Source organism: Alligator mississippiensis, chromosome 2, assembly GCF_030867095.1.
Source record: "Alligator mississippiensis isolate rAllMis1 chromosome 2, rAllMis1, whole genome shotgun sequence".
NCBI lineage: Eukaryota > Metazoa > Chordata > Crocodylia > Alligatoridae > Alligator > Alligator mississippiensis.
In genome coordinates this window covers 95,939,818-96,000,765 of record NC_081825.1, presented here as the reverse complement: position 1 = coordinate 96,000,765, position 60,948 = coordinate 95,939,818, and the positions used below count along the sequence as shown (strand labels likewise).

At 42.4% G+C, this 60,948-nt stretch overlaps 1 protein-coding gene, 1 non-coding gene and 1 pseudogene across 6 annotated transcripts; all 3 read left to right on the top strand.

Moving 5' to 3' along the window:
• Nucleotides 1-671: 671 nt before the first annotated feature.
• Nucleotides 672-53,060, top strand: FHDC1 (FH2 domain containing 1). 5 transcript variants are annotated; one of them, XM_059721957.1, is made up of 13 exons: nt 672-723; nt 2,696-2,815; nt 6,023-6,625; nt 15,328-15,389; nt 15,970-16,072; nt 32,355-32,440; nt 32,528-32,628; nt 36,073-36,143; nt 36,248-36,355; nt 37,389-37,459; nt 39,856-39,973; nt 44,146-44,310; nt 48,798-53,060. In XM_059721957.1, exons 3-13 carry the CDS (start codon nt 6,173-6,175, stop codon nt 50,862-50,864), a joined length of 3,405 nt encoding a protein of 1,134 aa, XP_059577940.1. In that variant the 5' UTR covers nt 672-723; nt 2,696-2,815; nt 6,023-6,172; the 3' UTR covers nt 50,865-53,060. The 5 variants fall into 5 exon arrangements, with proteins under 5 accessions (XP_059577940.1, XP_059577941.1, XP_059577942.1 ...); XM_059721958.1 differs by having other exon boundaries at nt 699-723; nt 2,699-2,815; XM_059721959.1 differs by lacking the exon at nt 672-723 and adding an exon at nt 873-932 and having other exon boundaries at nt 2,699-2,815.
• Nucleotides 20,380-20,480, top strand: LOC132248923 (U6 spliceosomal RNA; annotated as a pseudogene).
• On the top strand, nt 20,595-20,704 carry LOC132248919 (U6 spliceosomal RNA). The gene has a single exon (XR_009460392.1). It is a non-coding gene; the product is annotated as a U6 spliceosomal RNA (small nuclear RNA).
• Nucleotides 53,061-60,948: the final 7,888 nt, after the last annotated feature.

Sequence of the window (60,948 nt, the reverse complement as noted above, 5' to 3'; positions counted from 1 at the left end):
GGTTGAAAGTCAGGTTGGTTTGCCTGCTCTCTTAATTTACAGTAGCCTGTACTCCTTGCAGTTGTGCTGGGTGGCGGTTAAATAACCTGGTAGCCTGTAAGGTGCCAATGGTTTTGGGCGGAAGGGGCACGTGCCCCCGACAGGGCTGTCCCTGCCGCCGATGCCAACTTCTGCGGGTGCCCCCCAGACTCGGGAAGCACTGGTTGCCTGTGAATTAAACCTACAAGGCTCGGTGTGGGCACCTGGGTGTCTCCATGGCCAGCGCCCCAGCACTCCCCGAAGGCTGGAGGGCCTGAATGAAATGTATGCGAGGTATGTTTTGGGGCCGGCACACCGCTCACCTTCTGCCGCTTGGTTTCGACTGTTGTCTCTGTGTTAGGCGAAGGCTCTGCCCGGCCTGGAGGCTGCGCCCACCCTGCATGACTGGGCAAGGGGAGCTCGGAAAAATGGGGGGACGGGACGGGCCCTTTCGACGGGGGCCGGGCTTCGCCGCGGGAAGGCGCGTGGAGGAGAGGGGCTCGGCGTTGCGTGTGCGCGTGGACACCCCCTCAACGCCGCGCTATTGTCCGCCCGCCCGCGGTGGCTCCCGGCCGGAGGCTGCGCGGGGCCCGCGCTGTCACCTGGCCCAGCTCCGCCCGGCGCCTGCGCGACTGCTCCCCCTCCCCCCACTCCGCTCCCCGCCCGCCGGCCGCGGCTGCAGGGAGCCGGGAGCAGCGGGCGCAGGTAGGCGGTGTGGTGCGGTGCGGGGCTGGCGCGGAGGCTGGGCAGGGGGATGCCGCTGCAGCACCTGTGCGGGGCGGGGCGGGGCGGGGCGGGGCCGGGCCGGGCCGGGCCGGGGGCGGGGCAGCTCTGCCCAGCGGGCTCGGGAGCGGGGCTCGGCCGGGAACCGCCCGCAGACGCCGGCGAGCGAGCGGGGCGGCCGGCGGCAGCAGGTAGGTGCAATCCCCGCTCCTCCCGCCCGACCCCGCGTGTCCTACGCGGACGGACCTAGGGGCAGAGACACGGACATGGACAGAGGGGCACGCACATGGAGGCAGGCGCACACGGCCCCCGAGAGCCGGACACACACAGGGACGCAGAGGGACAAAGGGACACGCACTTGGAATCGGGCACATGCACACCCGGACAGACGGACACGGACACCGGGAGACGGTCACAAACACACGTACACGGGCACAGAGGGACAAGCAGATATGCACACGGAGGCAGGCACACATGGACACAGATGGACAGACACATAGGGACGCACGCACGCACATTTTACAAGCACAAAGGACAGACACTCCCCTCCTCCCCCCCACCTTGCTTTGCTTTGCTTTGCTTTGCCCCAGGCGAAGCCCCAGCTCCGGGGTAGGCAGCCCGGCTGCAGGTGCCAGAGTGCAGCATGCGAAGGCGTTTTTCTTGGCATGCGCACCTCGGGGTGGACAGCAGGGCAGGGAAGGGGTTGCACTGCCATGACACGGATCAGGCCCCTTGCAGCTCCCACGCTGTCTGCCCTTGGCACCCCAACATCTTACAAGCCAAGTTTGTGGGTGTTTTCTGTCCAAAAATGTTGCCAGCCCCTACCCTAGTTGTTAACCCCGGGAGAGTTGTTCTGCCCCCCCGGAACCCGGCCCCAAGCCGCCTTCCCCGGCGTGAAATCCAGCTTCCAAATCTAAACTCTTTGTACAGCGCATCTCCTCTTGACCCCGCAGCAAACTGATTAGGAGGTTTGACTTGAGCAGGGTTCGGGCTGGCATTAAAGGATCACGTTTCTCAGGCAAACCTTCTTGGGATGCGTGCCTAGGAAGTGGTCACGTTCTAAATTGTAATCGCTTGAGCCTCTCGTGGTTTTAATAACGCATGTCAGCAGGATCAACCTGCTGGTGTTGGCAGTGGCTGTGCCTGGGGTTGAGCAACTAGCTGCTCCGTTGACTCGTTTTATGTAGCTGCTGTTGAAATCCAGACATCTATGGGCTGTGGTGTCAAAGGCAGTGCTGTTTTTATGGGAGTTTGAGGCGTACCATACCCAGAAATACAGCAGGTAGGAACTAACAGGGATGCGCCAAAGCTGCTCTGCCCAACTGCTGGTCCCATGGACCGAATGAGCTGTGTTGTGTCAGTCCACGAGCTGGATCCAGTCCATGGGCATGATCCAGCTGTGCTAGTCTTGGAAATTTGGCAGCAGGGGAGCAGTGGCAATTTCTGGACCCATAGGGAGTCCCACAGGCCAGATGACGTGACTTAACAGGCCGGATCTGGTCTGCTGGCCAGGGGTTGAGCACCCTGCACTAAAGACAGCAGTATCTTACGGTATGAGTCCAAGACGCACTTGGTTCAGTGGCAGGCAAGGTTCTTTGGGTAGATGTGATATCTTATTAGACCAACTAAATAGTTGGAAAAAAGTTCTTCGCATGCTTTCAGGCACAAACACCCTCCTTCAGGGACTGACAGACTCTACTCCTGTTATATGTTTTCCAAGGTAGAAAAGAACCTAAAGTAAACAAGAAATCTGTGAAAATGGGAATGAGTGGGAGTTTGGAAGACAATGGGTCTCTAGAGGTAGGAGGGGAGGTGGGGAAGGGAGGGAAAAGTGTGAAGGAACACAGGTGGTCAGCTTGAGGCAGGATGCCTGCCTGGTGTGTCAGACGTCAGGCAGATTGTAATGTGTCATAAATCCAATGTCTATATTAAGTCCATGATTTTTTGTATCCAGCAGATTTATGAACTGAAATTCAGAAGCTCATCTACGAAAAGTGTCGTAAGTTTCCTTTGAGGATTAGAACTGAGAGGTCGGAGAGGGAGTGATTGTCTTGTGAGAAGTGTGCACCCACAGGTAATTGGATATTTTTGTCTTTCATGGATTTTCGGTATGTGTTCATTCTGGTACTCAGTTGTTTGGTTTCTCCTACATATTTTCCATCAGGGCATTTGGTGTACTGGATGAGATATAATACATTTCTGGAGGTTCGGTGGGCATTTCACTGGCTAATGTGCATATGCAAATACCACTTACAACCCTTTCGGGGGCAATGATTTTTGTTAGGGCACCAACCTTTAGACTGCCTGTCCTTTGAAGTGGAAAACAATTGCTCACAGGTTTTGTTTTTTTTTTGGAATGTTTTCTAAAAGCTTGTTTACAGGTTAAATTCTATACCAGAGGATATGGAGTGTTATAAAATGCTTCATTGAATTAAAATATTAGTTTTTCTTTTCAGAAGTTCTGCTGGCGGGTCTATGGAGGTATTAAGCATGCATTAAATGTCTATTTAGACATTATTAAACACGTACAAAAGCAATTTCATAACATTTCTTCCTGCTCAACATTGTTTGTCTGTAACAAATATTCACAGAACACTTTGCACAAACTCAGTATAGCTTGGATGTAACAAATGCTGAACTAAAAATGTTGGTAGTCCTATGTGTTGCTTTTATGTCTTCCCATCTTCCATCTGAAGTTTTAGAAAAGGGCTTCTAGAGAGACAACTTTATTTGGCTTACATTATGTTTTTAGGATGTGATCCTGCTTCCACAGCAGTTGGAATTTGTGTGCGTGTGTGAGAGAGAGAGAACGAGTTCATCCTCTCTGCACTTCTGCGGGGGGGTAGGGACCACCTGCTGATACCAACAAGCTGTGCAGACAGTGTCTCAGTCTGGCAGTTTCTCTCTCTTGCACCCACGCCATATCTGGCAGTATTAGGGTGCATCTCCAAGCTAGTTCTCTGAGCCAGGCAGAGAGAGAATGGAATTTTTACATCTCAGTGTCTCACCCGCAGGAACAAGATAGAGTACTTTATGCTTACATTAAGAGCAGACGACCTTTGCCATTTGGACCTGCTTATCTATGGGACGACAATAGCTGTGTGTTTGGTGACCTTTCTTTCACACCTCCATTCAGATTTTTTTCTCTCTATCCTGGTTTTGGATGACAGTCTATCAGGATTGCCACCGGCCAAAGCAGTGGAAGGCTCTAGTGGATTTAAAATGGTTCTTCCTGCTAAATCTAACTGGCACGGGAGCTTCTTCCCTCTTTCCTATCTCTTCCCTTCCCCCCCCCCCAACTCTGAGATTAAGCCTTGCCAGTACAAGAAGCCTCTTTTCAACTCTTCTACATTTAAGTTTAGGAGTAAGATGAGCTGTGCTGTTTCATTAGAATTTGATCTGATTCTTTCTAATGTTTTCAGATGCATTAGAAACTACCAGATGAGGCTCTTCTGTAATTCCAGGAACTTTTTATTTTTTATTTAACAAATCAATGGTTAAAAAATAGTGGTTGTTGGTGGCTTATCCAAGTGATATTTTTGTACTATGACTACATTTTCCACTTTTCAATAAGTGAGATAAATCATCTGTACCCTCTTCTCCTTCTCTCCCTCTCCTCTTTATCCCTAACTTTTTAACAGATTTCTTTTCAACCCCTACCCTCAAATTTCCAGTTGATTCCAACCAGGAACTCAGGAGAAGATTAATATAGTTTATATCAGTCCCTACAGAAAACATAGCCCTTTTGTATGTGACGCAACACCTTCCTTTGTCTCTTCATTACAAGACTATCTATCCTTCCCTAAATCAAATCTGAGTCTTCGACACTTGTGAATATCTCTGATATTTCAAGTGAAGTGAGCAAGCCTGTAACATTTGAAGTAGGAGCGGATACCAGATACATTATTCCACACAGGTTTCTGAAAAGAGGAGGTCTTGTATATTATCAATTTACATTAACTTCATCAGAGCTAAGACAACACCAGCTAGGAATCCATGCTGTGGCTTGTCTCTGTAACTTGTCTGTTTATGCATGTGCACTGAAGTAGTGGAGCTCTGGCAAAAAAAAAAAAAAAGGCATCTTTTTGTCATGACAAGACAGAAAGTTGTTCTGCCTTGTCTGTGTATCTGCATTTTGTCAAACGGGAGGAACGATGCCAAGTGGATAGGTGTATTCACTGACAAACTTGTATTTAGTTTTAATCTTGCCCAACTTCAAAAGTGCCTCATTATGACTTTTGTTAGGTTTCCTGATTACTGTTTGCTTAGTATTGAGTCTGCAATTTTCATCTAATTTCTGTCTGTGCAATACCTCCACTTTTGATGACCTCCATGTGCTCAAATGTGCAATTTAATCATGGCCTCTATAAAGTGTTTAAACAATAGGATTCTTAATTGGCCTGGGTTTGTGTTATGGGGGAGATAATTTACTAACAGAGATGAAAGCTATTCATGAATATGAGTGAACTGTCAAATGTTAACTTGTGCTTTTTAAAAAAGGCAAGACTATTGCTCCAACAGTTGTCAATGACATTAGTTTTATTTGCCTTGTGGCAAAATCAAAAGTAAAGTGGTTGCCATAAAGATTTGAAAACTCTGATTAAGCTACCAAATGAGGTAATGGAGATGTATGAGGTTTCTTGAGTAAATATTTACCATGTTGCGTGGACAGAGAGCTTGAAGGTGTATAGATTATAATTTCCACTTACTTTTGTTCTTTTCTATCTGTACTAGTGCCTGTGCTTATTGAAGTAGTGGTAGTAACCTAGATAGTTGAGTGAATTATAAAGAAGTGCCTTGATAAAATTGCAGTCTCTCTTCTGTTGTGTGAATTTCGGTAAATATATTATAACCTGAACAATAGTAATAAAAGTTACATGCTGGGGTTGTTTGTTTGTTTGTTTAAAGTAGGTTTAGATAGTAATTGTAAATGTTGGGAGCTTTTATTAAACAATGATCTTTCTGGGATTCCATACATTTTATTCATGAAATTGCATGAAAAATACAAAGGCAAAAAAAGGCAATATGCTAGTTTGTTGAATCACCCCACATATGCTGTTCATTATTTTGATTCAGTGATTAAGGGGAAAACATAGAGAACATTATGTTTTTTGAAAAAAGCCTGTGTCTTTTCTTATTTAGATTAAAAATGAAAATAACCAAATAACTGAGAATTACTGTACACAAACTTTTCTGTATTTGTGTAGCTGTGTTGCTGATGATATCTGGGAAAAACATCCAATCAGTCCTCTCTGAACTTCACCATTGTTTCTTGTTATAGGTAATGAAGATGGTACAGGGCTCATCTTGCACTGTTTTCACTGCTGTCATGTTAACGTTTGAAACTATATGACAGAAATTGCCACTCCATTGTTCCATGTTTCAAGCAGACACAAGGAAGTAGGACTCTCCTTACCGGAGAGACTATAAAATGCATGTTATGAATTGTCTTTCTTTGGTAAATGATAAAGAAAATGGAGCTATTTCAGTTGCCACTGGATTAATGAATGAAGATACGACAACAGCACCACCACCGCCATGTCTGTCCACAGGTGCTGTTGTTCCACCTCCGCCACCAGGGTTGCCTCCACCGCCACCACCTCCCCCTCCTCCTCCACCAGGGCCATCTCAGTCTTTGCCACTGCAGTTCCTGAATGGGCATGGCCGCCAGAGTAAAAAAAAACGAATACGGAGTTTTTTTTGGAAAACAATCCCAGAAGAGCAAGTCCGTGGTAAAACCAATATCTGGACTATTGCCGGAAGACAGCACTACCAGATTGACACAAAGACAATTGAGGAGCTCTTTGGGCAGCAAGAAGAAAACAAGTCTCTGGATTCCAGAAATCGTTCCTCAAGATCATCGTTTAAAGATACTAAAGAAGAGGTAAGGAATTGAACAATTAAAGGAATTGAACAATCCAGTGTCATAGAAATAAGTATGTAGCCTCATGGTCTGTAATTCATTTTTGTTTTCTCTTACTTTTTATCAAAATGCTCCTTGTAGTACAAAGTGGTTAGCTTCTGCTTTGTATTTAGTACTACATATTTATTCATTAAAGGATTGCCAGCCTGATTTTGGTTATGTGGAAAACCAAAGAATTGCCAGAGCTTTATTGGCTATCTGAATAAAATTCCTGGATTTCGTGATGGGCCAAGATGCACTAAAATTGAGGAAGGAAGAATGAGTCTGCAGTTATTTTTGTTTTGTTTTGTTTTGTAAAGGTACCTCTTGATGAATCTTCATTGCAGAATCTGGAGTACATAAATTACAGTAGCTCTGCTCCACTCATGATGTTTATGAATGTATAAGTGCACTAAATTGCTGTCTTCCTCCTTTAACAGGCACTTCTGACAGCATCACACATCTGAATTTAAGGCATTTTGCAGGCATGGCTTCCTCCAATCTGTTTAGAGGACAAAAGTAAACATGGGGTTCCTTGAAGAAAAATTACATAATCATACTATTACAAAAATAAAACGTTTTCTTAATATATGGCTTTTGAGATACTATAAGTGAGAGAGCATAAGTATGAGAGGGAAGCAACAAAGCAAGACACTATTCTGATTGAAGGAAATTTATGTTAGATTATTACAGTCCTTGTTTAGGTTGGAACATGAACAAGTTTTGCTTTCTCATGTCCTACAAAAACGATATGACTGAGCTTTGTTTTGTCCAGAGAAGGGTGCCCCCAGTTTTTCAGGGGAATTTTTACAGATTTGTATGTTGTCTAATGAACAGTTCAGTGACACTATTTTTTTAAAACCTTGTCTTATATATTTTGAACTATGTATTTTTTACCTAAGAATTGCTTGAAGTGTTTCTGTTATTTTCTGTCTGTAAAATAAGAAGTAAATTTTTTTTTTTTTTTATTGATAGCTAGAGGAATGTATTACATTTTTTCCACTTCATACATGAAGACAAAAAAGAGCAAATTAACTTGGGGACCAAAAAAACTCCCCCAAAACTGGACCATTACATTTTTAATATTGGTTAGTGATGATGAAAGTCTCATTAGTAACTTCAGAAGTGGTTGTCAAAATTTAAACAAGCTTGTGAAACCATGAGTATCATATTGAGAATGTGAGAAATGAAGAAAAGGTAATGTTAGAGTGATATTGTAGCTGTGAGACAGGCATGTGAGAGGCAAGGATTTTTTGGGAGATGATATCTTTTATTGGGTCAACTGCATGGTGGGAATAAAGTTAGACAAGCTGCCGAATGCTCTGTGAAAGGTCAGGCCTCTGCTTATCCAGGCTTTCAAGCACCCAGAAAGTGGGGATGAGCACACCCTCATACATTTGCATAGTTGCAGTTTCAGATTCATTTCCATCTGAAAGCATCTCAACTGAGGTAAATGGGCACTTTACACCTCACTAAGCCTTGGACTCTGCGATGGATGTGTAACCCACCTTTCCCTTTTTCTTTAAAAACCAAAGAAAGAATTCACCCCTCCATACCTTTTCAGAATTATCCTATGCTGGCAGTCTGCATATAGCAAAGCAGGAGCTCATGATAACTTTCATACTTCAGTGTACTTGAGCCCTGGTTCTGGTGCAGTAAAGGTTGAAAAGCCTTTGCTGTTGAAAGGATAAGGAAAAGCCTTTGCTGTTTAAAATCCTCCCAATCTAGGCTTGGGATCAGTCAGAGGAAGGGGCTTCCGAGATGCAACAACCCCTTGAAAAAATAGCCTTTCCTAAACCAACATTTTGGACGTGCACCTGAGGCATAGGTCAGGACTCTTCTCATTCCATACTTGTCTGTGTTGCTCAACACTTACCCAGCTAGCGAAAAGCTCTCCAGACCTCTTTTCAGAAGTAACATTGAAAACGTGATTTTAAAGTGTCTGGTGCACAAATTGCAACATGCACATACTTAGTGACTAGTCAGGGAGGTTTCTAACCAGCCGACATTCACATGGCTTGAGAGACTCAAGAGAATGTGCTATGGCTATTACACCACTTAAGTAGCTTAGGTGAAGTTTTATTTTTGGGGAATATAATCTGAATGCATCAAATAATTTAGAAGATGCTCAGGCTGTTTTTAATATGAAATTGCATGTGAAAATGCTTGTTGACAGGGAGGGAGCTGTGGCTAGGGTTAGGAAGATAAATGATAAGGAGTATTTCCTGTCCAGAGTAGCGGGGCTGAACCCAATGATCTCACAAGGTCCCGTGCAGCCCTAAACTTCTGTGAATTTGTGAAGATGGAAAAAGGTTGGAAGGCTAAATCCAGAGAAGGAGAGTGCATTTGAAGAAATGCTTGGGAAGCTGGGAAGCAGTATACCTTGGGTGGCTGGGGAAATAGAGGGTATTACATCTAGGGAGGCCTGGTAGCATTACCTCCTAGGTTTGTGCTTGGAACTGAGGGAAGAGAGGAACTTCTTCCTTTGAGGCAGTCCCTCCCTTTCTCCACAGTCTAGGTCACTTGAGGACAGAAACTAGCTTGGAGGAAAGCTGGCGAAGGTGGTTTATTGGCATACTTTAAGGAGACCTAGCCACATCAGGGGCAGGGAACCTCCAGCAGGTACATCAGTCGGCATTACAGACAATTCCCAGCAGCTACTGCTAGTTCTGGTCTGGCTGGAGAGGAGGGATGGAGGGAGTAGATAGGGCAGCACAACTACTATATCTTAGCATGATATATAAGGTAGATTGTTATTGGATTCAAAATTCTCTAAAAGCAACAAATTCCACAAGGCGGCATCAGTTCTGCATTAATGAAGTGTTTTTTGCTTTGTTTTGTTTTTGCCAGTGAATACATAAAGCATTGTAAAAATACACCGCTATTCTGTACAGCAAGCACCCATAAGTGCAGATGATATGAAAACCAAATCCATTTCTGAGGTGTTTGCAGTTTAAATAGGTGGAGTTTGCTGAGTTCAAACCCATCCATCGTGTAAAGGAAAACTTTTAATCAGTGTGGAGGAAATTTAGTGGGTTTGAGTTCAAAGAGAGGGTTGAAAAGATGGATGCATGGTGAACGGAGAGAGAACTGATGTTGGAAGATGCCTAGGAAAGTTCTCAAAGAGAGGAATGAAATAAGAGAAATGGGAAAGTTGATGTGGGAGTCGCGTATTAGTGGTGCACCGATTCATATCGGATCATCACTGAGAAAAGGAAAATTAACATTATCGGCTTATTTTGGCTGATGTAGCTGATAATCTTACCAATAAATGCTGTGTGCACGCATGCAGCCACACGCATGCATGTGGCCAGGAATGCTGCTGGGCAGCATGGAGAGCAGCACCTTGCTGGTAAGTCTGTGGGAAGGAGGGGGCGTGGGGGAGAGAGAGGGTATGGAGGGGGAAGATCAAGGCCCTCACAGGGAGGGAGGTAGTGGGGCTAGGGCAGGGGCAGGGGAAGGCACTGCCCAGCCAGGCGGTAAATGGGACCCTGGGGCGGGGTGTGGGACAGAGCTGCAGGCAGCTCATCCAGGGATGGCGGAGGGGGTGGCTCCCTGTCATTGCGTGCACCAGAGGAGGCATGGTGGGGTATGGGCCCTGACCCAGATTTGTGCATGGGGTGGGCTCCCTGCTGCAGGCTCAGGGTCAGGAGCTGCAGCAACCTCTTCCCAGCCAGGGGGCTGGACTCAAGGTGAGCTCAGCTGTACTGGGCAGGCAGTGGTGGGACCAAGAGGGGTGGCTATAGGGGTCTTTGGTGAATTTTGGGGTGGCTATAGTCCCCCAAGCCCTCCCAATGCCATCCCTGCTTGGGGCACTCTACTCTGCTGCCTTTCCCTGGCAGGGGCCTGCTACCTATGTGGGGCTCCTGAGGGAAAGGCAGCAGAGTGGAGTGTCTTGAGCAGGAGTGGCAGTGGGAGGGCTTGGGGGGCTATAGCCCCCCCAAAATTCACCTCTCCTAGTACCGCCACCTCTCACCCCATGCAGCTGAGCCTGCCCCAAGCCCAGCCATGGCCCAGCCCCGCTGCTTGGAAGAGGCTGGCACAGCCCTTGGCCCTGAGCCCACAGGAGGTAGCCTGCCCTCACCCTGCCTACAAATCTGGGGGAGTACATGCCCCCCATCCTCCTCCACGTGTACAAGCAACAGCGGGGAGCTGCCCCTCCATGACACGTGGACAAGCCGCATGTGGCTCCTTTCTGTACTCCACTCTGGAGTCCCATTCACTGCCCTGCCTGGGCAGCGTGTGCCCCAGCTCCTGCCCTTGCCCCACCCTCTCACTTTCCATGGAGGCCTTGATCTACCCCTCCCACACCCTTTCTCCCCCCCCCTCCGATTTACCAGCAGGATGCTGCTCTCCAAGTTGCCAGGCTGCATTCCTGTGAATTGGATCAGTATTGGCCAATATGCCTGGTATAATCAGCTATCAATATCGGCCAAGAAAATCTTTATTGGTGCACCCCTAATACACGCTGGGGAGGGTGAAGAAGCTGGGGTAGAGAATGATAAAGGCTTAATTAGAGTTATGGAAAGTACTAAATGTGACCAGAGGAAGCATTAGTTTAATATGGAAGGGGAGAGGAAGAAGGACTTTGAAGAGAGATGTAGGTCGAGTGCCAGGTGAGAAAGCGTTAGCTCAGGTTTTGAATGGGCTGTCATGTTGAGATGGGAAAATACACAGGAGGAAGAGGAGATGAATTGCAAGGTGACAAGAAGTTTACCTGATATCTTCAGGGCATTTCATTTGACTTATATGTATGATATCCCAGAATTCAGGACAGTCAGATGTGGAACTGCTCAGTAGGGGAGAGGTTGTATAGCGGTAGATATATAAGCTATTGCTTTAGAGCAGAGGTGTCAAGCTCATCTGGCCCTGTAAGTCAGGTGAATGGTGTGGGGCCAGCCCCATCAGTTGGACTAGGCCTCCCCTTCCTGGTCCTGCATGCGAGATCCAGCACTGGCCATGGTCCAAGACTGAGCAGTATGCGGTGCCCTCCTCAGACCAACCAGAGCAGGTGCTGAATCCTGCCTGCCAGGGATGGGACCTGAATGGTCCCTGAAAGGGGCCAGCACTGGGAGGTGGATGATATGTCTCCATGGGCTGTATTTTTGACATCTCTGGTTTCAAGACAGTTGATGAATTCAGGTGTTGTAAAGAAATCATAAGGGACCATTGCAGATCACAAACAGAATATAGAGGCAGACTCAAAAGAATTGAAATAGTGCTTGACAAAATAGCAAGAGAACTTAAAACAATAAAGCCAAGGTAACCTGGGGCAAGAACAAAGTGAGGTGAACAGTCAGAATAGGAGAAGGGTGGGTGTCAGGAATGCAGACCAAGCTTTAGTAAAATTAAATATGGAGGAGCTTTGCATGTAAAAACAGAGGTTATCATTGTTTTTTGTGCACAGCATAAGTACCAACGTTTGAAAAAGTGCCCAGGGATTGCATTTTTGTTGCCCAATTTGAGACTTTTTTTTTAAAGGGGTTTTTGAAGGTTAGGAGCTTTAACAGAAAAATAGAAGTGACCAGTGTAAAATCAGACAGAACACTGAGTATCGATGTTCTAGGCCCCTTGAATAGAATGGTTGAATTACTGTTTTTTACCTTGCCATTTGATTAGGACAGTGACTTAGTGTGATAGGCAGATAGGGTAAACAAAGTTGTCTATGTTCCTATTGCTTTTTTCAGAGAAGAAATACACAGCAATTAGACTGGTTCACTAATTCAACATTGAACCAGAACCTCAGTTGGTTCAAACATGTTATGCCATATTTCAGGGGTTTTCAACCTTTTTTAACAAGTGGACCCCTTCTGGTGGTGGCAGCCAGATGCAGGGGGGGTCACATGCAGTGGCTGTTGCCAGCACCCTGCACCACCCTGTGCCACTGCTGCTGCCACCGCCCTTCACTGTTGTGTGCCACTTTCCAATGGCCAGTTGCACATGTGGCTCTGTAAGCTGCCGACGGGTCTCATGCCCAGCCAATTGCATGCCACCTGTTAGCAGCCCACAGAGCCGCACGTGCAACTGGTCATGGGAAAGCGGCACATAGCAGTGGCATGGGGTGGTGGGTGGCAGTGGTGGCCACTGTGTGTGAGCTCCCCCCACCGTGTCTGGCTAGCCGGGCACCACCTGTGCAGCCTGCAGAGGGGTGCTGCTGCACTCTCCCCCTCACTCTGGCCCTGCTCCTGGGAGGCAGTGGCACGGGCTGGTGGGTGGTGGTGGCAGCTGCCACGTGTAAACCCCTCCACCCCATGTCTGTCCATGGTGGAGCACTACTGCCCTTGTGCCCCCCACCCTGCTCCTGGGAGTAGGCACAGAAACACGCTCTCTCCCCCACCCCTCCACCATTCAGACTCTTTGCGCCTTGTGGCTCTGCAGGCAAGGGTTGGCTGGTGGTGCCTTCTCACCGTTGGCTATTGGCCGAGGGCAGCGGTCTTGCAGCCAGTTAGGAGGTGGAGCTGGGGTAGGGGGTGGGGAGGCGTTGCAGTGTGCTGCATGGGGCCAGTGCTGCCCAGCGCGCTCCTCCCTCTCCTTTGGGTAAGAGGTGACATGTGGGAGCGTGTCGGGGGAGATGGCACAGCCGCGCCCCAGGGCCATCCCCGCTTGCCTGCGTGTACCCCTGTGACCTTTCCAAGTACCCCTAGGGGTACGTATACCCTTGGATGACACGCCCTGCCATGGTAAAAATGGTAAAAGAAGTCAAGTGGGGTGTTACTGATTTCCATTTTTTGAGAATATGGCATATTTTGTATTTGTAAGGGCTGCAGCTAAAAAAGCATACAAAAATGAAAGGTAAGGTATGAGGAAAAAAGGAAAAACAAAAAATGTATACATCTTACACTAGTAGAGGAAAGCATCTCTGATATGAACAAATACCTGAACAAATTAAGGGTTGACCGCAAATGTATTGTAATAAAGGTGTCTAACAATGGCAAATTTAGATTAGAAATGAGTGGGGCAATTAAAGAGTGGAACTGCAGTGGAAGAGGTCATTGGGGAGCGCCTTCAGTGAAAAATGTGAGAAGAGATTAGATAGCATAGTAGGGTAATGATAGTTTAACCTGCGCTAAGTTCAGGGGCTTTTTTTAATGACCTACGTGGCCTCATCTCCTATGATGATGGGAGAGAATATATCTTACCTTACCCTTTGCATATGCTAAATTTGAAGGGATTCAGGTTACCAGTGACTGATTGACTTCAGATAATTTACTGACACTCTAGTGTATCCTGCTCTTTCTAACTTCTATGGAATTGTGGCTCAAGAAAATAGGAAATTCCAAAGTTCAAGAAAATATTCTAATTTACTTAACTTTATTCATTTGGCAAGTAAGGAAGTTGTCATGGGTATACATGAGCATATTGGAAGTACCCTAATGATACCTCTCTGCTAACTATACCTGTATTTGATTTTCACCAAGTGGTTTCAGAACAAGCAGTATTTAATTCTTTTGCCTGACACCACCAATAAAAATGGTGTATTTTTCTTTGTTTACACTGGCATAGGGCTTATCCTTGCAGTTGATGAAGAATTAATGTTGTGTAAGGCCAGTTGTTGTCCTGCACATCTTTGTATTTGGAATTATTTGTTATGGAACCCAGATGACACAAGGAAATAGTTTTATGTTAATACTGTCACCTGGCTGCCATAAAAAGTAATTCCAGACTCATTCTGACTGCTTTTTATGGCTGTTTTCACCTGAAAGACCCTGGGGGTCTTTAAGAAGCAGCTCGATGCCTACCTGGCTGGGGTCACTTGAGCCAAGTTTTCCTCCTGCCCAGGCAGGGGGTCGGACTTGAAGATCTACAAGGTCCCTACTGACCCTACTTCTATGATCCTATGAATTTCCATGGCAGAATTTTAATCTTAAGGGAATGCAGTGACATCATTCAGTCACTGAGACGATTGGAAACTTTTCATATTGGTATAGCTGCATGCTCTTACAGCATGGTGCAGCTTTTTTGCTGATTCTTGGTTAGAATAAATTTAAAAATTGGAGCGTGGAGGGGAAAAATTCCCCCTTATTTTTTTCCTTCCAGAATTAGATGTATAAAATAGTATAACATAGCTAAATTAAAAATAAAAATTGCTTCAAGTTAACTGAAGATAGACTTTAAATATTTCCATGTAATCAACATGGCTGTTAATTCATGTGCATTAAGTCAGTGCTGTGTATTAAGTTAAATTCTTGTTGCATGTATGTATCACCATGGCATTTGGTAAGTTACCCTGAAATGGTACTTTGAAATGCATGGATCATTCTATGGAAGCCAAGATTTTTGCAGTCTGACTGTCCCAATTAGATTTTAGTAAGAAGCATTTTAGAAATGCAGTATTATTAAATAATTAGAAAAACATTCTTGTTATAAGGTGAAATAAAACTTGCCTTAATACTCTCTTCCGACCTGCTGCTGTTTTAAATCTGTCCCATGAGCAGAAACTCTTGTGGGTGGGCTGCATTGTTTCCTAGTAAAGATTAGTTCAGTAATGAATAACTTTCTTTTTATTTATTGAGGAATGGTCCTATCCATTCATTTGACTTGTGCCTTGGTGGCCACTCTTTGTGTATGGACTTCTTTACAAAATGATACTTACTAGCGCTTTTTAAAGAGGTGTATCTCTTTTTTTAGGCTTTTCTGCTTGGATTATTTTACTTGGATATAATATCTAATGCTTTTTTTCTCAGGTTTCTGTGTTGGATGCAAAAAGAAGTATGAATATTGGAATATTTCTCAAACAATTCAAAAAGTAAGATTTTATTTTTCATACAGTTTCAAATGTAATAATAATAAAAAACAAATGGGATAGGAAATAAAAGACATTATGCAAAGGTGTAATGCACTGCTGCTTTAACCTAGTTTTAAGACTCTCTACAAAATTTCTCAATTGGGATTCATAGCTTGTGTTTTTCGTAACATTTATCTGAATGACAGTATTACTTAAATCTTCCATTTTCAGTTTTCTGTGCTAATTAGTTCACAGTTTGATTGTTGCCATTGCCAGTTGAGGTTTCATAGGCAGTAATAGAATGCCTTTGAATCTTGTAAGATACTGAGTTGTTTTCCTTGGCTGCTTTTCTGTAGGAAGAGTGAAAGGATGGGGGAGAGATGAAAGTTTTTCATTTTTTTAAAGGTAGGCTAAAGCAGTTTAGCTGCCATGCATTTGGTTTACTTTTTTGCAGAGGCGTCACTGATTGGTGGCTGTTGTGAACACTGATTCAGCTACTGACAATTTTTTAAGCTTTGCTTTTTTTTCCCATTTCTACAGCTACAAGAGTTCCAAGTATTACAGTTTAATTTGACCAGGTTTTTTTTTTTTTTTTTTCAAGATCTGCTCGGTCCATAAGTGAAGATATTTATCATGGAAGAAGTGACCCCTATGGATCTGAGACACTGCGTGAATTACTTAAGTTATTGCCTGAAGCAGAAGAGGTAAGTGAAGGGTTTAAATGTGGTACCTCTTTGTGTGGCAGAGTTCGTATGAGCTTGGGATTGTAGAGAATAGTTGTCATCTTTTTGGAAAAGTCATAAAAACCTGAGAGATGCAGAGGTAAAACCTACTGTGTGCAAACATTTGCCCTTGGGAGTGGCAACACAGTGACCTGTGGTATTGGAAATACAGTCTAATTATTCCTTTACAGAAAGTAGTTTAATTTTATTTGAAGGCATTTCGTATTAAAGTTACCAATAAGGAAGTTTAGCTTCCTTGATATGTTTCATTAATTTATGGCCCCTATTTCCCAAGCAGTTATATGGTTGGAACCACAGCAGTTACAGTCTAGTGTTGGTATTGGGTTACTGTGTCACTATGCTACCCATTGGCCCACAATCCAAGAAGTCTGTGAGCTTGTTTGATAAATGTAAGACAACTGCTTCAAAGGCTCTTCCTCCCTGTCCTTGTGTATGTATCTTGAGACTTGTAGATTGCAACTTCACTGAATTAGCATTAAAATTGCTCAAGTGTTTCTCGTCGAAGTAAATCATGAGTATGGGGAAATGACCACTTAACTAATATCCAGATTAACCTTTAGCTTGCATGCTTTACCACTTGAATGTCATTATATTTAAAAATTGATTCTTCGGCTCCACAACACACTTGCTCTCAGTTCAAAGGTATAACCAAAAATACCACATATTTCCAGTGACTTGAATTCACATATGCTATCTTAATCCTGGTCATTTCCACATACTGGATTTAAAAGGCTATGTATATGATGAGACACCATAGACATGAAATCCATTTTATTTGAGAACCAGCATTCAAAGTAGTTTGGGGTACTAAAATTGATCCTTAAAAACTATCCTTTTTTCCACCACCCTAATTTTTTTGTGGTTTTTCTAAATATGTACTATATCTTTTAAGATGGTTTCTCTTCACTAGGTAAACAATCTACACAAGAAGGGAAAATGATGGAGTGAAGAGAAACTGAATCCTAATATCCCTTTGTGCATGTTACATGTACAAAATAAGCTGAAGAAATATTGTTTTCCACTATAATCTTTCAGCTGTAGATCTTGGGTGTTACTCATCGCAAGAGTAGCTTAACATTCAGGGAGGTGTGATTTGATAATGTGCCTTGATATGATGTAAATTTCATGCCCTGCAAACCTAATTCATTTGGACCCATAAGTTCCATTTTGATGGAGATTTAACTGTGATAGCTTGTCTGACCTAGCAACCCTTGATTACTAGAGCATGGTTTCTAATATTGTAAAGGTTTGATTTGAAACAGCTGGAAGTTGCACCCAGTCAAGCATTTGCTGGCAGTAAAAGTACATCTTATTTTGTTGTGCAGTGTCAGGGAGCTAGTGCAGTGTTGTCAGAGTGATGGTGAAGTGGATTTCTGTAAGGAGAGAAAACTTAACTCATAGCTAGACAGCAGCACAGAACTCAGGTTCAGAGATTAAGAGCCAAAGCAACCACTTTGATCATCTCATCCAGATGTGTCCAACCCCTGGCCCTTGGGCTAGGATTCAGCCTGTGGAGCAGTGTCATCCAGCCTACTGGGCTCCCCACAGTCCCAAAAATTTGTTGGCTGGGGAGTGGTGGCAACAGTAATTGTTGCTCCCCTGCTTCCAGACCTATGGAGAGCCCAATGGGTCAGATGATATGACTCTGCATGCATAATTGGGCACGTAGGTTTGGGGCAGCATGGGGCATGGGTGGGACCAGCATCATTCATCCAGCTCCCGGGGCCAAAAATTTGAGCCGCACTGATCTAGGCTAACATCTTGCATAGCATAGGCCATAAGACTCCCCTGAATTAAAGCTTGTTTCAAGTCTAGGGGTTGTTGTTCAAATACGTCCTATTTTTATACAGAAATATTTCATTTTGGTTTTAAAATCTCTAGCAGTGGACCTTATGCTTACCAATTTCTGCCTTTATTTTTAGCTTGAATCTGTCAGGTTTCCACTTTGAGTCACTGGATCTTGTTATGCATGACTTTGCTAGATGGAAGCACCCCTCTATCAGATTTATTCTTCCCCATGTTCTAGACCAGGGCCAGCCAACCTGCAGCACGGTTACCACAAGTGGCATGGGAAGTCTCTGTATGCAGAACCAGCAGATTGGAATAGGCGACACAGTGGCAGATAGGGCAGGGAGCAGAAAGCAGAGCAGCAGATTGCATAAGATAGAGGTTCCCAAACTTTTTCTTATTGTGTACCTCCTTCCAGATTTACCAGCTGCCTGCTTACCCCTACCAGCATAGGTTTTATATTTTAAACCCTTAAATCCCAGTAATTTTTATAATGACAATTAAATCTGCCATTGCACACTTTCTCCCGCATGCCCCCCAGAGATGTCTTGCATATCTCCGGGGGTACGTGTACCACAGTTTGGGAACCTCTGGGGTAAGAGGAAAGGATTGGAGTGGTCTCTGGGATGTGTGCATGTGCAGTGTTAATTTGTGTCACACTTACCAAAAAGGTTGACCCTCACTGTCAAATTGCCTCTTAACCTTATTTTTTGACAAATCAAATAGATTAGGTTCTTTGAGTCTTTCATTATAAGATGCCGCATTAAAAGGCATGTTTGCTGATCCTTTAATCATTCTTTCATAGCTCCTTTTATGAATCTTTAACATCCCTTTCAAATTATGGATATGGAAACTGGGCACAGTATTTGAACAGTGGTTGCACAGGTCCAAGAGGCAGAGATAATATAACTTGTCTTCTGCACCTATTCTCACCTGGCCATACAAGCCCCTTTGGCCACAGCATTGCACTGTGAGATCTCACATTCAGCTGATTACCCACCATAATCTCCTGATCTTTTCCTGAGTCACTACTTGCCTCGATAGAATCCTCAGTCTTGTAAATATGGTCTGCATTCCTTGTCCCTAGGTATGGCATTACATGTAATCATATGGACATGTATACTGATTGCAGCCAGCCAGCTTACCAAAATATCCAGATCACTCTATTGGTGACCTGTTGTCTTCGTTATCTACCATTCCCTGAGTTTCAATATCATCTGAAAACATATCAGCATGGTTTTGTTTGTTTTTCTTCCAGGTCACTGATATTTGTTAAATAAATTGTTAAACTACCAAATCTCTAAAAGATTAAAAAAGGAATACATTTGTATAGTGATGATTCCTCTTCTAGTTAGGCCTATTTTGAGACCTATTAGTTAGGCTTTTTAAATATATCTGAATATGAGCCATGTTGTTTTTGTATGGTCTCATTTGTTAATCACTGTTGTTAAGTCCAGGTCAAACACCTTCCAGAAGTCTATTAGACACTATTCCCTGGACTAAAACATTTTATAATCCCACAAAAAGTTAAATTGGTCAGACAATCTCCATTTTTCATCAGTCAATCTTGTATTAACTATATGACTGACCCCCTTTTAATTATTTATGAATCAAGTTCCACATTAGCTGTTCCATTATTCTTCCTTGGATTGCTCACAAGCCTATAATTATTCAGATCATCCCAATGCTCTTTCAAAGTATTGGCGCATTAGCTTCCTTCCAATTCTCTGGCATTTCCTCATTGTCTTAAGACTTAATGAAAATCAGTATTAACAGTCCAGAGAGCTCCTTGACCAGAACTTTTTATCATTCTTAGTTGTCAATTTTCCACATCATACTTAGTGCTCTCTAACTTAAGTATATTCTCTTATCCTGAATTACTGTTAGGATGGAAAGCATTTTATCATTATGGTATAAATAAGTTGTCTGGCTTTTTTCCAGCAACTAAACACCAGTATTAATTGAACACTTATTGTCTAGCAATAGAATAATGCCTTTTTAAAATTCCTTCTGTTCCTCATCATCTGAACATGTCTCCCACAAGGTCAATCTACTTTTTAAGTTCTCATTCTCCACAATATACTGTCCATCACCATCCCTTCAGAGACACTGTCTTCTTGGGTCTGTCTTAAAAAAAGCGCTGAGTTCTTACTGCACATGCTCAAGAACGCCGAGAGTAATGCTGAGCTTAAAGGTCTTGATGTGGATTCTTTGGTAATCGAGAACATCCAGGTGAACAAGGCCCCTAAAATGCGCAGACGTACCTACAGGGCCCATGGTCGGATCAACCCCTACATGAGTTCCCCCTGTCACATTGAGATGATCCTCACTGAGAAGGAGCAGATTGTTCCTAAACCAGAAGAGGAAGTTGCACAAAAGAAAAAGATATCCCTGAAGAAGCAGAAGCTTATGGCTCGGGAGTAAATCTGATGAAACAGATGTATATAAATAACAAGAAAAAGTCCAAAAAAAAAAAAAAAGTCTTTCTTCACATATACTAAAATTGGAACGATACAGAGAAGATTAGCATGGCCCCTGAGCAAGGATGACACGCAAATTACACGCAAATTCGTGAATTCTTTCTTTCTGTCTTTCTTTCTTCGGCAGCACATATACTAAAATTGGAACGATACAGAGAAGATTAGCATGGCCCCTGCGCAAGGATGACACGCAAATTCGTGAATTCTTTCTTTCTGTCTTTCTTTCTTCGGCAGCACATATACTAAAATTGGAACGATACAGAGAAGATTAGCATGGCCCCTGTGCAAGGATGACACGCAAATTCGTGAAGCGTTCCATATTTAAAAAAAAAAAAAAAAAAAAAAATCTTTCTTTCTTTCTTTCTTTCTTTCTTTCTTTCTTTCTTTCTTTCTTTCTTTCTTTCTTTCTTTCTTTCTTTCTTTCTTTCTTTCTTTCTTTCTTTCTTTCTTTCTTTCTTTCTCCTGCCTCCAGTTCTTGTGGCCTGCATTTTTCCCCAAATACTTTTCATGCCTTCTGGCTACATATACTCTCACAGTTTGCCCTTGCTGAGCTTTCTCTCTATTGATATTGTCTTTCCTGATGCTGCCTCTGATTTCTTTAATGATTTTTCACTTTGACTCTACATATGTGTCTCAGTGGTCTCACCGTCAGTGTGTGAGAAGCAAGGATTTTTTTGGTAATATCTTTTATTGGACCAACTGAGTAGCTGGGAAAGAAGTTAGACAAGCTTTCAGGCACAACATGCTCTTCCTCAGGTTTGGAAAGAAAAAATTGTCTATCATTTCTCCCAACTGCTCAGTCTAATAAAAAGATTTGACCAAAAAAACCTCTGGTCTTTTGCATGTGTCGTGTGCACTCCCCACCCCTGACACCCCAGCTGATGATGCCTTTTTTGATCTATACCCCCATCTGTCTAAGTTGCGCTCTACCTGTTTTCTGCTTCCTGAAATCAAGACTACGTCATCAGGAACATTATGCACCAAGGGGCATCCTCCTGCTTGTAGCTGAGTAAATCCAGGAGTAGCACAAATAGCAGTGGTCTTTATTCTGATCCTCAATGGAATTCAGGCCTGATGAGGACATCCTAGGTCTTCCCACATATGCTTCCAACTCACGTTTTTGAGCCTCTATACATGCTTACCACAAATCTCTCATAAATTCCCATTACCAGTTGTTCCCTCATGCACCACCATATCAGTTTTCTTGGTCATGAGCGTTTTTCCATGTCAAGAAACACCATGTGAAGATTTTTCTTGGTGTCCTTGTACTCTTACTTTTCCATTAGGAGTCTCACTGCAAAGATCGCATCAATCATTGATTTACCTGGCATGAATGTGAACTGGCAGTCTTCAGTTTTGACTTTTTAATCTTTCTTTCTTTCCCATAGGTTTGCAGTGTGGTTCATGAGTTTTATGCCTCTAATTGCCAAAGTCTTGTGTGTCTCCTATTGTTCTTAAAAATAGGCCCCCATAAATCTTCCCCATGCATCTGACTTTCTTTTGTGACATCATCTTGGTGAACAGACTTATACCTGCTTTACACAGAGGTAATCTCAGTGCCTCTATAGGAATTTCATCAGGCTCCACAGCCTTCTGAATTTTCATCTTATCAAAGGCATCTACTACTATCTGACTCCTTCTGTTCCTCCTACTTAAAATAAGAACAGCACTTCTTTTCTGTTAGTTTCCTTAGCTCAGCTAGCCATAGTCTTTTTGCTTTCCTAACCAGTTTTCCACAATTCTTTCTATATATATTCATTGCTGTCAACTGTAGATAGTGCCACAAGTGCAAAGCTAATGATCATTTTGTCGTCTTTATGATTTCCCTATCAACCCGGTAGATTTTGGGATTCATGCATTACCAATTTGGGGTTAAAGAAGGAAAATTCCAAAATTGGAGACTCCAGGTTCTGGGCTTATTGCCCTGTGCATCAACTGTGCATACTTTGCTGGTCAGGCTGGGTATGGCAACACAGTTCTTCCTTTATAGAAGCCTGTAGCTAGTGGTGCCAAACTTTAAACCAAAAGTCTGAACACAGGTTTCTCTTGTCTGGAGTTAGGAAAGCCTTACTCTGTGCTTGGCACCCCAGGGAGCACATGGGTTTTAAGTCTGTTTCCCTAGTACTCTTTGTATGAAAGTGTGTGCGTGCGTGTATGTGTGTCCCCTTCCAGCTGCCTATTAAACTAAACCAACATGCATACAAATAAGCAGGCCAGCATAAAAAATTCCTGCATTACTATTTGTGTTTTTTTACTTAATTTTGCAGTACATAATTTAGTCCTGATCACTTGCTTCTATGTATATATTAATTTTAGTTTCATTAACAGTTCTTATTTGTCAAGGTGACGTTTAACCTAAAATCTGGCCAAGTACAACACAATGCCTTTTGAGTTAAAAGAAAATTTTAAGAAAACGTTTTTTTGGGTTTTTTTTTTAGAAATTTCAAGTATGTTTGTAGTACTGGCATTGTGCAACCTCCAATTTATATTACAGATTGAAGTCTTTCTTCCCAAGGCTGTCAGGATTGTTAGTTTCTGAGTAATCACTGACTCAAAACAGGTAATGCCATTTTTGGTGGTATAGTACTTTGTTCTCTTTTATCCATTAGATCCTTCATAAGCTGGAACTGTATATTTTAACATTCCAGGTGCATGACAGTTCCCACTCAATTTTAGTAATACCAACTAATTTGATTATGTTAAAAATGAGTAATTTGAATTCCTCTTGTTTATTACCTAGGCTCTCAGTACTGGTGTACAGTCAGTTAATTTTGTTTTCTCTCATGTGGCTTGGAGTCTTGTTCATATGTGCTTTTTTTATTATTTGTCCTTCCCTTTTGCTATTAACTTAATGATCAAGCTGCTTAAAAAGATTCTCTTTATTTGAACCAGTCCTAGTTGTCTCTGCTTGGACGTTTGTACATATGCTTGAGCCACAGTGCCAGGTGCTTTTAAAAGTGCCCAGCGCTGCAGTGCATACACTTGTATAAACAGCAAAATGCACATCTGCGCTGAGAAAATGGCAGTGGCACACTTTTGAACTAAAACACATTGAAGATGTTTTAGTTTAAAAGCGCACCGCCGCCATTTTCTATGTGCTGTTGTGCATTTCACTATTTATGCAGCTGCACACGATGCAGCACAGTGCACATCAGCTCGCAAGTGGAGCAGACTCAATTACTCAACTTTGAGCTTTAAAGACAAAAAGTATAAGAAGGGATGCTGCAAAAACTCAGGTTATGTCAAAGGGCATTTATACACATACATTTTTGTGTTGCAACGTGCTGGATCTCTGGTGCATCTAAGATCTTAATCAAGTCTGCTTAGATGCACCAGAGATCCAGCACGTTGCAGTACAAAAATGTATGTGTATAAATGCTCTTTGATATAACTTGGGTTTTTGCAGCACCCCTTCCCATACTTTTTGTCTTTGTAGCTCAGCCAACTTACAAGTATAGTTCCAAGAATTGGTGTAGTCTTGTTGGTCGGGGTAAGGTCTGAGTAGCCATACTAGGAATTTAGCACTGTATGAAACCTACCCTCTTGACTACCTGTTGCCTCCAAGATGTTGTCTGCAATTTTCTAGGACAATGATTCTCAACCAGGATGCTGCAGCATTAGGTGTGCAAACATGATTTACCAGATAAACCCAGATCTTTCAAATAGGAATCCATAGGGTTTCATAGACATTAGACATTCGGGGCTGGAAGGCACCTATGAGACCATCAGGTCCAGCCCCCTCCCCATAGACGGGAAGTCAGCTGGAATCAAGTGACCCCAGCAAGAAATATATCCACCTGTTTTTTGAAGGAGTCCAGAATAGGTGCTTGCACCACCCCTGGGGGGAGTTTGTTTCAGACCCTGGGAACCCGCAATATAAATAACTTTTTTTCTTATGTCTAGTCTAACTTGGCCTTCCTGGAGTTTTTATGACCATTAAAAACATTCTGACCTGTTGTGGTCTTTCTTTGCAACAGAAGAGTTACCCTATTATTTTTCTGTTGTTAAGAAATGAGTAAAAGCTAAGAGCTGGCATTTTCTGATGGGTGCCTTGAGTCCAAAAAAGGTTGAGAGCCACTGTTCTAAGACATGGTGATACAAAACTTGTGTTGTTTCCTTTTGTTCAGGAAGTGTAAGAGGCTGTGGGGAGGACGTTCCTAAACACAGTTGTATGATGCGCCTTCCAGTTTGATCCACAACATGTACAGCATAAAGCAAGAGTTTATTCCCTGTAGATAATTTGTGATCTTATCAGTGTTCTAGAAAGTGATGTGATAAATAGTGAGTTCATTACTTTATTTCAGTGCCCTTCTACAATTTGACCTTTTCCCCTACCTCAATTGACAGTTATTTCAAATATCTTACCTTTTGAGATGGGTCGACAGCTGCTTTGACAAATATCCAAACCAACAAATAAATAAAGCCTACAGAATTTTTGTCATTTAAAATTCCTTATACCTTCTCCTCTACTGTATTACAACAGCTTTATTTACATGTATTTACAGGGGTGTCAACACTAAGATCTTTTTAGTTGGTTACCATAAGAGCTGCTGGAATTTGTGTGTATGAATAGCAGATACTGGCACTTTGCTAAAAGCTTTTGTCATACTGAGTACAGTCATTATTAAAATACTGGTCAAGTTGTGAAGGGTTTTGTCAAACTTAAAATGTTTGAATGTTTTCAGATATTTGATTTAGGAAACTTACAAGTTCTCAAAGGTGGACAGAGCTTCCAATTCCTGAAACTTACAGCTGTTAAAGTAGAGCACCAAGAGTGTATTGTTAGGGCATCCACAGAAAATGGTATGACTTAAATCAGGTGCAAAAACAAGTATAAGTTTTTCTGCATAGGTTAAAAATAAGCAAGTTACTATTTTAGAATTATAGTTGGAAACGTGTGTGTTTGCCACCTTACCGTGTCTTGTGACCCTGCAGAAGGAAGAAATATGTCTCTGAAACCCAAGAAGCTTCCTTCTTTCCCAGCTCACTTCTTGTTGGGCAGTCTTTTTATTAAGGAAAAATGTTGATTTCCAACCTTCTGGTCTCTAATAGAAAAGAGCCTTCTTGATTCTCTCGCATGCACGTGCTCTCTCTCTCTCTCTCTTTTTTTAAGGAATCCTACCTATACATCTTTGTCTATATCTTATTAAAATAGTTATTAGCTAGTCTCAGAATTGCAGAACTGTTTTTTTGTGCACACTGCTGCACTGTTCAACAGGTCCTGCCTGGTAAACTTTGACCGAGTCTACAGGGTCCTGTGCTTAGCAGCCACTTTAATTCACTCTTCCGCATCTAGTGAGAATACAGCTTCTAGATAGCTCATCAATATATATGCACACCCAGGTTATCGGTCTGTCTTTTACTTCCTCTGTATTATATCAGTTCTTTGCTTGCTTACTGTGTGTTAAACCCTTAGTCATCTGTCATTTAGATTCCTAGGACTCTCTTTCTCTGCCTGCTGAAAGAACTGTGGGAAGGGGATCTCATTTCTTCACAATGCTATGAACATTTGCAGTGATTAAAAAAAAAAAACACAAAACCCCATGAAAAATGCAAGGAACTTTGTGACCATTGTACTGCTGTATGTTTGTTTGAAATGGGGAAATATACTTGGATATATTGCAAGCGTGTCTAAAAATGAGTGGCACTGATAACTGTTTCAGTCAAGGATTCCTATACTTTCATTCAGGAATCTGTGTAGCTCTCCTGGAAGCATAAATAAAAGCCAGCTTCTTGTCAGTAAAGCCAGTGCTAAAAGAGTACTCCAGTATATTAAACACTAGGAAAGTTGCTTATAATTCACTCAGTGACACTCCTCATTCTAAAGAATAGCTAAATATTTGCAATAGGTGTAGCTACTCTAACTGTTCATACACCAAAAAAGTTAGACTTCCTTCATATAATAACAAATTTTAAACCATGAGTGAATTGCATATGGGAGAGCCCTATGTACATAAAATCTGATTTTTGTGTATGTGCATGCATGTGCGGACTCTGCAGATGTTTTCCTAAGTGAAAAAATTGTCTGCCATTAATTTAAGAACTGCAGAATTGAACTTGCGGTTGCACTATACTCCCTTGTTCATGTACAATCCAATGCCATTTCTGTTTACCTGATGGCATACAATTAGAAGAAAAATGTTCCAAAGGGTTTGGGTGCAGAGGTCTGACTGTATAATTTATAGTGATTTAAAAAATATATATATTTTATTAAATCAGTCATAAACACATTTCATGTCTGTTAGCTCATTATGGGCATGCAGTTAACAGCTATGTTGTCAACTCTTAAAATTTCATCACAGCTCTTACAATATTTGGTGTTTTAACTGGAGCCCCACCTCTTAACAATGTTCACATAATCACATGAAGCCACTTCCATTTTAAAACAATTCTATATTCCTACTTGCAGAGGGAAGCTTGAGATGATCCACAGTGAAATGTTCCCAGAATGCTAAAAGGCTTTAAAATAATTGCATGATTTTTAAGACGGTCTCAAGATTGTCTTGGGAGGCGTGATTCATTCTCTTTGAACACTTGGGGTTGGCAATCCTGAACTGGATTAGCAAAATTTAAATGTGTGGGACCTGGTTACAACCTTGTAAATCAACAGGTCCCTTTCTGCACATTGTACCTTCTATGTGCTTGTCTTCTTCAGGAGTAGAATGGCCTGTTCATATCTACCATATAAGGCTGTTGCAAATTAATGAGTTGAGATTCTGTGCTGCTCCTTGGGGCAGGAGTGTAACTGAGCTGGGGGCCACCTGCAACAGCAGCCTGCGTGCCATTAGTATTGTGGGGAGGAGAATAGGGGCAAAATAGCTGAAAACGCTACCTCAGTTAGTGCTGCTCCAGGCTCGGGGCTGCCCTGCCATGCCTCTCCCTCGGAGAGCTAAACAAAGAGCACTCAAAGCAAGGGAGTGGCATCAAATGTGGCTGATGCTGGGCCCCCACTCAGATTGCAGTGGGGATTCTCTGTGTTTTATGGCTGCCTTCATGGGGTATTTCTTTGGCCTACAACACTGCCTAAAATCTCTGCAGGGCTCTGTCCCTACCCCTTCCAGCCCCAGGATATGGCTGTCTTCCATGACGTATGCCGTGAGAATCCTGCTATAGAACGTACTAGGGCTTTTATAGAAGGAACCACACCTTGCACCACTCCAGCACCCTCACTCTGAAATGCTTAAAAACTAAACAGTGAAATTAAATAGTCAGCAAACAAAATTAAAATTCTCATTGCAATATTAGCATTAGCATTCCATGTAGGTAATATTGGATTATCTAGGTTTGCCCTGGTTACCATGAAAAATACGTTTAAATATAATATGTGCAGTATAGGTAAGTTAATAGACAGCTGAGGCGCATCTTAATGGGAACATCTTGTTTTCTGGCTTTTGTGTATTTAAGTGTTAGAGTTGCATTTTTGCATCTAATTTCCTGTGTGTGTTTAAGAAAAGAGCTGTCCCAACACTTGCATTATTTTCATGTAAATTTCAAAATTTACACATCACTGTAATGAGAGGATGGGTGGGGGTTTACAGTTGTTGTTTTGGCTGTAGACCACTGTTTCTAGAAGGCTAGGCTAAAGAACACCTGCCAAGACTACACAATGATATGTCCTTTTTTTCCTGCTAAATGCTGTCTAAAAGAGGTATGTATTTTGGTTTATTCCCTGCTTGTTAAGCACTTTTAGAAGTATTAGGAATGTCAAGTCTGGTCTTTCCTGTTTTTGTTGGCTGACTTCTTGGATGACACTGATATAAATTAGGAGCTTTCTCAAGCTTCAAATAAATGAGTGCAGAGGTTGGGTCTTTAAAAGGAGCTTTTTGTCTGAATGCCTTGTATTAAAGAGGGTTTAAGAAATGCTGTTAAGTAGCTGGAAGAAAGAAATTTACATCCTGTCTGCAATTGAGGATTCATTTTGTTGGTATCTCTGTCATAAAACTTGTGCTTCTTCACTTACCTGCACTTCCAATTATTTTCTTTGTAACTGGAATTTGTGGGTTTTACATAGGTATTTTAAACAAAGTGATAAGTTTTTCATTGTTTCAAATTAAAATGTTCAAGTTGGGTTTTGGGTTTGATTTTTAACTTTAGCCAAAAAACCCCATTAATATTAATTGAAAACAATGTTGTTGTTTTTTTCATACAGAATTCAAAACAGTGTTGGAATAAGCATTCATTTGGAGAAATTGTTTATTTCAGTAGAAATTCAGCTGTTGACAGAATTGTTTTCTGTGCTGAAATTGTGTGCTTCAGATTTACTTTAAAATTAGATAAAATCTCTGTGTGTGGTGATTCTGTTTTTCTTCTACCCTTTTAGTATGCATATAAAATGTATAAAGTACAGTAATATCGTCTGGTCTTCCAAAACTTTTTTGAAGGGGAGTCAGAAATATGTCTAATGGTGGGTTTTTTGCATCTTAATGAAAGAGGAAACAGTTAATACTTGAGCAAAGACTTTTTCAATTACCTTTATTAGGCACTGGGAGTTCACAAAAATAAACCTAACTGGCTGGATAAAAAGCTTTTATCTCTCACTTACGCACAGTTCTCAGTCTTTTTTGGTTCTTGTTGTGTCATAATTGAGTGTGTTTTCCAGGCATGTACAAGTGTGCCCTCACAAATGAATTGTACTGGATGGGGAATTAATTGATGATACTAGTTCTAGCGTGAGCTTTTGTGTAGGCAAAACTCCAGAAATTTTTAGCCCGATTACCATCTTTTAAAGTTTAACCAGGTCCTAAAGAAGCCAGTGCTAGAAGAACTTCTATATAATACAGGATCTTTCAACCTAGACATTTTCAGGAGGTGGGAACAAAAAAAGAATCGTTAATGTCTGAAAAGCATATGTGCAAGCTACGCACTAAACTTAGGCACAAACTGTTTAAGTGATTCATTTGGAGCCTAGTGTTCCGAGAGGCTTGTGATCCCTTGCTAAACTCGTGGCAGGTTGTGAATTGTTCCTGTCCTCTGGAAATTGAAATGAAAAGCAAAGGTAACTTTGGTCTAGGTCCATGCTTTTCCAGGACCACTTCACCATCTACAAAACTGAAATCTGAGTTTGGAGTATGAATGATTGAATGTGGTTGTTAATGAAGTCTTGGAAGAAGGGAGAGAACAGGATGGAGTAGTGAGGATATGTGTATGTTTATGTTTAAATTTATGTGGGCTTCAGGAAAGACTGCAAATATGAAGCATGGAGGTGAGGGGAGAAGGATGTATGACAGGACATGGGCTCTGATTATTTATGTATGCTGGTCTTGTGAAATGTTCTCATAACATACCTGGAAGTTATGCTACAAGGGTGTGCACATTTTTTAATGTGGTAGTGCTTGTATGTGAACAAGTAGCATGTTTACCTGAATTCATAATGACTCTGAATTTAAGATGATTCCCCCCCCGCAATAATTAGATTGTTCAACCATTGCAGCTTGGAGGGAGTCAAGTGGTCTAACTTCTGCTTCTTGCCACTGCCACCATTTGTTCCACCCCCTACACTTCTGTGCCCCATGCCTGCCTCTCCCTCATGGTGCCTGTGCCCCCTGGTGCCTGCCCCCCATGCTGTATCCCATCCCTCTCTCCCCCCACCCCCCTGTTGCTGTTTATCACTTCTCCTTGCAGCTCTGGCTCCAGCTGGGGCCCCGCTCTGGCAGGAAGCACTGCCTCTGGCTATGCAGCAGATGTCATGGCAGCGGCTGTCTCTGCCCCAGAGCCCAGGCCAGAGTCACTGCCACTGCAACAGCTGTTGTGTGGCCAGGCTGGGGCAGGAGGCAGCACATGCTCTGTGCTCCCTGTCTCAGGTCAGAGAGATGCCCTAGCCAGAGCTGGAACTGTGAAAGACAGTAAATTCAGTGGGAAGAGAAGAAGCTGGGGGGGGGGATGGGGAGGTGGAGAAGAGGTAGCAGGAGGGGTGGCTACAGCTGTAGAGCCCAGCGGGACCTTGGGCTGAGAGCTATCTCTTGTTCTTAAATCTAAGTCAAGGAGCATTTTTCCCCCATGTTGGCTAGGGAAAAAAACATTCTCTTGGATTTGAGTAAATACGGTAACCTGTATGTGGACAGATTCGTAGTGTCCCAAGCATGTATGTGGACTTTGGTGTAGTCATACTAGAAGAGGGGGATCGCTTATGTCAGCCAAATGTGAATGGGTGTGGGATGAGCGGGTCATTTTTCCTTTTGGTTTAAATGGTGTTATCTCCGGATACCTGCATATAACTAACTATAAGCTTCAAGGCTTTGACTTTAGTCTTCCAAAAAATTAAAAAAATCAACCCATAAACTACTCTTGGACTGAGACCAAGAATGTGAATTTCTTCCCCACCCCCCTTAAAGGCAATTGTTTGAAAAAGCAATGAGTGAAAACATGCCTATGTTGAAAATATTTGTAGCTTAAACCTTAGCTTTTTGTTACCACAAACCCTCCACCCCATGATACATACAGAGTTCTGCAAAACACTGAACAGTTAAGTTAACTATCAAGTATCCATCTTATGTACCAAGCTTGTGAAGACTCAGATCTTTCTTTGTGATCACCTTAGTAGCTGTTACCTGTTTGACAGGAAATTCAGCTATTCACAATGGAGAATCCAAATCACAAATAGAGCAATCAAAATGAAAGACCCAATTCTCATGGAAACTGGGGCACTGCTGCACAGAGATGACAGCAATGTGTTGTTACAATCATGCTGTGTGTGCATCCCTTTGCTTGAAGGCATGAGGCACTAGTTAGTGAAACCCAGATGAGACAAAACAGTGAAACATAGTTTTGCCATGCTGCTCTGCTAAAATGTTGGGATTGGAGGAGATGCCATTAATGTTCCTAGTCTCTGAAAATTTGGAAATGGTGCCTTAAAAGCAGATAATTGAACTGCCTGAGTAATGCTTCATATTTAGGCTTGGCAGAATTCGATTTGTATTTATTTATTTATCTCAGTGGTTAAAATCAGTGTTTATTTTTAAGCATTTATTTCGGTTTTTATCAATTTAAATTTTCAGGGTTGCATGAAATTAGAGTTGTGGCAGGGAAGACAATTGTGTAATACAAAAAGTTCAATATCCATAAATCAACAACGCATACCTTCATGCAAACAGACAGTAGTCACCCTCATTGACAAAGCAGTATCTCCTGGACTTCAGAACAGCACCACAGAGCTCCACGGGAGTTTGGCACATACACACAGGTGCGTGTGCATACATGCACGTGGCAGCAGCCAGTACAGGAGCTGGGGGTTGTGCTGGTTAGGCTGTGCTGGGAGAGTGGGTTGGAGGGGCAGGGCTGCTAGCAGCCTGGAGCTGCTGGCCTCTTGCTCTGCCCAGGTCTGAGGCGAGGCAGGGGCCAAATTCCTGCATAACCCAGCTTCGCTCCATGGGAGTTTGACTCCTGCCCCGATTGCACAGGGGCCAAACTCCTCTGGAGCTTGGCTCAGCCTAGTCTTTGTGTGATTGGGGCAGGGGCCAAACTCCCATAGAGCCCAGCCCAGACCAGCATGATTGGGATGGGCCAAACTCCTGCAAAGACCAGGCCAGGCTGGTCTCTGTGGGATTTTGGCTTCTGTGTCAACCGGGACCTGGGCAGATCAAGCGTCCGGCAGCACCAGGTTCCCAGGCTCCCTGCTGCTACCAGCCATTCCCCTCCAGCCCCTCCTTCCCAGCACAGCCCCCAGATCTTGCAGCAGCCACCATGTGCATGTGTGTGTGTGCACATGCATGCAGTGCCCTCTGCCCTGGATTTCCTTACCTCTGTCCAAGATTTTTTTTTTAAATCTCCTTTGTGCACATTCTGATGATTATAGACAAATATTTTTCCATCAGTCTGCGAGTGTTAGGTGAACTTGACATTTATCGATGTCTATTTATAAAAATCTAATCCTGCCAAGCTTATTCATATTCAACTTCTTTTCACTAAAACCATAGTTTATCTATCTAAAATTGATGAATTCTTTAAGTTGTTTACTAGTGTATATTTCTCTTTTCTAGGTAAAGAAATTAAAAGGCTTTGGTGGAGATGTATCAAAACTGTGTCAAGCTGATTCCTTTATGTACTTACTAATCCAGGTGCCAAAGTAAGGAGGGTATTAGGTTTATTCTCTTTATGCTAAACACCTCTACTCTGGCTGTCAGTGCTAAAGCTTAGTTTGTTCATGTTCCAGCTATTCTCTTCGGATTGAAGCCATGGTACTGAAGAAGGAATTCGCACCTTCTTGTACTGCTCTACAGAATGATATGACAATAATAAAAGTGGCTACAAAAGGTAATTAAACATGTTCTGGCATGCATTGTGCTCTTGTTATTGTTAGCATATTAATCAGTCTGTGCCATAGCATCTAGATCTTGAATTTCAGGTACCTAGTAGCTATTAAAAGGAAGCTAACTAGCCTCTGACACATTCCAGAAGGGTGTGTCTGTTAGATCTTTACTCCCAAGGCCAAAAATCTTGAGGTCAGTGTCCCTTTCATATTTCTCTGTAAGGCTGCCTGTGAGATGGCAACATTATTTGATTGAAATCCTTATCATAACAGACAATCTCGTATTGCAGTTTCCTTTCTTTCTGTTATTCTTAAATCGCTGCTCTAAAACACTGCAGATTGCTCCTTTGGTCCAGAAAGGCAAATCCTAATTTAATCATCTTCTACTGCCTTTCATAGAATCGTATAAAATTAGGGACCTCAGGAGGTCATCTAGTCCAATCTCCTGCTCGAGGCAGGACCATCTCCAACTAGATCATCCTAGCCAAGGCTTTGTCTAGCTGGGTCTTAAAAACCTCCAAGGATGGAGATTCTACCACCTGTCTGGGTAACCTGTTCCAGTGTTTTACTACCCTCCTAGTGAGAAAAATCGTCCTAATATTTAACCTAAATTTCCCTTGCTGCAACTTGAGACCATTGCTCCTTGTTCTGTCATCTGCCATCACTGAGAACAGTTTAGCTCCATCCTCTTTTGAACCCCCCTTCAGGTAGTTGAAGGCTGCTATTAAATCCCCTCTGTCTTCTCTTCTACAGACTAAATAAGGCCAGTTCCCTTAGCCTGTCTTCATAAGTAATTTGTCCCATTTCCCTAACCATTGCTGTTGCCCTCCCCTGGACTCTCTCCAGTTTGTCCACATCCTTTCTGTAGTTGAGGGCTCAAAACTGAACACAGTACTCTAGATATGTCCTCACCAGTGCTGAATAGAGGGGAATAATCACTTCCTTTGATCTGCTGGCAATACTTGTTCCAATGCAGCCCAGTATGCCATTAGCCTTCTTCACAACAAGGGCACACTGTTGGTTCCTATTGAGCTTACTGTCTACTGTAGCCCCCTTTTCTGCAGAGCTGCTGCCCAGCCAATCAGTCCCTAGCCTGTACTGGTGCATGGGATTGTTCTGTCCTAAATGCAGGACTTTGCACTTGTCCTTATTGAACCTTATGAGATTTCTTTTGGCCCAGTCTTCCAATTTGTATAGCTCTCTCTGAATCCTAACCCTACTCTCCAGCATATCTACTACTCCCCCCCCCCCCCCCCCAAGCTTGATGTCTTTTGCAGACTTGCTGAAGGTGTACTCTATGCCATCTTCCAGGTTGTTGATGAGGATATTGAACAAAACTAGACCCAGGACCGATCCCTGGGGCACTCCACTTGATACCGGCTGCTAACTAGACATTGAGCCATTGACTGCTATCCCCTGAGCCTGATGATCCAGCCAGTTTTCTATCCACCTTACAGTCCATTCACCCAGTCTAGTTTCCCTTTTTCCCAGGTCTAATGCAAAATCATTTTTTCATTTTTATAGTTCTTATTTTGCTCCATTCTGTTGCTAGCTTAAATCCATCCCATACCTTTTAACACTGTTCCTCAGTGTCCATTTGCTCTGCCGATCACACTGAAAACCTCAAGGAGCCTTGGTGGCACTGTTTTTTGTCACTGGTGGAAGTAATAGCTGGAAATGTTTGGCAATAAATAAGAAAGCTGGTGTGTGTTGCTAATGCTGAGGATTGAAGCAGGGACTTCAGATTTAGAACAGGAGTCTCTTAACAGCTTGAGGTAAAAAGCTTGGCTCTGTATTTGGGGGCCTCATCAGATGGTCATACTTTGTAGATTGGGCACAAAGTGATATTGATAATGCCCATGGAAAGTACATGTACACAGGTCAAGTACTGGCCTACCTTGTCTTCACCCAGAAACTATCTGCAAAGGTGGGCTCATTCTTCTAGATGAGTCAGTTTTCCCTTACCTCATTTTGGAGGCCCACCCTTTTATAATACATCCTTAAACCTGTTTCCAGCTAGGAGTTGATTCAAAACTGGCTGTTTTTCTGTTCACCATTAATGACTTCCATGTTTCCTTTTATGTGGTTAGGTTGTTGAGGACATTGACTTTCTGCTCTTGATGGCTAAAGGTTAGTTTATTTCAGAGACACTGATAGACTTCCATTTTGCGAAGTAAATGGGAATTTTTCTTAACTATGTCCCTTGTCACTTGTAGTGTAGACAGGTTTATAGTGTGCGCCAACTTTCTTCTTGGTTTTAGGAAATTCTATATCCACGTGAGTATTATCTCCTTTCTCTTGCTGTAAAGTGCTCGGTGTCTCCTTGTGTAAAACTTGCTTTATCAAAACATATTTGACTACTTTATGTATTTTGGCAGGCTGCTAACAATGAAAGCAAAGCAGTACTTTGCTTCCAAAATGACAGATTAGTGTGTTGGATTAAAAAGTTAAATACAGGATAAACTACATAATGCTAACTTTGATGTAACTTCAGCTTTCCTTCTTAAAAAATGCACTTACGGTGCAATGACTGCAAGTATTTAAGTGTTCTACACATTACTATAGATGACTGTATGTCTACCAAATTATGAAGTACAATTCCAGAAGTTAAATATATCAAATAGGGTTTTTTTGCTTTGCTGTATATTGCAGATTTGCAAGGAGCTCTTATTCTGATTTTTATATATATATATATATATATAGTGTGTGTGTGTGTGTGTGTGTGTGTGTACATTTTTAATATAATAAAACATATATTTTATAATTATATAATATTTTATATATATAGCGTGTATAGAGATATATATACACACATTATCTATCTATCTATCTATCTATCTATCTATCTATCTATCTATCTATCTAATGCTTGTGTGTGTGTGTGCTTATTTATTAAATCTTTAGAGTTCCAACTCTCTTATGTCTAAGGTCTTCATTCTCACTTGATGATTATACAGACATAAGATGGTGCTATGGGCCTGGGTGGGGTAAGGAAGGAAAGTTAAACTTTCCTTACATCCTTTTCAGGTCTGACAACTAAAGTTTTTGTGTAGGAAATAATTGATCAAGGGCCTTGATCCTGGCACATGTTGAAAGAGTTCTGCAGAGCCTTGAGCACAATTACCAACTATTGAAGTTGATGGCAGGTGAAAGTACGTGGCACTTTGAGCATTATTTCCCAAATGTTTTGTGACTGACTGCTAGTTGCCTTGGAAATACTGTATTTGTTGAGCTAAGGCTGAACATATACTTGAGGTTTGCCAAGTGTGATTGTGACTTCGAGTCATCCAATGCCATTCCTTTCTCAGAACCTTTCAGTTTATTGTAGTTCTCTGTGAAAATAAGAATCTGCACCTTTATAAGATTGGCATGAAGTAAGATTTGGTAACTGACAGAGTTGTATGTTTCTAAATGAGGAACATTTAGACAACAATTTTGTTTCTTTACAGAGTTAATGACATGTGAGGAACTGCATTCCATATTACACTTGGTCCTTCAGGCTGGGAATATTATGAATGCAGTAAGTAACATCCAAAATGGAGATAGCTAATTGACCAAGCTACCTGATTAGTATTGCAGTTCATTGTTTATTGCATGCTTTCTCTATTTGCTTTCTCCTGTTAGGGAGGTTATGCTGGCAATGCTGTTGGATTTAAACTATCATCACTGCTCAAGCTGGCAGACACAAAAGCAAACAAACCTGGAATGAATTTGCTGCATTTTGTTGCTTTGGTATGTAAAAACTACTGTCTCTGAGAACTGTGATACAGTACATATATTTGGGAGGCATAGATGACTGATGATAGGAGTCTAATGGTGGAGTAGTGGAGCTACATGCCATAGAATAAAAGGGTAACTTTTTAAATCTTTGGAGCTTTTTGTTTTCTCTCTTCCCTTGTACAAATTACACTATCTTACTTATGTATGATGAACGCACCCACAGTAAACTGAACAAACAAAGACTAGTTAAGTCTTGAAGCAGAAAAGTTCTGGTACTTTGTAAAACTTCCCCATCTAGTCCTTCCACTATAATATCTCCTCACTGTTGCAGTCCTGGAGTTCTGTTACAGAGGCTGCCTGTCTTAATAAATCTTTTAATATTCTTTCTGCTGAATCTTGTGGGCAGAAACATTTTATTACAGTGCTTGACTCACAAGGCATTTTTAAAGCTAGTCAATTGGTTTCAGCAGTCGGCTTTTGGAAGTGAGGTATGTCTCTATTCCTTACCTTCTCCAGTTAACTCAGTGCATGCAGAGTAGCTGTTCTGATCAAATTTTCCTTTCTACTATGGAAGAGAGAAGGTGTAAATAATTCCATATGTGACTGGTTATACCTGTACAGGCTGCTTAAACAGCTTTCAAATTGGCAACATACCTTGAGCTAACAATAGGGTATTAGGTGAGTGTAGGCAGTAAAAATTGTATTAGCTCAAATAATGAGAATTAGTAAATTGCCATTTCATTAAGATTCCTTCTTTATGTAGGTGAATTGTTTTCAGTGGCAGGAAATCCTATTAGTTGTGCTCTATGAAATGGAAAATGTTGTTTTAAGACTTTCTAGTGCTGATAATTCTCTAGCTTGAAGAGATGCTTTTCTCTCAATTCACTTGAGTTGTGTAATGAAAGAAAAATGGAACATGGCACTGTAATACAAAAGTGTTACGTGCCTTTACCAAAGCTTTTGAAACTCTTTACTTGGATTTTTAGCATTTGAGAATGTTAAGGAAACTTGTTTGTTTGTTTGTTTGTTTGTTTGTTTGTTTTAGGAAGCCCAAAAGAAAGACGCAGTTCTTCTAAGCTTTTCAGAAAAAATACAGCATGTTTATGATGCAGCCAGGTAAGTAAAGTAAACTGAGAAGTTAAATTCAGACTGTTATTAGAGACCTTTTTTTGTGAAGCACTGAAACACATACAGAGATGTTTTGGCATGAAAGCTGAGATCTTTACAAGTGTTTACCATAGCTTTCAGAGCTTCATTTCTTTTTGCAAGCAGAAATATGTCTCTGAAGTGCCTTCAGATTTGCAAGTTTTTATGACTAGATCTTTGTAAGTTTTTTTTTTTTGGTTTTTTTTTATAACATTGCTTATGTCAACACAATAATACGCAGCTAGATAACACATATATGCTTAAGAGATCAAACTACAAAGCATCTTTTATGTGTTACTATCTCTATAAAATAGCCTTTCGGTTCCTCTTGGGCTGCTACAATACTTTTCTAAATCTAGTGCTAGTTATACTAGTAAAGGTTATTAGTAACTTAGGCTTCCTATGTAGACATTTCCCCATTCCCCACCCCCCTTCCTTCATTTTTATCTTTGAGGGCCTCTCCCCAACTTTTCTCTCCCTTGGGCATTATGGACATTTTAAGTACAAAACTACCCCATTCATGTGCTATATGACCTTGCCTTCCAACCTTCAGAGCCTATTTCTCTCTCAGTTGGTGGAGGGATGGAAGACCTAACTATGAGTGCACACTTTGTATTATATATGCAGCATGAAGGCGGTAACCTATAGTACTTGCAACTATGCATACTTTTTAACTTCTTGGCTTGAATTTTATCATTCTAAAGCAAACTAATTCCTACCTAGCTAAGCTGTAACTACTTTTGTGAAATAGCATATCACCTGGAAGTGGGAGTCAGCAATGCTAAAGTTCTAATTCTGGTGTTGCCACAACCTTGCTCTTTGGGTTTTATCTGTCAGCTGAAATTCTTCCCCATCTATAAAACTGGTCAAGTAATACATGTAAAGTACTCTGAACTCCTCTAAGGAAAGGTGCTGCATATGTGTTGGTGAGAGTACTGACCTGAAATTCCCTGTTGGAAGCTTGCTTGGCTTCCTGCCATCTTGCCTAACCCCTTGGTTGCCTGCTCATGGCCTGGACTTCCATGCTCAATGGCATGCAGCAGGAGAACAAGACAAAAATATTCTCTGTTGGTCTTTTGAAATAATCTTTTCCCTTCCTTTTCCTTTTATTTTCTGACCTTCTGTCTTGAACCAGGATGAAAGCTGCTTCTCAAATTTAAATTTTCATTGGAGAGCTGGACTGTTTCCTACCCAGCTGTAGTTTACAAAGTGATATTTCTATATAGTCTGACTAAACAATGGTGAGATGAAAAAGAAATAAAAACCAAAACAGGCATGTTGTACAACACAACTTGAGCATGATGCTTGCTACTAAAAGCTCTCCAGTATAAGTTGCTGATAATTTGGACAAAAAAAAGAAGAAACCATATTAGACCTGTTAAGACAATGTATGCATTTATTATTATTTCTTTTCCTTCCTTTGTAATACCTTCCTTGCTGCCTTCACAGTACAACATGTTATTTGCAGTGTCCCTTGTCTGCTAAAACATCTCTTTGTCCTATGCTGACAGGGAGTGTACCAATGGAAATGAAGCAAGCTCAAAAAAAACAGCTTACTTCATATCCATCTGTGCATGTACTCAGTTGCTGACAGTCATACTTACTACTTCTGTCACCAGCCTTGTGTACATTAGGAAACTTGATCCTAAATCAGATCATGGGGACTGAAGTTCCCACACCTGCAAAACAGGAGCAAAGGTAATTAATATCACACTGTTGCTGAAATGGCCTCTGACCAGGGTAGTGCCTGCTGTTATGCTTGGTGGGTCATAGGTCATAAATGTCAGTGCTTCAACACCTAGGTAGGACTGAAACCTACAGTGGTATTGAGTTCATTATGAGGGAAATGCTTCCTGTCTGTGAGGACATACCCTAAATGATCCATTTTTGAGGTAGCTGAGAGTCATCAATCTGTTACAGGTGGGACAGAAGTGCTTCAAAAAATTTGGTAGCTTGCATCATCTAGGAGATCACAAGACCAGATTCCAGAAAAACAGGGTCTTGAGCCTGTTGGGATGGCCCTATCTGGTGCAGAAGGATTTGTTGCAGGTATTTGGTAGAAGTATGAAACAGTACAGCTGCTGAATGAAAGGAGGCTGTAACTCCATGAGCTCTTTGCATTACTGCAAATTTATGCAGGAATTTCCTCTTAGAAAACATAGGGAACCTTTCCACATGGTCAGTAAGGAAAAAATTATCTGCTAAAAGTTGCACCTTATACTTCAGGAAGGTTTGCTAAGGAGGAAGGTCTTGTTTGATGTACAGGCTGCATATGGTGACAAATGCTGATTACTTAAGCATGTAATATCTAACCATGAGCACCTCCTTCTTCTCTGTAAGTTCTTTCTGTGTATGTTATCTTATAGGTTATCTGTTGATAATCTAGAAGTAGAACTTCATTCACTATCTGCCAAGACAAGATCCGTTAAAGACCATATTCGACAGGACCCAGAACTCTTTCACCAGATGGAAGGTTTTATCCAGGTTTGTAGACTATCCCTGCTAATATGTTGCTGTCCCTTCAATATGAAGGTGCTCCTTTAGTCTAATGTAATTTGCATGGACATGTTAAGAAGTAGTGGATACACTATTAAAATGTGTACCTCATCATCAGGGATCCAGGTTTTCCTTTTTCCATGGGAAAATAGAAAAAAACCCATGGATTTTCCCTTCTAACTGAGAAAGTTAGTCTCTTTTTAATAGAGAAATGCATGGCTTTTCCATTTCTGAAAGGAGCTCTCTGCAGGCTGGTAGAGTTCCAGCCTGCAAGGGGCTGGGGGGAGTGGGAGGAGGGTGGTCAGGCAGGTGGGTGCCACATCCAGGCAGCCTGGAGAGCAGCTCCTGTAGGTAAGTTGTTGGGGAGGGAGGATTAAGGCCCCCAGAGGGAGGGAGTTGGGGCTGGGGCTTCTGTCCAGTCCAAGCAGTGCTTGGGGCCCAGAGCTGGAATGTACAGCCACAGGGCCCAGGCAGGGAGTGGGAAGGGGCTGTGGGCAGCTCTTCTGGGGAGTGAGAGAGTGGGGTATGGCTCCCCACCGGTGCACTTCTGGGCAGGGATAGAGGCATCTGTGCACGCGTGGGCTGGCAGCTGCGGGCTTGAGGCTCCCTGCTCTGCTGCCTTCCCCCCAGAGCCTCTGCAGCTCAGCAGGTGGGACCCAGCACGGCAAGCCAAAGCGGGCAGGGGCAGGGAGCATGGGCACCTCACTATGGCGGTGCAGAGCTCCCAGCGGCAAGGAGCTTCCCCACCCAGTCCTGCTCTGCCCTGCCATGTCGGGTCCCACCTGCTGAGCCGCAGAGGCCCCAGGGGGAGGGCAGGGAGGCCGAGCCCACAGTGGGCAGCCCACAGCCACCCCGCCACAGGCTATGTTTCTGCCATGCCACCCACAGGGCAAAGGGAGCCAGGCTGCCATCTCCCACGAGCAGCAGCTGAGGCATGGGTACTGCTGTGAGAGCAGGGGGCTGTGGACCTGGGTCCCTAGCCCTGTAGCTCTGACAGGTGGGTGCCCACTCTGGCAGGGCTAGTGGGGAGGGGGGCTGCGGGTGGGGAATGAGGGGCACCAACAGGGCCAGGGGGCTGTGGCTTGGGAGTGAGGGGCCTGGACCTGCATCCCAGTGAGTGAAGGTGGCAGGGGGAGTTCTGGTTTTCCATGATAGAAAACCCAAAATCAAATACCAAAATGTATAGGTATTTAGAAATAATTTTATTATAGTGACTGTGAGGCACTGGTAGGCTTCCAGCGGAAAAACTACACTGAACTTGGCAGGGGTTAGGACCTGGAGCTGACTCCTCTGCTGTCTTGGCTGGCAGATTCCGTGATCTACTACACCTGGATCTCGTCTGTTCACAGGCCAGATCTGGCCCATGGGCCGTGGGTTACTGACCCCTGCATTATGGGGTTCTAGCATGACATCCTACTATTGCTTTTGAGAGAGTTTCTTTTTCTTTCTTTATTTTCCAGTAACTCATTTTTCCATATAAATAACTTCAAAACAGCCTTGGCATTCATGACTTACAATATATAGTGGTTTTTTTGTAGTAGGAAGTGATAATTTGAAAAAATCTGTCTGAATTTCAGTGAAAAAATTTTTTTAAATTTATAAATCAGCATGAAAAGCAAGTGTGCAATATTTAGCAAGAACTTAAGTAGCTCTGATTTCAAATTTACAAAAGCTGTTAATGGAATGGCCACGTCACTTTGCCAGGAGCTATGAGGTTGCTGGAGAAAAAGGATAGGTTAAAGATGAAGTAGTTGCCCTTGCTCATGCTGTATTATTGGCTTTTGTCCATTACATCCGGACTCCTTCATGTTGTGTTCTAACTTGTTTGTTTTTAATGTAATAGCTAGCTTTATATAACATTAGGACTTTGCTTAGGACAAATTCCAAGTTAAATGTTAGATCATTTTTGCCTTTTAAAAATATACCTTATATAAAAGCATTTCGTTTTTATTTTATTTTATTTTATTGTATTGATTACTCAGGCGATAAATGGGTTGATAAAAGTCATCTTACATGATATTATCTTTATAAACAGATTACTAATCTATGTGGTGCAACTCATTTTCTATGTATACCCCATTAGCTGTCCTGTTTATCTTAAATCCAGCTTCTGTTGACTTGGAGTTTTTTTGAAAGACTGACAAGCAAAGATTAATTCCTACTGTAATTTTCTGCCTTCAGAAAAATGCACTATGCCCACCCACATACACTTAGGCTCATGATTCAAACTGCTACTTCATACAGCAATTCTTCTTTGTTCTAGACTGTTTTTAGTGCTTCTGGCACTTTCTCTTCTTTTTTATTATACTTCTGAAGGCTTTTTATTTCATGGTCTTGGTTAAACTAATGAAGCAGCTTTTATGTTGGTATGTTTATACTTTTATGAGGAAAGAGGGAAGGAGAAATAATCCAGTTAATGCTTTCAGTTTAATGTCGCAACTCCCTACACTTGTTCAAACCATTCATTTATCCATCTGTAGTGGTTATTGGGCTTAACTTTTCAGTTCACTGAAAAAACAGTGGTTTTCTTTTAAAATGTCTCCAAGGGCATTTCTATGTTTCCTTCTCTTGAAACTTGTGACTAGATCACTGTTTAGATTCCTACATTGACGTCTATCCCTGAAGTAACCAAGTGACCTACCTGCTGGGAGACTCTTACATTTTCTCCATATTAAAACATGCTCGGTTGTTACTTTTCAGGCTAATCAGAAAACATTTGTTTCTTTCCCCCTTGAAAATGAAAAAATTAATGTTTTCTCTTTTAAATAGGAAATTGAAAATTAAAATATTTTGAAAACAAATGTATTTTTATGTAGGTGCAGTTCCTTATGGTAGTTGTACTTTGAGTGCCTGTGCTCCCTTTCTCCCCCTGTGGAGCTACCTCTCAGGTCAGACTTGATCTCCCATAATGTATCCTGGTCTGCCTTGGTGTGCAAAGGCAGTATATCATGATGACTGCACAGCACTGGTGTGTCACAGGAGACGAAACCTGACATGGAGCTCAGAGAGGAGAATGGGAATATTCATAAGGAAGCAGAACTCATTCCTCCATTCTTTTCTTTGTTTTCTCCATGCTGTACTTCATCTCCTGTGATGCACTGTGGCCATGAAGCTGTAAATATACTGCATTGTGGGAGGTGGAGTTTGACTGGATAGGAGAAGGGGAATGACAGGCACTGTTTTGCTGATATGGCACCATGGCAGTACTTCAGAATCATAATATTTTCTTCTTTAGCCATGTAAGTTTTTGACAGTTTTGCTCTCAAATTCCTAATTTATTGGCCTTTGATAGGTAGGTGGTAGGAGGATGCTTTTCATCAACACCTGCACTAGGTAATTGCCTGTCAAGAATGACAGATTTCAGGGAGTGTTTACATGCCCCCCACTCACCCTTTGGGGTTGGCCATGTAAAGACTCTCTCCACCGCCGCCGCCTTCAGTCTCCAGTGTGGGGGCTCCCCTCCTCGCTCCCCTTCCTCCCTCTCCACTGTCTCCCCCTCCCTGGCAGTTGTTGTCAGGGTTGGGCGGTGGGGAGGCACTGCCACCATGACCCCCCGCTTTCCTCCGTTCCTTCCTTCCCTGCCGCTTGGGCCTGACAACACCAGTCACCATGACCCCCTCCCCGTGCCAGCCTGGGCCCATGCAGCCTCCTTCTCTCCCCGCCACCTCCCCCTCCCTGCTGGCTGTTGTCAGGGCCCCCCTCCCACTCTCCTCCCTCACCACTGCCCAGCCCTGACAGCAGCTGCCACCGTGAACCCTGCTTTGCCTCCTCCTGCCCCTCTCCCCTCCCTCTCTACCTGTCCGCTGCCTCCCTCTTCCTGCCGGCTGTTCTGAGGGGCCTTGGGGATGGGGGGTGCTCCACCGCTGTGGCCCCCCCCTTTGCCCTGAGACAGGGAACCATGGGGAAGCCCTACTGCTCGGGCGGCCGGGGCATGTCCACTGCTGCCACAAACTTCCCCAACAGCAGCTCAAACTTAGGCCCGTGCAGCCCAGGCCTGCACAGCCTGCTTGGCGGCACGTGCATAGTTGGTCAAAAGCATTACGGACAGACAGACGCACAGAGAGACAGACTACGCCCTTGATTATATTAGAATATATGGTTGGTTAGCTTCAGCTCTGGCTGGTTTGTTATGTGTTTGTTATGTGCTTGTTTTACTTCAGTTTGCTGTAAAAGAACTAAAAGAGCTAGAACACCAGAAACAAGAATTGCACAAGGTGGGAAATGCTCTTATTGACTTTTTCTGTGAAGACAAAGACACTATGAAATTGGACGAGTGCTTCCAGATATTTAGGGACTTCTGCATGAAGTTCAACAAGGCTGTTAAGGTAAGAAGAAAGAATACAGGTTCTCATTCATTTAAAGTAAATCTTGGATCACCTTAGAATTGGACAATGTTTCTGTCTAAAGGGACTTAATGTCCATATCATGTTCAGTGCATTAGAATTGTAGTTTACCTACTTGTAAGGCTTTTATTGCTCTAAGAAACTGGAAAATGTCCCAACCTGTACCCCATTAGCCTTTCCAATGCAACAATGAAGAATTTATGTTCCCCAACTATTTTGTTACTGGCAAACAATTTTGTTACATGTTTATATAGAAGACATGTCAGACTAGTCCCTTTAATTGCTACTAAAAGTTAACTTTCCCTCATCTTCCTTTCAAATTTGTAAAAACTCCTAGCCTCTGACCAGTGTTTCTGGAGGAGAGCATTATGCATTATCCTGGGGCCACAGGCCAAAGGCTGTGTTGTCTCTTTGGAGGGGGCAAGGGCTTGACTAGAAAGCAGACCAAAATTTTTTTCTCTCTGTATTTCAACACCTGAACTAGAGACTACCACATCTTAACACAGAGGTAGAGGTTGCTTTGTCATCAAAGTGGCTAATGTTGCCTTTGTTCTACATTTTGTTATTGGAAAAACACAAGGTTGCTGGAGACAGCTTTGTGTTCTTTGGCTCACTTAAGCCAAGAAGTCATGCCCATATTTTCCTACACTGTTATATAATGGTATGAACAGGCACCTTACAATTAAGTAACCTTTTGATATTACTATTTTAAAAGTCTGAGAGAGATTACTGTGGGATTGGAAGTCAATATCTGAGCAGTGCCCTTTTGCTAGTACAGACTGAAATGAAACAGGCATACAATACTGAGATACAGAGCAATAGACTGCAAGTACCAAGGTAGTCTGTGTGCTGCTAATGTATAGGGCCCTGAGACCATCATGGATTTCTTGTCAAAATTTTGCGGCACGTGCGCAGGTAAAGTCTCATTTTTCACAGAATATTCTCAGAACAACCACTGATCTTGGCAAATGGGTCCTGGTAGTTCCGTGAATATTCCGTGCAAAAAGATACTTTACCCACGCATGTGTGGCAGGCAGGCTCACAGCCATAGGCGGCGGAAAGCCAGGACTAACAGGGCTTAGTTCCTTCAAACACGGGCCAGAGCAGAAGGCTGATCGAGGCCCTCACAGTGAGGGTGGGAGTGGGGCAGGTGCTGTGGTGAGTGGGGCCCTGGGGCAGGTCGTGGGACACTCAAGAGCCTGGGCAGCTTGTCCAGCTGTGCAGGCGGGGGGCTCCTGCCACTGCATGCTGCTTAGGAGAGGCCAGGAGGGCACGTGAGAAGTTATTTCATGCCTTTACAGAAGATAGGTGCAGTATGAGGTTTGGGGCGCAGTTCATAATTAGCTCTTACAAATGTAGATATTTATTATTTAGTGTTCCACTTTAGGGTCATCGTGGCATTACTGTTTTTATTATAATGAAAAATAAATCTCTTATTTGCAAGTAGATTTTCTCTGGGGGTAGGGAGTAGGGGGAAGCTCCTACAGTTAGAGGAGTGGTTCTAAAAAATATTAGGTTATACTTGTTGAAAATCAGTGCGTCATGTAGATGACCATCAAACAAGACCAAAGACAGATGATATTCAATAGCTGAAATGCATTCACCCACAAGAAAATGGTAGTTAAACATTTTTGTATATGCATATGTTTGAATATGTTGAAGTGTTTTGTGTTTCATGAGATAGAAGTTTATTTTGGCTTAAGAAGATCTCCAGAATGTGTCCATTGCTTTCTGATTCTTTATACCATGTCTCATGAGGGTTTATGTAAGCTTCCTAAATAATTGTTAATTTATTATAAAGCCATGGAAATTTATAAGGTTTTATAAAACTCCCAGTTGTTGTATCTTAATATTTTTAGCCAATTCTTTTCTAAATAGTCAGTCCATCCTCTCAGGACTTGCCTTTGACAGGATTTGATGTGTTTAGTGATCCTGTTGCTGTGGAACACACTTTGCCACAACACTTTGCTCAAATCCACCCCCTCACCCAACTGCATTCACAAATGGCTGAACTGACATGAGACTCATTGTGTTGATGATTTTGTGCTACTTTTGCTACTAGTGGAACTCTGCTAGTGCTGACGGTGGGAACACTAGGGAATATGCGATTCAAAATGAGTTCTTACCCCAAATGTGCATTTCTGGTTATTCCCCTGTTGCACACTGAGTGTAAATGTTGACTTGTGTCAGGGTTTCCCCCCCATCCCACTCAAACCATGTCACAGACATCTGTTCAAAACAGATTTCAGTAGTGTAGTGAAAAAATGATAGCTCTCACTAGCACTTGGTCTACACTACCTTTCTCCTTTGCACATGCACTGGTATTAGAAATAGAAGCAAAAGTAGGGATAAGATTTTCTTGGGTTAAATCTGAAACTAGAAGTGGCAATCGAAATGCTGACTCATATGTATTTCACCACTAATGACTAATAGAAATATATTGAATGTTAATGTTATCTCCCAGTGTTAACTAATGTTATCTCCCAACTCTAAACGGCTGCCTTGTATGTCTTTCCCAGACTTAGAAGTCCTCCTGGTCCATCCTCCAAACTCTCCAGGCTGTCTCGTATTGTGCTGTAGTTAGAGATTTTTGTACCAATAACATGTAGGATTTCCAAAATTGAGAGGGAGTGTAGCCTAAAATAGAACATAATAGAAAAAGAATACAGTATATTGTGTTGATTTTAGTATTACTGTTGAGCTTAGGTCCGAGGTCCTGGCTGTGGAGTTCATTGGAACTTGCCTATGGATTCCCACTGATTGGGGAACAATTGCTGTTGTTAGAATTTAGAAGGATGGAATGGAGCCGGTGACTTTATAGTTGTCTTGAGCAGTGTTTCCCAACCTTTTCCACCCCACAACACACTTACGTGGCCTCTCCCATCCTGTGGAGTGTTGGGGTGCGGGGGCACGCGAGCAGCCAAGCGCAGAGCGCCGGGAAACAGGAAGCAGAGCACTTGAATCGTTAGCCGGAGCCATGCCTCTTGTCTGTCTGGCTGTCCGCAGCGGCTGCAGGCGGGGGGTGTGGCTCCAGCCCAAAATGCCGCGGCACACCAGGACATGCCAAACGGCACACCAGTGCGCCACAGCACACCAGTTGGGAAACACTGGTCTTTAGCATCATGCAGTATTGTTTAAATGGACAGTGGCTTCTTACAGACATTAAAAAAGAAAACCCCAACGCTTTAAGCTTGGCGTGCCACTATCAATTACAGCACATACCCAGAAGCGGCATCATGTTAGTTTGACCCAGCTCACCCAACATCTGTATAGATTGGGTGCTTCAGCAAGGCTTTTTGGTGCTTTTATCTAATAGTCGATTGAATCAGCTTTAGATAAAGGTGCCAAAAAAGCCCTGATCTATACTGGCACTGGGGAGCTGGGTTGCACTAATGCATTTCCTCTTCCGGTAAAGTGCTGGGTTTCTGGGGGCTTTTTGGAGGGGGGGGGGAGGGTTCACATCTGTCAGCAGTCTCCATGTCTAAAAAGGTAAAACATTGCATTGGTTTTCCCCTAAAGCACCAAGCCTTTTATTCTAGGATCCTATAGATCAGTGTTTCTCAACCCATGGGTCACAATCCAAAAGTGTGTTGCAAGAATTTATGAAAGGGTTGCAAACAAACTTTAAAAATGGATTCTCTTTTAAAGGAGAAAAATGTGGGAAACCGTGGGTTTTCCCTTGCAGGCTGGTAGTGTTCCATCCTGAAGGGGCTGATTGGGGCCCCCCCACCCCACACGCGCACACACCCTGGCCCACGTACCCACCTCCTGCCCCACACACTGGAGGGGCTGGGGGGGGTGAGGGGGGGACAGTGGGTCAGGAGTGAGGGGCACTGAATTTGGACTGGCCATCAATGTTTAGGAATAGGTCCTGATAAAAGGTTGAGAACCACTGCTGTAGACTACAAGCCCTTTGTCCTACTTTAAGTACCTGTGAAGTATCCAAGATAACAATTTTTCCCCTGGGGCAATCATGCCTAGTTCAACTTAAGTGCCATTCAAACCGGGGACAAGTTGTGTGTGTAAAGCAATGACTATACTGTGGACTTTGACTGATCAATGAGAACAGTCTCAAATGCAACACCTGTTCTTACCCAAAATGTGCATTTCTCATTGTTCCCCTGTTGGCCACCCATTGTAAATGTTTGTATAATCAGATAAAATTGCTTTTACATTACAAAATTGCTTTTGTTTACATTTACTGAAGGTGCATTTAAAACCAAGTTGCATATTTTGGTCTTTGCAGGGCCTTGTCAGTATTTGTAAGTGCTTCCTATGCTGGCCGGTCTGTGCTATATTAGTTATACAAGGAACTGCTCTCCGTGTGACACTGTAGTTGCTATTGTGATTTTAGTAGAGGACCTAATCACTGTAGAAAAAAGTGGGTGACCTTACTTAGCTAATAGTTAAATAACAGATATTTTGCTGTGGGATATGTATTTATTCCTCTCCCTTCTTTTCCTTGATAGGAAAACAGGGAACGAGAGATCCAAGAAATTCATCATCAGCAACGAGCAAAAGAGCTGGAAGAAAAGCGTCGATCCTGGGCTGCAGGAGAGCTTGGGGGCTTTGGGAGAAGCAGTAGTGAAAATGATGTTGAGATGTTGAGTAGGAAAGGACTTGAAGAATTTCTTCCCTTTTTGCAGCAGAGGCCCCAAAGCCCTTCATATAGAAATACTATCTCCAGACGCTCCCGACTATCTCTGGGGATTACTGCAGACAGAGAGCTTCTGACATTTTTGGAGATCTCAAAAGATGAGGATCCAAACAAATTTAACAGCCTTCCTCGAGCAAACACCCGCCAAGGAAGACCTAGCGTAGCTTGGATTGAATCCAAAGACAATGGAGATACTAATTTAAATGATTTGCACTTAAAACAAGCATCTGAAGCCGAAATGAACAGTGGTGATCAGCTCCAGCTACCCTCAGCTCAATCCACTCACTTAAAGTACATGGAGTCAGGCTCTACCGGTACTAATCTCTACTCACAAAAGGACGCTGACAACAACATACATATATCCAATGTGCTTTCTGAGGAGTCCACAGACATAAATGCTTTGGCCCTTGCCTTTAGGGAAGATGAAGTTAAAGGATTTCTTAAGCTTGATATTCAAGGAACAAAGTGCAGGGAAGAGATGGCTTTAATAAATTCAGAGGATGTTGGTGCAGCAGATGTAGAGACTCTAGATGACTTGAGCTTACGCTCCCTCAGCACGGCAGATGATGATGATTCAATGCCGTCTTGCAAAAGTTCCAAAGAGGCCTCTGGCAATAAAGCCAAGGCAGCAAGTTGCAAGAGCAAAGTTTCAGAGCCCAGCAGTAGTGGCCCAACCTCTATGGATACCGGTGTTTCTGGAAGTAAAGAACATGGGCCAATGTTCTATGCATCTGATACTACTGACTGTTCTCTAACTTTGGACTATTCAGAAGGAAACAATTTTAAACTAAGGGGAAGTGAAATGAGAAGGGAAGGTGACAAAGTGCACTCCTCTGTGAATGATGGTCTGGATGGGAATAGTACAGTTCCTTCAAACCTGCATTCTGCTTCTGCAAGGGAGGCTTCTCTTCATACTTCCTCAAATGATAAAGAGGATTCCAGCAGCAAGCATGGGCTTCCTAAGGAAAAGCTTGTGAAAAGTAAAGAAACATTAGGACCAAAGAGAAACTCTCTAAAAGATAGATCACCAAGCTCGTCAAAACCAACTGGGCCGCGCCCTGGCCATACAGCTGCTTCCAGGCCCATACGAACTTTGAATGCATCTGAAAATGAGAGTATGAGGAAAGTGGTGCCCATTTCTAGGTCAAGTAAAGCACCAAGCAGCGTAAAAAAACCAGAAGCCAAACCAGCGCCTCGGGAATCCAGTGCAACTGAAACACGACTGTCACGTCGCAACTCTCTCCGTGGCACAACAGACACCATGCCAAGAAGTCCGTACCGGCACAGCATATCAGTTGAGGAGCCAAGATTACAGAGGGGGACTGCAACTACAAGCAGTGCTCATTTTGAGAGGGACCAAGGTCAGCAGAGGGGGGGCTCGTTCAAAAAGCCAGGTTCTAAGCCTGTCAGAAGCATTCCCAAGCCAAAACCAGATGAAACTAAGATTTGTCGCACTACTGTAAAACCCCAGACAACTACTGATGCTGCTAAAAGCATGGCCGTCAGCGCTCCCAAGACACCATCCTCCATCCCAAGCTTTGCAAGGAACACAGTGGCCTCTTCTTCAAAGCGTGCAAAAGCAGATCTGCCTAACCCTTCCAAACCTCTGGGCTTCACGAGGTCCATTTCTCAGAGGTTGCCTAAAATGAGACCAGCAGCAACTTGTGATGACCTGAGTCCAAAGGAAAACAGTGGAAGTACCTTAAAGAGAGCAAGTAGTGTTAAAGTTGTTGGAAGAAGCTCTGACCATAGTGATTTTCTCAGCACTAAAGCGGAGCATACACCAAAGGAAAAAGGTGTAATAGAAAAGTCTTCCCTTAAATTCAAAGATGCAAACCGGACCACGCTAGGCAAAATACTGAAGCCATTACTAAAATAAGCATTTGGGGGAGGGTTGGTGTTGTTGGGTGGGGTTTTTTTTAATCTTGGAATGTGAACATGTGTTTTAAGCACTGGATGTCCTTGTGAAATATTTAAAACAGTAATATCACTGTTAAATGTAGTCTCATAGTAATTAACATACAGTAAATATGCCATTGGAAGGTAGTAATTTCTTTTGTTCTGGTCTAAATCCTCCTTTAAGTATGAGTTTTTGAATGTATTTAAAGCTACCATGATGGAGTACAAATGTAACATACCTTGTGCATTTGCGGTACAGTAGTTGACCAAAAAACAAACAAACTTGAAGGAGTTTTGAACTACAAGATGAAATGCCTTTGTCACAAAAAGTATGGATTATGGCCAGTTTTTGTATACATAATAATCTTTTTAAGACTCAAGCATTATTGCTAGTTGGTTCCTCTATTCAACATTGAAGCTACTTCTGTGGAATGGTACAAAAATGAACTTTGTTAAACCGGCATTTTTTGTCTCACGTTTTTCCCTGGATTCAGGAATCATTTTTGCCTGTTGCAGAGTCCATTGCTGGCAATTGGACACTAGGAACCATTCACCTGAAATGGTAAAATGGGACATGCACTCTGTGTCTGTCTTAGCCTCATTGAAGAATTTATGGCATGTCTTATTAGTGTGTATGTGTGTCTGGGGAAAACTCTGCAGGGCAGAAAGTTTTTTCTCCATGAATGTGGCAGAATTGTCATGCATGTACAAGTAGAATATAGTAAGAAGTGACAGGTGTTGGATCTAGTTGTGTAGCTGGAGGCCACGCCTATAGGAAATGCCACCAGTAGTTGTTAGGGATGATGACTACTCCTGTTCTGACTTGTTTCAGTCATGTGCAAACTTGCCAGCTTTTAGTAATACAAAAGTGCCATATATTTATGATACATATCAAAAGTGGTGCAGCTCAGCTTTTGAAGGCTGCAACCTGGTGCAGTGCACTTTCTTACCATTCCATATTTTCACTGGTTTGTCTACTGCCAAGTTACTTGAATGCTGGTATGGCTTTGAAAGAGCCGTCAGTTTCCCTTCCTCTTCCTTTCTTTGTCAACCTGAGTATTTAGCATGAAACATATAGCTTACGCATGACAGTGCTTTTTGTAACTTAAACTTCTTTGGTGGCTTCAAATGTGGTTTTTAATGATGTTTAAAGAAGCTAAAGGATGATTTAAAAGCTCATTCTGAGCTAGTATTTGATAAGCTTTTTAAAAAAAAAAAATCTGCAGATACTGATTTTAATATTGTGTCAGACTAAGATACAGAGAATGAGGGAAAACTTGTTTGCCGTGCCATACACCTTCCCAAGCAAAGTGTGGGTAGATGAGGAAACTGATCACTGTCCTCTAAAGCATTGTGTTTAAACAGTTGCCTTTTTATTCATGTATGAATGAAGCCTCATTTGAGAAAAAGGAAAACTTAGAAGATGAAAATCTCTTTAGACAAGTGATGGTGTCTTATGAGTGATCTATTTGCCTGTCTGGTGCATCTTTCCCCCCTTCCATTTCAGGACTGTATAATTCAGTCCAAAGAACTGTTTGCCCATATTCTTCCAAGGGCTGTCAACCAACCAATCAGGGATATCCAACTTTGTGACTATAATAAGACAAGTGCCCCTTAACTCTTCCTGATTCCAATGTGAACAGTGTACCAAGATACCATTATTATATGGGGCCCCTTCTATGAGTCTGCCTCAAATGAGAATTTATTTAGCCCACTTGCAGGTGAGGCCCTCAGAGTGAATTATTATTGTTTTCAATCTCAAGCTTTTGGACCTTCCTTGTGGGTTAAATATGAAAGTGTCTTTAGCCCTATCTGTATCTCTTTGTGCATGCATCTGCAGGAGCAGGTGATAGACCTTTTAAAAAAAAACTTTTTATCAGTAGTAAGCTTGAAAAAAGTAACTTAAATGTGTTTGGGAAATGTAAATAAATTTCTGTAAATCTGTGTAAAAGCAAACTGCTGAATGTATTTAACGGACCATTTATACATTTCGGAGTAATGTGGTAGTATAATAAAGTTCCCATTTACAGGGTTTGTGGTTTACATTTTCCCCTTTTTCCTGTTGTAATGTTGGTGTTAGAGCTCTAGTTGTTAAACTAACATGGTCTCAGCGTGGGTCACTATTATTCAGAGTCTCAAAAGGAAGGACAATAAAACGGAAATTCTGGAGTTTAAATTGCTGAATGAATTTCTTTATTGTTAAGACATGGTACCTACCTTCAATTTCCATGATAAGGCATTTCTGGCAGAGGAATTCCTGCACTAACGATGGGTTAAGAGCAAACACATCTGGAGGGGGTGTGGGTTGAAAGTGAAAGAAGCAACACCTTTTGCACACATGGTGTGTTCTGGCTAAGGTAAATGTTTGTGGAACTTACAAGTCTGGATCTGTTGCTGTCTTCATGTCTTTTAGCTTAGTGTACTCTCCTGAGAAATCCTAGCTTCCATCTCTCAGGGGTTTAAAAGTAAGCTCTATAGTCTGCTCTAAGGAGGTGTGGGAGTGGGGGACTGTCAGAAGCTTGCAAAGAACAATTTTTTTTTTTTTGCAACTATTTAGTTGGTCTAATAAAAGATATCACCTCTACCCAAGGCGTTTTGTCTGCCTATTTCCTTAGACCAACACAGTTACAACCAACAATCAGAAATATGGTAATTTGAACATTTTAAGTCCTTATTCCATTGATATGTTAACTTAATCTTTTATTTCCTCCCGTGCCATATAAAGACAACAGTTGGCATAAGGGAGAATATGACACTAGCCTGTATCAAGTGGGCATTGCTTTTCCTCGGGGAGGGCTTTCTTCTGTGTTATAGAGATGTTTTTGGGTGGGGGTGGCTACTGTTCTCCAACTTGTTCCGCTCCTGGCTCTTCTAGTTTGGTTGGTGCTTTCTTCCGTATCTGAAGTCTCAAGCACTGCAGTCTCAACCTGCTGTCTGACAGCTGTTGATGTAATCAAGGTCATGAATGATGTATGATGTAATGAAGGTATATCTTAACAGTTGAACTTGTTAAACCATTTTAAAATAAGTGAAATTTTATGAGAACCAACCTCTTACTGTAACTACCAACTGCCAGATTTCAGACACAAATAACTTTGGGGTTTGAATTTTCCATGCTGTGAAATTGCCAAAATTCTCCCCCTATGAACAAATTTGTTTATAAAAGGCCTTCAAGCTAAGTGGATTGCAGTTATTCCGACTAATGGACAAATCTCCCCTTTCCAGGTCTTACTCTGCTAAACAGTAAACATTTCTAACATGGGTAAGAGATGCCTCTGACCCTTGCAGTAGGTGACAGAGAAATAGAAGAGTAAAAAGAGCAGACGGGTAATCTCTAGTGCAGGATGGCAGGTGGGCATTTTGGCACAGTCAAGGCTGTGGGGAAAAAGTGGGGGAGTAAGGGAGGATGCTGCTGCGTACGTTTAGGTATCTAAGCTATGCATCACACGTGGGAATCTCTGACTCAATGGATTGCTTCCCTCATTACAACAGCATATGACTGTATCAGAAAAGGAAGGAAAAGTCCATCACACCACCTGCAGCATGCAAGTCAGGACTCTGTCATCTGAAATAATCTGTTGGCATCTTTCTTATCTCATAAGGCTCTGCTTCTCCAGCTAACTGCTGGAATTTAGGAGGTAGCTATAGTTAAACAGGCCTAACTAAACACTGTTCTCCATTTCTAACTGCTGAATGTTTTCCTTAAACTTGATACATGCCATCTATATTGAATTGCCCCTGCTGCCAGAGCTAACTGCATTGGTAAAATTTCCCGCAATCATTGTGAACTACACAAAACAATGGAGTTCATCTAACCTGTGTCACTACTTATACAGCAATCGATTTGTTTCTTTTTTATTAACTGCCTCACATTGGCAGTTGAAGGCTTCTGGACAGAAAACTTTGTAAGTGTAGGTAGGAGGGGCAGGAGAAGGTGGGGGCTGAGGATGACAATGAAGAGGAGAGCGCGTAAACAGCTCCTCATCGTAAGAGTGCATATTTGGCTTTAGGTATGGTTATGTCAGGTCCTGTTGAGAACCCTGATCAAGTGTCTAGTTACTAGAGTGTATCAGGTCAGCTAAGTAAACTGAGGCCAGGGTTTTTACTGGCATGTGGCATTGCTTTTACCACGCCTGGATTTTGTGACTTTCTAGGTTTCAGTTCTTTACCAGAGGTGATGACATTTTCAAAATAAAAACTTTTTCAAAGTTTTTGAAAATCTTGCTAATCTGTTATCCTTCCCCCCGTAGTTATCCTTCCACTGAACATATTTGGAGTGCAGAGGTTATATTAGCATATTGATTTGGTTGGGAGGGGTTTAGGGTGAGTCTTTGTATGTGCTGAGTCAATGCTTGGCAAAGGTAGCTTTGATAGGGAAGGAAGGAGAGTTGCATAAGTCTTCTAGGGAGATGTTCTCCCAGTCCAAAGTAAACAGTGTGGGAAAACTCTTTGAATGCTGGTGATGGCTTGGAAGAAGCAACAGTTCTTGTATCTCTCTTGCTTTAAATACCATCTGCAAATACTCAGATATTCCTCTCTTTCTCTGTCTTTCTTCCCCTCCTCCTTCTTCCATCTTTGACTATCATTTTAAATACTTTGATGTATTTATTTTAACACAATGGAGGAAAAATACAAACTCTGCCCACTTTTAACAAAGAGACATTTATCACTGAAAAGAACTGGCAGCTTCAGACAATTCCTTGTCTGGGAACAGGCACACATTTTCAATGGATGCCGAGATTCAACAGCGCAGGAGCTAAGACATAAAAGCAGAATCTCTTTTCAACCCCAAAACAGGGCCAAGCGAGTATTTCCTTTTTTTATTTTGAAATGATTTATAAATCCTAGCAACTGAACAAAGGCCATGTTCATGTCTGCATCCAAGAAAAAGCTGGCTACAAGAGCTTTCAGTCTTCTAAACTTTGGTGTACTATGAAATTTTGTTTCTCATGTTCCCTCTGTTCCAGTGCCATAGAAATCAAAGGAAGCTGCCTTCAGTACAGTACGAGGCAACAAACCATGGTTACACAGCATCAAAATTCCCTTGCAAAGCTAGAATTTGGGTCATCTATGTTAATACTGCTGAATACAGTTCTCCATTAAAGCAAAAGTTACATGATGCTCACCTATCGGGTTCCATTCTTGTGAATATAGCAATTTCAAAAGTGAAAATTGACTGAAAATACTTGGGGGACCTTGCCAAACCCAGTGTAGAATTAATTCTTGCTTATGTAGGTGTCATCTGTCCGCGGTTTACTCTGAAGCTATCATTTTTCTCAGTACAAACAAGCTATTTCCGACTTTCCCCTCACCTTGTGGCAATGCACAGTAATAATTGCTTACCATGGGAGGAACTGTTTGTCTACTCTTGATGCCAATATAATTTAAATTAGTCAATACTGGCATAAGCCACACTGGTGTAAATGTGTCATATCCAGCCCAAAGACCACATCTGGAATTGAGAGTAAAGACTTACTAGTTTTAATGCTGCAGTAGATTTGACATGCGTGTTTGACTGCAATAATGATAAATGAACAGACCAGTTTTCAAGCCTATATTGATTCTTTTCATAGCATCATGAGCATTTTAAAGTTGCTCTGTATGAGCTGTTCTTGCTGGCAAATGCTCGTAAATATTACAATCTCCATAAGAGTCTAGACTAGAGAGCCCCTTGTGCCTGGTGAAACTGAAGCACGCTAGCAACCATTTGACTACTGGTGACATATCAGTTTCTACATGTTGCTATTGAAGGTGTGACACTGTTTAAATGTTGCTAATGTTTTTCACAAGCAGAGACTGATGATGTAGCTGTAGCTGATGATGTATTCTTCTGCAATCACTTTTCCAAAATGAAAACATGGTACAAATCTCTCTATTTTCTTTCCCCTCCCCTTCACAGTTGTACTTTCCCTCTTTGCATCTCATTGCTATTTCCTCCCACTCCTATTTCCTTTATTGTATTTTCCAACCATCCCTATTATATTTTTTCCATCTCTCATTATTTGTTTGTCTCCCTGCTGTGTTCTGGCTTTGTTCTCTTTTTCTGTCTGTATGCTCTGATCTTCCATTTCTACGTTTTCTTTTCTTAAATGTAGTTTTCTTTTTCCCAACCAAAAGGAGGCCTCTTGCCCTCACTCCTCTCTTCAGTGTGCGCGATCTGAAATTTTTTCTCTGCCCATTTTGGTACTGGAAGAAACAAGCCAAGAAACACAAGGATCCTGCTCCTTTCTCTGTGGCTGGAAGTTTGCACATGAGGAATACTGAAGGACCATATTGGAATATGTCCATAACTCAGCACATTCCTTGCATTTAAAACTTAAAAGCATATCTTTGCATAGTCCATTTATGACTCTCTTGCAGCTGAGATTCCACATAATATACAATATATTAACATTCATTCAGACATTTATGTTCAGAGAATGCCCCAAACATTGAGGAGGCATAATATACTAAAATGACATAACAGGGAGAGCTTACCTGCATACATTTATGTCCCACGCATATGGTCTTTCGTTGGCTTTGAGTCAATTGTGAAACTGTCATAATGAAAGACCATTTCTGTCGAGACTCCTGCCTCACCCATATTGCGCTGACATGAATAAGTAACACATATCTGATTTGTCACTTTTTAAATTGAGCTAAAAAGAGAGGGGGGTTGTTTTTTGTTTACTAACATGCAGTTTTATCACTTGGTATTAAATAGCTAACCTTTATGAATAGTGATCTCTTCTTGTGAGGAAATAGTGTGTAGAACATTGCCCAGCCCCCCAAAACTCCAAAGGGTTTATCTGCTCAATTTCAACGTGCAGTTTTGATTAAGTGTGGTATATAATGCTGAGTGGTTGAAATTTGTGTCTAGTTGATTTATAAAGTATGTAAATTGGGATAGTTATAAGTGTATGTGGTGCTTCTGAAAGAAGCTAGCTCTTATTAAAAATAGAAGTTCTCTTCCTCAGCACCTGACAGTTTAGAAATGCAGGGTTTGTATAAGTGGGTTTAAAAAAGAATGGCATGTGGTTCTGATAACCAAAGGTGTGACCAAAATAGTTGTGGACATCTGGAGGGGCAATGAAAAAACATTCTGGTCTTGGAAGATTCGTAGCCCCGTGTATTCAAGTATAACCCTTTGCCTACCCTTGGCTGTCAGCACATTGGCTCACACATTACTAAGCCAGAATGAAAGGTTGCTCCAAGTATTATCAGGCAAGATGGGACAAGTGATGTTAAGTCCAAATTGAGGAAAGAAGGTAAAGGAAAATAACCAAAGGAGAAATTTGAGCAAAGCCTGTGGAGTAGAAGGCAAGGCAGGAGAAAATTGAGAGAGGGGTTTTGAGAGTGAAAAGAAATCACAGGAGGATTGGGAGAGGGGTGAACTGGGCACGGTGGGTGATGATCTTGGCAATTGTCTTCACTGCTTGTTCCACAGAGAAGATGTTAGTAATTTTTAGTGGTCAAGAAATGGCTAAAGCATAGCTCAACATTTTGGTACCAAAGAATGAGGAAGAAATAAATTGGAAAGGGCGATGTTTGGGGAGGTTCAGAGTGTAAAGGTTGAAGCAGGAGAGAAAACAAAGATGGCAACGCAGCTGCCATTTTGAGTGGAGGAAAAATATTGTCTATTTGTGGCCATTAAGCATAACACCAATAAAAGCTATAACAATGGCATTTCTAACTGCAGTGTTGTATCCTCCTGGATTACTAGGACTAGAGAGAGTTTAGGGGCTGACTGGTTTACTTTGCACTGCTGTGGCTCAGCATCAACTTAAACATTATAGTCACTGGTTTGGTCACTGAACCAGGGGGTCCTCTCAGCATTGGAAATGCTCAGTAGCTAGGCCACCTTTTGAAAATCTCCCAACCAGACAAATGGCTCCAATCTGTGGCATTACAATACTAACCCTTTATTTCTCTGTGGGACATAGTCTTGGCTTTGAGACAGTGCTACAGAGGGAGGAAAAGCCAAACTTCATCTGCTTGGTCATCTTCTGTCTAATTTCCAGAGTTCTAGCGATGCAAATCAACACCAGGAACCTTGGCCAGGTCCAGATCTTCTGAAGATGATTTGCAACCTGGCTGGTTTGGGGGATAGGCTATGCTCTCAATACAGTCAAGTATCTTTTGGCAGTTTGACTTTAACCCCCGCCCCCCAAACCAAAACAAGAGCATTCATTGCTTTCTTAGACATGAGAGAATTTATCTGTTTTATCCTAAGTGACAAATCCTTGTTGTTTAGGGCAGAGGTAACCAACTTTGCCCTTGCAGACTGCAGTTTACAACCCCAAATCCCTACCCCTTCCCTCCATACTCCAAGAGCTCAAGCCTCCTGCACTTACCCTTCCTACACATTTCCTGCCCCTCTGCAATGAGGCTGAGTGCAGGCATAAGACAGCGGCAGAGTGGATTTCAGAACGGGATGCTGTGGTAGGGACAGATGAGTCAGTATAGCTAAATTCTGCCTGATCAGCACCGTTTCTTCCCCCCACCTCCCCCATGTCACCCTATACCAGATCTAACCTCTTCATGGGCCGGATCCATCCCATAGGCTGTAGGTTGCTGACCCCTGGTTTGGGGCGTTGGCTAACAGCTACCGGTTGGGAAAAGTTTTCGTGAATTTTTCTTGCACTTTTCTCTGAAGCATCTGGAAATGGTGACTGCCAGCGATTGGTAACTGACCTGGATGGATTTAGAGGCCTGACTGTGTGACAGTTCCTATGTATGGCACAAGATCAACTCAAGTAGGAATAGGGATATTTCAGGTTCAGAAGCTGTCCTGTGCTTTGCCAGGCAGGAGTGCACTTCAATAGAAGGGGGAGTAGAGGCGTTAAGTGAAAAGGTGACCTATTAGAAAGCAGCAAGGCTACAGATGTACCAGAACAACAGACAAAGGAGTAGAGACAGCTTCTGTGATTCTTCTATATTACTGCAATCCTGCCAACCTGGATAAAGAGAGTGTGGGAAATTATGTGAAACGTAGCATGAGACCTGCCCATGATGGAGGACAAGTGTGACTCTAGTAGGAAACATGCTGTAATAATCACAGCAACCTGTGTGATTATGTTGACAGTAGAAAACAACAACCGTGAGAAGGTGTAACAAGAGGCTTGCTGTCAGCTGGGGGGTGGTGAGATTCTACTTAACAAGGCTGAATGCTTTGGGAAACCATAGAAGCACTGCTCCTTTTTGTCAGAAGTTGGGTTCCAAGCACTGTGCATGTGCCTTTCTGCCTCACCTAGACAGTGCTGATGCTGATACACCCCCTGTCATCTACCTCTCCTCCTCCTTTCTTCCTTTTTATTTTGCAGCAGAAAGATGGAGCAACTGCGGTGCCTGGTGCATAGATTTCTCTTTGGTATTGTCACTCCTGCCAGTAAGCCCTTCTGCCCCTTGGGAGTCATGCAGAGCAATCTACAATTAGGAGACGTTGACAACATCTAATGATTAATTTACAGGCATCCTTTAATGAGGGAGTCTGACTCTTTCCTCTCGTGTTCCTCCTGTCCTGCTCCCCTTTCTTTTCTTAGAATAACCAGGGGGCTGAGCCACTCTCATGGGTGCAAGGATAATGGGGCAGCAATGCAGTTGAATTCTCTTCATTTTCTCTGGTTTTGAAGCCCAACTCTCAAGAAAGGATATAGCCCCCCTTTTGACTCAGTGCCAGTGCCTGTGCTGCTTCCTGATCATTCCTGTTCTCTGTGTTTAATAACAGAATGAATCATACCTCCGCTCAGTGCGACACCTCTGTTGTGCTGCCTCGAGGGGCCTATTAAACCGATGGCTTCGTCTTGGGTCATTTTCTTTGTGATGGCAGAAATCTTATTGTATGGCTCCTTGCTATAGCAACAGGATCCCTTGAATCTTCAGCACTGGGAGGTTGGAAATGGGATGGTGGGGAGAAGGGAGGGATGATAATTGCTGTTTTGAAATGTCCCTGTCCCTGTAAACAGAGATTTGTACCCATCCCTCTCCATGCCAAGCTGATCTTCCTATGTTTGTTTACTCAACAGAGCTGTGAGTAATAGGGTGGCTCTCTCCACCAAGGCCAGCCTGGCAGGCTGGAGAGATGA

What these genes read in the sequence shown, in the direction of transcription:
- FHDC1 (XM_059721957.1), top strand. Translation starts at nt 6,173, where the DNA reads ATGCATGTTATGAATTGTCTTTCTTTGGTAAATGATAAAGAAAATGGA. An exon ending in TATTGCCTGAAGCAGAAGAG is followed by an intron (nt 16,073 to 32,354) that starts GTAAGTGAAGGG and finishes TCTCTTTTCTAG; the next exon opens with GTAAAGAAATTAAAAGGCTT. An exon ending in CATGTTTATGATGCAGCCAG is followed by an intron (nt 37,460 to 39,855) that starts GTAAGTAAAGTA and finishes GTTATCTTATAG; the next exon opens with GTTATCTGTTGATAATCTAG.